Below are 58,322 nucleotides of genomic sequence, written 5' to 3'. Positions count from 1 at the left end.
CCCGCTTTCAACTTTCATTTCAAGAGAAATAAACGATTCAATGATAAAATAATAATACTAGTCTATTATGGTTCGAGAGGAGGTAGCAGGATCCACTCAAACACTACAGTGGAAGTGTGTTGAATCAAGAGTAGATAGTAAGCGCCTTTATTATGGTCGTTTCATTCTGTCCCCGCTTAGAAAAGGTCAAGCGGACACCGTCGGTATTGCCTTGCGAAGAGCTTTACTTGGAGAAATAGAAGGAACATGTATCACACGTGCAAAATTTGGGAGCGTGCCGCACGAGTATTCTACAATAGCAGGTATTGAAGAATCCGTACAAGAAATTTTACTAAATTTGAAAGAAATTGTATTGAGAAGTAATCTCTATGGAGTTAGAGACGCATCCATTTGCGTCAAAGGTCCTAGATACATAACTGCTCAAGATATCATCTTACCGCCTTCCGTAGAAATCGTTGATACGGCACAACCTATAGCTAACTTGACAGAGCCCATTGATTTCTGTATTGATTTACAGATCAAGAGAGATCGTGGATATCAGACAGAACTCAGAAAGAACTATCAAGATGGAAGTTATCCTATAGATGCTGTATCCATGCCTGTTCGAAATGTGAATTATAGTATTTTTTCTTGTGGGAATGGAAATGAAAAACACGAGATACTTTTTCTAGAAATATGGACTAATGGAAGTTTAACCCCTAAGGAAGCACTTTATGAGGCTTCTCGTAATTTGATTGATTTATTTCTTCCTTTTCTACACGCGGAGGAAGAGGGCGCTAGTTTCGAAGAAAATAAAAACAGGTTTACTCCACCCCTTTTTACTTTTCAAAAAAGATTAACTAATCTAAAGAAAAACAAAAAAGGAATTCCATTGAATTGTATTTTTATTGATCAATTAGAATTGACTTCTAGAACGTATAATTGTCTAAAAAGGGCCAATATACATACACTATTGGACCTTTTGAGTAAGACTGAAGAAGATCTTCTGAGAATTGACAGTTTTCGTATGGAAGATAGAAAACATATATGGGACACTCTAGAGAAGCATCTCCCAATTGATTTACTTAAGAATAAACTCTCGTTTTAAATCCATTGCAATTTTTTTTCTTCTTCTTTTTCGAGTTAGAATAAAAAGAAAACAATTTAGCATCTTTGGTACAATCTATATTTTCGCGAAATGGATCATAATAAAATGGATTTTAGGTATCTAGGGAAGATTCACTTGGAAGTAACTATTTCCTAGATACCTATGGTACTTCACGGTTGAATGAATCAAAAAATATCTAAAAAAGACCTAAAGTTAATGATTTATCAATGGGTAATGTTGCTCCAATACCTAACCAAAGAGCTACTACAGTACCGATTAAAAAAACGGTCGTAGCTACTGGGCGGCGAAATGGATTTTGGAATTTATTGACATTCTCTAGAAAAGGTACTGTCAATAAGCCTGTTGGCACAGAAACCATTAAAAGAACGCCCAATAACTTATTGGGTACCGTACGGAGTATTTGAAACACGGGAAAGAAGTACCACTCGGGTAATATTTCCAGAGGAGTTGCAAACGGATCTGCCGGTTCACCAATCATTGATGGCTCGAGAACCGCTAAACCTACATTACATGCAATAGTACCTAGAATTACTACTGGAAAAATATATAAAAGATCGTTGGGCCATGCGGGTTCCCCGTAATAATTATGTCCCATCCCTTTAGCTAATTTAGCTCTTAATACAGGATCATTTAAGTCTGGTTTCTTTGTTATTGGGATAGGTGAACTCTTTAGGATCCATCCCCCAAAGGAACCGGACATGAGAATTTATCATCATCCGGCTCGAGCAAGAGTGAAAGAAATAAGACCGCGGAAGATCCTTAATAGAATTAAGGTTTATAATGACTCAATGACTCTAGGCAAGAAAAGCTTTATCAGATTCTCTTTTCCGAAGTTGCACCTACAACTACTCATTGAAAATAATCCTATTCTTATGGGTAAATGCTCAATATCCAAGTGGGCTTACAAATTTGATCATGATCAATTGCTTTGTGGATTGTCTCATGTCTCTTGATTAGTTGGTATTTATCCCCTCAATATCGCAAGTTTCTTACCTCCAAACAAAATATTTACTTGTTACTAATAAAAAATCAAAAAGTTTAGCCTACATTCTTCCTTAGATCCCTTCTTTTACTCCGATAGTATTGCGGATCACAATCGATGCAAAGAAAATGAATGCATTTCCATACTATAATAAAAAGGTAAGTGTAATAAATAGAGAACTGGATCATGTCACATGACTTATTCCATTTCTACTCTATGGGATCTTACGGAGCCTGTTCATGGATGACATGGTTGCGGTATGATCATAGAAGATATTCTCCTCAAGTGAACCAGCCTATCCTTCCTAGGTAGGGGACTTACATGTTGATTGGATGCGGAGACACCTTTGGTTGTGAATTCTAATGTGGCAGATCCAATTCTTTATCTGCATGGCCAAATCAATAATTCAAGTCACACACTCCCATAATCCGCCTTTTTTCTTTCGTAAAATTAACTTCAACTATTTGTATTGTATAAAAATACTTTGGAGTTGAAGAGAAGTATCCAAATGACATGTGTTATTTTACAATAACCCATGCTTGTAGCAATGAAATACCAAAACCTACCCGATATGATATATGATAATTATAATTCTCTATGATATGCCTTCCCTATAAAGGACCCGAAATACCTTGCTTACGTATCATTGGAAAGTGCATTAACATAAATACGGCAGTAAGCAGAGGCAGTACAAAGGTATGTAAACTATAAAAACGAGTCAAAGTGGATTGGCCCACACTAGCACTTCCGCGTAATAACTCCACTAAAGGCGATCCTATTACCGGAATGGCGTCAGGTACACCTGTCACAATTTTGACTGCCCAATAGCCAATTTGATCCCAAGGCAAAGAATAACCAGTTACACCAAATGATGCAGTCAAAACAGCCAAAACCACACCTGTGACCCAAGTTAATTCGCGGGGTTTTTTAAATCCCCCTGTGAGATACACACGAAATACATGCAGGATCATCATTAAAACCATCATACTTGCTGACCATCGATGAACTGATCGGATTAACCAACCAAAGTTGGCCTCGGTCATTATGTATTGAACCGAGGAAAAAGCCTCTGTAACGGTTGGTCGGTAGTAAAAAGTCATAGCAAAACCGGTAGCGACTTGTACTAGAAAACAAGTAAGTGTAATTCCCCCTAAACAATAAAATATGTTGACATGGGGAGGAACATATTTACTAGTTATATCATCTGCAATTGCCTGAATCTCAAGACGTTCCTCAAACCAATCATATACTTTATTGAGATAGGTAACTAACCCGAGTCCCCCTCTAAGAGCCGTATATGAAAATTTCATCTCGTACGGCTCAAGCAGAAACACAAAAATTTTCAACGAATATTAGAAAAAAGGTTCAAAACTTCATCAGCCACTGAATTGGGTCGATTTGCCTTGAAGATATCAAATAAGAAAAATCCGGAATATCTTCTTTGTGATGATAATGCCAAAAAATCTCAAGTTGGCGCGTCTTTCTTTCTTCCTTTCCCTTATGTTGGTCATTAGAGGCTTCTTGACTTTTCTCTTCCCTATAAAGGATTTGTTTTTTTATGCGTAATATAGAAATTATCTTGTTGAGATCCTATGAATCAGTTCAATTAAAACCTTAGATTCATACTAGAGCCACGATGATTTAGTCTCAAGCTAAACAAAAGGCAAGGGTTCTTCGAATAAGAACCGCTTGATAATCATTTATTGAATCAGTGTAATGACTCGACAAAATCGAGAGAAAAAAAGTTGTCTTTTGGGCAAACAAAATTGGAAGGAAGAAAATTTCTTTTTTATTTTTATTTAAGAACTACTTGAATTTTTCAGTCTGGTTGCGAGGTCTTAATAGTGAGTATGAATCATAGTTCCATTTTTTTTTGATCCACTCTATCTATTTCGTGTTCCAGATACTAGAATAAATAATATCTGACGAATTAGAATCATCTTGATAGAGATAACAGGCCCTTTCTATGTATTATCAATAGGATCAATTCTAACAAGTCACACACTCATATTCCAGAGATACCGAAACAAAAAAATTCCGCGGTCGAACTACCATAATATCTAGAAATGTAGATCTTAAACTAGAAAGGCTTTTTTGGATGGAAAAACTCTGACTTCCTAGTTTTAGTTAGTAGAAACCTAATTGGTTAAAATTCCGTCCAGTAAAACGGAAGAATTATAAATTTCTAAAATGATAGATAGGAATATAGCGAATAAAGCCATTGCGATCCCCATAAAAGGAGTAGTCCCCCAACCCGGGGCGACTTTCCCATATTCCGAATTCAAGGGTTTCAGTAAACTACCTGCACCAGTTCGTTTTGGCCTAGGTTTAGAACTATCTTCAACGGTTTGTGTAGCCATAAATTCTATTTAATCATTGGTGTTGACTTTGTATACTATTCCGTTGTAGTTGTAAATACACGATCTTTTCGTAGATCCATTGTAATCTTGAAATTCTATAAAAATGGAAACAGCAACTTTAGTCGCCATCTCCATATCTGGTTTACTTGTAAGCTTTACTGGGTATGCCTTATATACCGCGTTTGGGCAACCCTCTCAACAATTAAGAGATCCATTCGAAGAACACGGAGACTAATTTAAGTAAGAAGTCTCCCAGATAGGGGGACTTCTTACTTAAATGAAATTATTTTATTCTTTTAGTTGGAGTTGGTGGAACCTTAGGTGGTTCTCGGAAGAAGATAGCGAAAAAAATTATCCCTAAAGTCGAAACTAAAAGGAACGTATAAACCAATGCTTCCATAGATTCGATCCTGGTTTATTTACAATTATAACTTCCACACCTATTCATTTGTCATTTGGGATAATTTCCCATATAAAGAAAGAAAAAGAGTCAAAGAAAGGATGGGAGATGTTTCCCATGTCAAATCAAAAAAGAGAGGTGAAAGATACTATAACAATGTGTATCAAACTGCCTGTTTCCTTGTAGTTGGATCTCCCACTTTTTGGAATGTTCCAAATTCCACTTGAGCATCCAAATCTGGATCAATACCAGCAAAAACATCTCGGAACAATGTTCTAGCGCCATGCCAAATGTGTCCGAAAAAGAAGAGCAAAGCAAAGGTAGCATGACCAAAAGTGAACCAACCCCTTGGACTGCTGCGAAAAACACCATCAGATTTCAAAGTAGCCCGGTCTAATTCAAAAATTTCCCCTAATTGAGAACGCCTCGCATATTTTTTTACAGTAGCAGGATCAGAATAACTTACTCCATTAAGTTCGCCACCATAGAACTCCACCGTTACACCTACTTGTTCAACACTATATTTGGATTCTGCTCTTCTAAAAGGAACGTCTGCTCTAACAATTCCCTCCTCATCTACCAAAACAACCGGAAATGTTTCAAAAAAAGTAGGCATACGGCGTACAAAAAGCTCACGTCCTTCTTTATCTCTAAAGACGGGATGTCCTAACCATCCAACAGCTATTCCATCCCCATTGTCCATTGAGCCTGCTCTGAATAATCCCCCTTTTGCCGGATTATTACCAATATAATCATAAAAGGCTAATTTTTCGGGAATTTTAGACCAAGCTTCTGATAAACTAAGATTTTCGGCTAAACCATTGCTAACTCTTCGATATATTTCTTGCTGAAAGTATCCCTGATCCCACTGATAACGAGTAGGCCCAAATAATTCGATTGGGGTCGTTGCTGACCCATACCACATAGTTCCAGCAACTACGAAAGCTGCAAAAAAAACAGCAGCGATACTACTGGAAAGTACAGTTTCAATATTGCCCATACGTAATCCTTTATATAGACGTTGAGGCGGACGGACACTAAGATGGAATAAGCCCGCTAATATACCCAATGTACCCGCAGCAATATGATGAGAAGCTATTCCCCCCGGAACAAAAGGATCAAAACCTTCTGCACCCCACGCTGGATTTACAGCTTGTACTTTTCCAGTTAGTCCATAAGGATCGGATACCCATATCCCAGGACCATACAAACCCGTTACATGAAATGCCCCAAAGCCAAAGCAAGCCACCCCTGCAAGAAATAAATGAATTCCAAAGATCTTGGGCAAATCCAAAGAGGGTTTTCCCGTCCGCTCATCAGAGAATATTTCTAGGTCCCAATATACCCAATGCCAGATCGCTGCCAAGAAACACAAGCCAGAAAACACAATATGCGTACCTGCCACACCTTCATAACTCCAAATACCCGGATTTGTTACAGTTCCTCCTGAAATACTCCAACCACCCCACGAATCCGTTATTCCTAAACGAGTCATGAAGGGAATTACGAACATACCTTGTCTCCACATTGGATCCAGAACAGGATCAGAGGGATCAAAAACTGCTAATTCGTATAAAGCCATTGAGCCAGCCCAACCAGAAACTAGAGCTGTGTGCATTATATGCACCGCAAGCAATCGACCCGGATCATTCAATACGACAGTATGAACACGATACCAAGGCAAACCCATGGAAATACCCCTTTAGCAAAGAAAAATAGACACGATGTCGCTTTATTTTATCGCATTGAAAAAGACTATCCATATCCTATGTACCTAACCCTTCTAGGGGATTCTGTGTCAGAAAGCGCGAATATTTATTTCATTCCATTAAAAATAAGAAGCCAATTCTGTTCATAAGAAGAAAGAGAAGCAGATCTATTCTATACTCGATAAGTGCCAATATGCAATGGGTAACTTGGCCAATTTGGAAAAAACGAAGAATAGATCGCTACCCCTCTTTGTTTAGCATTCAAATCACCCATTCCCTTTTCTTTATTCAATCTGTCTTACATTCCTTATATGTATAACCTTTCAATCTACGTATTAATAGAATCTATAATATTCATATAGAATAAGAATAAAAATTAAGACAATAAACTGCGGATTCTTTCTTTCTGTTCCATTCTTACGTTTCCATATTAAAGTGTGGTTTTCTTACTTAAATTTAATAATATTAATCTAATATGCCCATTGGTGTTCCAAAAGTACCTTACCGGATTCCTGGAGATGAAGAAGCGACTTGGGTTGACTTATACAATGTTATGTATCGAGAAAGGACACTTTTTTTAGGTCAAGAGATTCGTTGCGAGATCACGAATCATATTACAGGTCTCATGGTATATCTGAGTATAGAAGATGGAATTAGTGATATTTTTTTGTTTATAAACTCCCCAGGCGGGTGGCTAATCTCAGGAATGGCTATTTTTGATACGATGCAAACGGTGACACCAGATATATATACAATATGCCTCGGAATAGCCGCCTCCATGGCGTCCTTCATTCTGCTTGGAGGAGAACCCACCAAGCGTATAGCATTCCCTCACGCGAGGATTATGCTTCACCAACCTGCTAGTGCTTATTATCGGGCAAGGACACCAGAATTTTTACTAGAAGTAGAAGAGTTACACAAAGTTCGCGAAATGATCACAAGGGTTTATGCAGTAAGAACAGGCAAGCCTTTTTGGGTTGTATCCGAAGACATGGAAAGGGATGTTTTTATGTCAGCAGACGAAGCCAAAGCTTATGGACTTGTCGATATTGTAGGGGATGAAATGATTGACAAGCACTGCGATACTGATCCAGTGTGGTTTCCAGAAATGTTTAAGGATTGGTAGTGTCCGGATTTCTTGTAAAGTTATTTCACAGCTAAATTCGTGTTTTCCTCGATTTAATAGAAAATAGAAAGACTTCATGATGAGCAATCATCAGGTTAAGATGGATCTAAACCAATCCATTTTTTTCTATATACATACAACATGCCGACGGTTAAACAACTTATTAGAAACGCAAGACAGCCAATACGAAATGCTCGAAAAACGGCCGCGCTTAAAGGATGCCCTCAGCGTCGAGGAACATGTGCTAGGGTGTATGTGCGACTCGTTCAGATCATGACTTCAAACAAATATAAAAAAAATTGAAGTATCCATGATTAGTACCAATGAATAGGATATAGCTTCTCTATCCTAGATTTCTATGGTATATGGAATTTATGGTTTCCTTTGGTGCAAATCCAATTATCTAAATTGGAAATAAGAAGCAATTCTCCCATTGGTAGCAAATGGTTATCCATTAAGCGGAGGAAATAGTAATAAAAAGAAAAAGGCTTATGCTCCTTTATCTTAAAAGAACGGACTAACAGGGTCAGCTACTTAGCCAACTTTCATAATTAAATACCGTCACTGTATGGATAACTCTTATTGTGAAAAGAGCTATTTACTCTATAATGGATAGGTAGAGCCAAAGAATGTGGACTATACAAGTTCGCAATACCTTTTGATGAAAGAAAGGGCTCCGGTGTATAGAGAGGGCCTCACCGTTTAAAAGGGAACCATAGAAACGATGGAACCCACTATTTTTTTTAGTATTATTAGAATGAATTTGTTATTTCGTATAGAAATAACTGAACGGAGTGGAATAAAAAATCGTGGTTGGGAAGGTTACTATAGCAAAAGCCATTGGAATTAATATTTTATATATCGGAATAATTAGTTTTGTTATTAATGAGAAAAAGGGTGGCTAAAAGAAGAGAAATCATTAGTTATTCATTAAGGTTAATTTGATTCAATGACCAGAGTTCCGCGAGGATATATAGCCCGGAGACGACGAACAAAAATGCGTTCATTTGCCTCAAACTTTAGAGGGGCTCATTTAAGACTTAATCGAATGATTACCCAACAGGTAAAAAGAGCTTTTGTTTCCTCTCATCGAGATAGAGGTAGGCAAAAGAGGGATTTTCGTCGTTTGTGGATCACTCGGATAAACGCAGCAACGCGGGTATATAAAGTATTCGATAGTTATAGTAAATTAATACACAACCTGTACAAGAAGAAATTGATTCTTAATCGTAAAATGCTTGCACAAGTAGCTGTATCAAATCCAAATAATCTTTACACGATTTCCAATAAAATAAAGATCATCAATTAAAGGTATAAATAAAGTAATATACTGGAATAATAAAAGATGAATTCCCGGAGAGGGAACTCCGGGAAGATACAATAAATTAAGATTAAGTGGTAGGAATCAACGAGCTGGATTACTTTCTTTATAATATATATAGGTCTGGCCCTTTCGAATTCGAATAAAACATCAACAATCGGAACTTAAGTTCCGGTTGTTGTTTCTTAAATTTTGGTTGTTGTTTCTTAAGTTTCGATTGGAATTGTACTTTTGCGTTAATTGAGGAATATGTCTATTTTTTCTGGGTCTAGAACCTGTAATTATTGAAATTGACTGGGCTTGAAATTGCTTTTCGTTCTCATAGTTACGAAACGGTAAGAAAGATAAAATACGAGCCTGTTTTATAGCAAGAGTAATTAATCGTTGTTGTTTCAAGGTTAATCTATTTATTCGTCTCGATAATATTTTTCCTTGTTCACTAATAAATCTATTAATTAAACTCATGTTTCTATAATCAATTCGATCTCCCGGGCCAATCCGGGGACGCCTACGAAAAGGTTGTTTAGATTTACGAAAAGGTTGCTTGAATTTACGAAAAGTTTGCTTGGATTTACGAAAGGGTTGCTTGGATTTATTAAAAGTTTGCTTGGATTTACTAAAGGGTTGCTTAGATTTAAGAAAAGGTTGTTTAGATGTATACATGATTTATTCCTTATTTAAAATTTGAAAATTTGAAAATTCACTTCTTTATTTTATTAATTTAGGATCCAGAAGAAGTAGTTTTTCTTTGATCCATATCTTATTTGATTCATATTATAGTATATGAATACCCTCTATACATATGAAATAATATCTACCGGAAATCAGATGAGTTGATTTGTATTTTGTATTCTATACTATGTTTTCTTTATATATTAAATATGAAGTTCTTACTCTTTCTGTTGTTTGGAAAGATCAAACACACGATGTTCCTATTTCTTTATTTCGTGATGAGTCGTATGCTTGCGACAATAACGACAAAATTTTTTGAATTCTAATTGTCCGGGTGTATTGTGGCGATTCTTTTGAGTACTATATCTAGAAATCCCCGTCGATTCCTCATTGGCACCTTTTCGAACACAACTGATGCATTCCAAAATAACTCTGATTCTAACATCTTTTCCCTTGGCCATGAACCTCCTTTTCTTTTTGGATTGACTTAACTTAATTCTTCTACTTATTCTTTTATTCTTCTATTTTGAATCCGAAGAAGAAGAATAAAATTCATTAGAATAATTTTTTTTTATTCTTTAATTAAGTAATAAAAAATAGAGAAATAATTAAAGAATACAATCCTTGTCGAATTAGCAAAGATTTTGGTTCGAAATCCTTTCATTTAATTAGCCAGCCCCGCCTTTTCTATGCTCTGATTTCTGAGGCCTTATTTAGCTTGGGTACCCCTTTAAATTGAATTTCTATTTTCAAAAATGGGGTTTACCAAATTTTTAATGACTCTGAGGTTCAACCCAATCCATCTTTTCTTTCTTTTTCCTTCCGATACTAAAAAAAGATTGAAAAGGATCAAATTTTGTCATATCACGAAGAAATCTATCCCTCCCATAGCAATAACTAGAATTAAAAAAAAGGGAATGACAAAGCATCTGGGAATAAACGATTAATTTCTATCAATAAACCTGCTAAAGCACCAAACCATAGAGTACTTAGCACGGGTGCTACAGAGAGATATGTTTTTATATCCCGCATTGAAAATCCTCCTTCCTTGTTGGAATACATATATGATCATAAACTCTTGCCCAAGATTGTTATGCTATATATAAAATGAACCATATCGACGAAATTTTCCTATCCCTAAAAAAGAAAAAGATGACCCCTTCTTCCTATATATTACCAAGGAAAAGTAATCCTTCTTTTATAGGCGAAATTATATTGGATTTTATATGTATATAATTCCTTAATTATATGAGACCAAAAAGAAGAAATGACACGAGGGTTCTATATATAGATAGAGAAAGAAAGAAGAAGAAAATTATGATGTGGAAAAGAAGACAGGAATTGTGTACAATGGCATTGTACAACAATTTAATTTGGAAAAGGGATGTAGCGCAGCTTGGTAGCGCGTTTGTTTTGGGTACAAAATGTCACAGGTTCAAATCCTGTCATCCCTACCTATTACTTCTTTCTTCTTTATAGGCAGTAGCGACGAGATCAATTAAAGTAAAGTGGGTATAACTTGAATTTGTGGAGACTATACGTACGTGAGATACATTAGGAATAGAAAAAGATTTTCTTTTTGAATGAATGAAAGCGCTCTTAGTTCAGTTCGGTAGAACGCGGGTCTCCAAAACCCGATGTCGTAGGTTCAAATCCTACAGAGCGTGATTCCATCTATTTTATGTCGAAGCAGAGTAAAATAACTTAACAAAATTGAATTGTAACTCCAATTTCAATTTGACCTCCTCTCTGGTCTGGAGGAGGTCAATCAAAAAAAAAAAATGACTCAATCAAAGATCCAACTGATCCCCACGCCTGTATTGCAAATACGCAGTCACGAATAATCCCGCTAAAGTAATAGGAATTAGGCCTAAGACGATTCCAAATAGAAAAACTTCAATCATTTCGATTTGTTCGAGGGGATAAAAAAAGAGGTACGATCTATCCCTAAATAGTACTCTAAATTATCCACGAATCTCAATGACCAAGAAAAGAATTCCTAATTAGTCTGGAAAAGAGTCGTAGAATGCCAGGAATCCCAAAGAAAGATTTTTCTTTTCTGAATTATAATTATTCAGTCAATTCAAATAAGGCGTATCTTGTTCAAGCCAATAAATAGAGCTGGGGTTATAGTTAAAGCAGCCAGTAGAAAACCAAAATAACTAGTTAAAGTAAGCATGAAAGAGTTAAATTCCATTTATTTTTTTTTACTACACTACATATGTTGGTAAAGCATTTACCTAAGTTATGGAAAATTCATAATTCATCAGTTATTTTAGATAATACTAAAAAACAAGATAGAGTAAGATACAGAAGTGTAAAAGAAAGTGGATTCATCAGATGATACATGAGTCCCTAATTCCGAATCAAGAGATTTGTTGTGGAATTTGTCAATTGAGTAAAGTAATAATATTAAGAACTAGATCATCTAACCCCATTGAATGAAAAAAAGAAATTCAATTTTCAGGGAAATTTTTGAATAAGAGATAAATAAACAATTGAATTTGAAAAAAAAAACTTCTTTCTATTTTGGATAATTTCTTTTTCAATAGGACCCTCTTTTTGGAGTGAACGATCGAATATTCCCCTATTCCTTCTTATTTTAACTGATTGTATTCCATATGGAATAAGAGGAGAACAAAAGCATTCCACGACCTGCCAAGGGGCTGTTAAAAAAAAAAAAAAAAGAAAGCTCTTCCTTGAATTTACTTTATTTTTATTCCTTTTTCGAACTCCAACCAAAGTAGATTCGAAGACGAGTCACTTCAATTATCCTTTTAAGTTCTATTCTATCTTCTGTCTTTCCCTATTTCATCTCGTAAAGTTCCGCGCTCGCAGTTTGGTCAAGAAAGTTAGACCTAATCCAACAAACAATACAAGGATGAATTACGAATTATGAAAGGATAGATTTCACATATACTTGTCCTTGTATTGTGTCAGTATGAGAATATCCTTCCTAAATTATTTATCCAAACCTATTGATCATTAACTTAGATTTTCCCAAGATTTTGGCTGCTATTCCGAATTACTCTATTATTCCGAAGCCAATGAAAAGTAAGTAGAACCTACAAAAATGGGGTTTTCTATTGATGCCTTGAATAACATATAGCTTACCTATAGACAAAAAAAAAATAAAAAAGTAATTATGTTTCGGAACCAGGCAAAACCAGATTGCTGTGCCATAGGAAGGATAGCTATACTAATTCGGTATACTCAAAATACACCTTTGGTACAAAATTGACAATCTCACAAGGATGAAATATCAGTAATTTTCTATTTACTGGTCGATCCCATCTTTTACGGAATCAATTCCTTTTTTGAATGTACAAAAATTTTGGGAGTTCAGCATGTCTGGAAGCACGGGAGAACGTTCTTTTGCTGATATTATTACCAGTATTCGATACTGGGTTATTCATAGCATTACTATACCTTCCCTATTCATTGCGGGTTGGTTATTTGTCAGTACGGGTTTAGCTTATGACGTGTTTGGAAGTCCTAGGCCAAACGAGTATTTCACGGAAAGCCGACAAGGAATTCCGTTAATAACCGACCGTTTTGATTCTTTAGAACAACTCGATGAATTTAGTAGATCCTTTTAGGAGGCCCTCAATGACCATAGATCGAACCTATCCTATTTTTACAGTGCGATGGCTGGCTATTCACGGACTAGCTGTACCTACTGTTTTTTTCTTGGGATCAATATCAGCAATGCAGTTCATCCAACGATAAAACAAATTCCAACTATAGAACTATGACACAATCAAACCCGAATGAACAAAATGTTGAATTGAATCGTACCAGTCTATACTGGGGTTTATTACTCATTTTTGTACTTGCTGTTTTATTTTCCAATTACTTCTTCAATTGAGAGAAAGAAAGAGACTAATAAGAATTCTCTTATCCCATTTGGAAGGATACCATCCTTATAACTACCCATGACTGTTTTTGTCTCTAGCATGACCAATTGATAAAATGTGGAGGAAAGTAGGGGAAATGGCCGATACTACTGGAAGAATTCCTCTTTGGCTGATAGGTACTGTAGCTGGTATTGCTGTGATTGGTTTAGTAGGTGTTTTCTTTTATGGTTCATATTCTGGATTGGGTTCATCTCTATAGTAATCGGAGGGACCAGATTGTAAACATGAAAAAGTAGGAGCTTAGCGGGTCCTTACCCCCCTTTATCTGATTAGAGCGGAAAGGACCCGCGGAATTTTTATTTTACTCTTATAACGCGAATTGAATCTATTCGATTCACTCTTATGAAGCAACAAGAAAAAGAGATCACTCGAGGATCCAATATCTTATTCCACGAAGGAAGTATCCTGAAAATCCTTGATTTAGTTTCGAGTAATAAACTAATAAAACCTTAATCAAAACTATTCAACTAGCCTAAAAATAAAAAAACCTTCAATGGAAGAGTTTACTTTTTTTTTGCAAAATTTCTGTAAATTTGAAGTTGAACTTAATTAAACAAGCCAAGCAATTTGCTCACAATCACAAGAAATTTTTCCCCCGCCATATTTTCTTCCCCTCTGTTTGTCCACTACCTCGGCTAAACCTAAGCAAAAGAAAAAGAGGTCCAAGAGACAGACCCGAATAAAGAAGAAATAGTAATCTTTGACGAATTAGGAAGAAAAAGGATTCTTATTTTGATACAAGAAGAATCGGCACAAGAAAAAGGCTTTTTCTTGTGCCGAATAGACGATTAAGAAGACCTGCAATCCCTCCGAAAAAGAAGAAATTTTAATTTGATTGTTCTCGCCTTTGCCTTGGATTCTCTTCTTTTGCATGGGATATAAATAAGGAATTCCAGACATCTCATAAACAAAAAGCAGTCTAAACAAAAAAAGGATTTCCAAAATAGATCATAGATAATTCTAGCAATTGCCAATAAATCGAGGCTTTTTACCAACTTGATGGTAAGAAATCCCGGGACCTAGAAATTCATTTCGTACAATTGAACCTTTTCAAACTGTTTCTTTTTGAGAACCAAAAAAACTTGTGCCAAAATAACGGATGCGAAGAAGAACAAAAGGCCTTGGACACGTAATGGATCCTGAAGCACGATTTCTGCGTCCCCCTGACCAAAACCTCCCACATTAGGATTGCTTGTTAATGGTTGATCAAGCTTGATGGATTCCCCCTCTGAAACAAGAAGTTCTGGTCGGGAGGTATAATATCAATCACTTGGCGTCCATCTGATGCATCAACTATGGATATTTCATACCCCCCCTTTTCTTTACGTAGTATTTTTCTTACTATACCTGTTGACGTAGCATTATAGACTGTATTGTTACTCTTGCTACCATCAGGATAGATCTGTCCTCTTCCTCGGTTTCCCCCTACATATATGGGATATTTTAAGAAATGAGCATCTTTCTTCGTAGCAGGATCAGGGGAAAGAATGGGAAAGACAATTTCACTATATTTCTTACCGGGAACAGGGCCTATCACAAGAATGTTTTTTTTATCGGGACGATAACTCTGAAAAGCAAGATTTCCTATCTTTTCTTTTAACTCAGGGGAAATACGATCGGGCGGCGCTAATTCGAATCCCTCGGGCAAAATAAGAACAGCACCTACATTCAACCCTCCCTTTTTTCCATTAGCAAGAACTTGTTTCAATTGCATATCATAAGGAATTCGAAGAACTGCTTCAAATACAGTATCGGGAAGCACAGCTTGGGGAACTTCAATATCGACGGGCTTGCTAGCTAAATGGCAATTGGCACATACAATTCGTCCAGTTGCTTCTCGTGGGTTTTCATAACCCTGCTGCGCAAAAATGGGATATGCATTTGAAATAGATGTCCGAGTTATTACGTATATCATGATCGATACAGAAATCGATCGAGTTATCTGTTCCTTTACCCAAGAAAAAGTATTTCTATTTTCCATGTCCAATCGCAGATCCCAGAATTTCTACAATAAATTAGATAGGTAGCTAAGCTAATCTAGTTCCCTATACACGAATCTGTTGTCATTCTACTGCAACAGTTGTACTGCAATGATGAATACCTTAAAGTAGGTATAAATAGAAAGAATTTTGCTAAAATGGAAAAGGGCTTTCTTTCTAAAAAAAGATGCTTGCTAATTTGATTAATATTAATATCGGGAGATCAAATGAATTTATGCTTCACTAATTGAATGATAAATGACTACAAGCGAAGGAGATAGACGATTTAAACAAAAAAAGACCCAAAATTTCAAACATGTATCTAGAATTACTGGAAAACTACAAACAAAAATAGTGAAAATAAGCTCGTTAGGAGCCCATCCAAAATCGTTGTAGACCCAACGAATTACTAGTTCCCAACCACGGGTGGAGTGAAATCCAACAAAAAAATCAGTAACTAAAAGAATAAAAAAAGCTTTTATTGAGTCATTTAAATTATAGAAGAATTCCTGAACCCAAGAATTCAAAATGACAAGTTCCTCTTTACCCAGAAAAAAAGAACCACTTAGAATAGCCAAACAGATTATATTTGTCGAGAAATGCAAAATGGTATGGAGATGATCCTCATTATTTATTTTGACCCATTGTATTATTTCCTTGTGTATTCCTGTAGGAGGTTTTTGTACATGTGTCTTTAGTTTCCCTTTTATCATCTCGTCCAAGAGAGAAAGTTCTTCTAATTCTATGAATCTTTCTAGAATCCTTTTCTCTTGAATATCAGTTAAGAGAGTTTCGGATTGCCTGGTATTCCACCAATTCTTAATCCAAAGTTCCAGACATTTGTTAAATGAGGAAGAGACCCCCCAAGGCAAAAGTACGATAAATACAAGATATAGTAAAGAAGGCAATGCTTTCTTTTTTTTCATTTTTGATCTGTAAATGGAGTTGTTAATGAATATGCTTCATTCGCTGACTCTATTCCATTCCCTGACTCTATATGATGATATTTCTATTTCATGATATTTCTATTTCTTTGAAGCAAAAACTCTATAGGTTTGATACCCTGTATCTATTCTTCTTTTTTGTATATTAGTTATTAGTGGAATTTCAGTGCATTGGGTTCTTTCTTAGATCTAGATGGAATGAAATAGTGAAATAGAATAAAAAAAAAGCCCTTTCGGATGAAAAAGGAAGAATAGTATGCGATATATCTAACTTGGATAAAAAAAAATTAAAAGCAAATTTCTCTTATCCTCGTTTGTTCCTTCCTTTAGATAAATACTTAAAAATCCCCTCTTACAATAACAAATCCAATTTAGAAGGGACTTCCTCCCTGTGTTGAGAAAACTTTTCTTCTTCCAATTCTTCTTTTCTTCATTCAACTCAGTTCAAAAAAGATACCTCAAAATACTTCAATTGGTACGCGCAAGAAATAGGCCAATTCGGCAGCTTTTTGTTCAATTTCTCGTGGAGTAAAAAATTTATCATCAGTACGAGTCAAGGGAATGATCCCCTGGCCCCGGATTTCCATATAAAGAATACGACGAGGATAAAGACCCTCTTTAACCTGAATTCTAATTGATTGGATATCCCGCATAAGGAATCGAAGGAAGACGCGACGTTTTATTCCAGGGAATCCCCAACGAAAAATGCACACTATTCCCTCTTTTCTATCGAATCGGTCATAACCACTACCTACATTCCACAAAATAGTACACCACAAGTAGGAGCTAATGAATAGGCCTGCGATTCCGTAGAAAGACATCACGACCCCCTGCGAAAAAAAAAGAATTTCTTGAGATGGAAGTATAGATATAATATTCTTACCAAGATAACTGGAAATCCCAACCGATAAGAATCCTAGTGAACCTAGAAAAAGAATACAGGCCCAGAAAAAATTACCCCTTTTTCGAGAACCTTTTAGAAGTTCTACCCATATGTGTTCTGATCGCCAATTCATATTAGATATACTAAATCCAGCAGCGGTCGATTGAAATTGAGAGAATAAGCTAAATAATTTTGACTTTACTTTTTTTGATTCTGAAATCGCCTTCAGCAACTAGTACTCCTGTGAAATAATAGGTTAGATACATTGACTTTCTATTCAAAAAATATTCGTTGATTCAATTAAAATAAATAAAATAAAACTCGCTATACCTGGCTCTGCATATTCATGCATTTATGCTCGTAGCCTATATCCGCATCCATAACCGTTTTTCATTTGTGTGTAGAAAGTGTGTGTAGAAAAAGCCACATACCCTACCATATTATATTACTTACACTAAAAAATACTAGACAATCTTATTTTTTTGCACATAAAGAAATAAAGAAGTCATTGCAATTGCCGGAAATACTAAGCCTACTAAAGGCACGAAAATAGAAGGTAAGTTTAAATCCGTCATGGAATAGGTGTCTCAATTCAAATTTACTATTTCTATCTAGTCGAAAAATATCTTAAGATTCTTATGATATAATTAAGTATATCTATTATAAGGAATATTGACTATTGTATTGTATTTTTTATTTTTAGTTTGAAAAATATTCTGTAAAAAAAAATGAAAGGATAATAAGAAAATTCCAAAAAAGGAGAACTAATTAAAAAGATTTTATTTTGATTTTCCCATCCTCATGGCCTTTCTATCTTTCTAATCTAATTTGAAATTGGATTCAAAAGAAAGCGGTTAGAATTTACTTCCTGCATACATACTTCTCTAGAAGCGCATACAATAATGCGTGGTAAAGGCGGAAAAATAGTATATTCAATCAAAATCAAAGGGCAAATTATCTTACCTACTATAGATCCCCTACTACCCTCTTAGACTTTAAAAGGCGATATACCACCCAAAGAAAGGGTATGAAAATGCCGGGTGGAGTTAGCTTTTCGACGAAGACCTGTCCCGTGCAGCGAAGCCCTGTTAGTAAGACCCCCCGCAATAATGGATTATAGAAGAATATTATTCCAAATACTCCTCTGGACGCATATAGTAGCATTGCGATTCCGAATCTTTTTTATTTATGAATATGAACAGAAAAAAATTCATTGTATCGTTGGGTCGGAGCGGAGGTTTGGTCCAGAAAAATTAGAAACAAAACGTCTACTCTACCGCATTGAAGTCTATAGCGCTGTATTTCCACGAAAGTATAATTCTTACCATCAGGATACGATCCTTTCTTTTGAACTAAACGTCTCTACGATGGGTCCAGGTTCTATGTCCAATCCCAAATCAAGGATTTCTCGCTCTTGATCGGAGTCATAAACTAAAAAAAAACTACCTTTTTATCCTTTTTCTCAAGGTTATAGAAAACTTCCTTATCTAGTTCTAGCATTTTGAAAAAAAAAAAATGCTTCTTTTTTTACACACAGTTCGAGTCACTTGTTGACTCACGATTACGCCTGTTAAAAGTTTCAAACGTCCTCTTTTTTGAATTGAAAGAGAGTCCTATAAAAAGGTCTAACTTCCAAACTATGTCTTTTTTCATTCATTCTCCTTTAGTTTTTTTTCTCTATCTAGAAGTGGAATAGAATAACCCGGTTGAAGGGTAATGATCATACGTCTGTAATGCATTGTATGGCCCAGAATAGGTCCTATTCTTCTACCTTTTCCAGGTAGTCGATGGCTATTCACAGCTACCACCTTAACACCAAAGAAGAGTTCGACCCAATGCTTTATTTCTGTCTTAGTGAATCCCGATTCGACATTAAAAGTATATTGATTCTTTCCCAATAAACGAAGACTTTTTTCTGTAAATACTGCGTATTTGATTCCATTATCATTATCATATGATAATACTATATTTTATTATTTTATTATTTTATTTGTATTTCTTTATTGTATTATACCTTAATATATATATTCTAGATATATAGAATAGACGAATCTCAATTTGTCAAGTCTCATGATCATATCATGATCTATTTTTATTCGGCTCAATCTTTTTTTTCTAAAAAAGATTGAGCCGAGTTTAATTGCAATCAATTAGAAGAATAAAGAAGAATTACTGCATTTCATAACTGATTTTTTTCTCTTTTTATTTCGTTTCTTTTTTATTTATACCTTCTTTATCTTTAGTTTTATCTAGTTAATCAATAGTATCTACCGGCTCGAACTCGAATTTGATCGCCTTCCATACTTCACAAGCTGCGGCTAGTTCAGGACTCCATTTGCAAGCTGCTCGGATAATTTCATTACCTTCGCGAGCAAGATCGCGCCCTTCGTTACGAGCTTGTACACAGGCTTCTAAAGCCACTCGATTAGCTGCTGCACCAGGTGCATTTCCCCAAGGATGTCCTAAAGTTCCTCCACCAAATTGTAATACAGAATCGTCCCCAAAGATTTCGGTCAGAGCTGGCATATGCCAAACATGAATACCACCTGAAGCTACCGGTATAACACCTGGCATGGATACCCAGTCCTGAGTGAAAAAGATACCGCGAGCACGATCTTTTTCAATAAAATCATCGCGCAATAAATCAACAAAACCTAAAGTCATTTCGCGTTCCCCTTCTAACTTACCTACTACTGTACCGGAGTGGATATGATCTCCCCCAGACATACGCAATGCTTTAGCTATACACGGAAATGCATACCATGATTTTTCTGTCTATCAATAACTGCATGCATTGCACGGTGAATGTGAAGAAGTAGGCCATTGTCGCGGCAATAATGAGCCAAAGTAGTATTTGCGGTGAATCCCCCAGTTAAGTAGTCATGCATTACAATAGGAACCCTAATTCTCTTGCAAATACAGCTCTCTTAATCATTTCTTCACATGTACCCGCAGTCGCATTCAAGTAATGCCCTTGATTTCACCGGTTTCGGCCTCTGTGATTTATAAATAGCTTCGGCACAAAAGACAAAACGGTCTCTCCAGCGCATAAATGGTTGTGAGTTTACGTTTTCATCATCTTTGGTAAAATCAAGTCCACCACGTAGACACTCATAACACGCTCTACCATAATTTTTTGCGGATAATCCCAATTTTGGTTTAATAGTACATCCCAATAAAGGACGACCGTACTTGTTCAACTTATCTCTTTCAACTTGGATACCATGAGGCGGGCCTTGGAAAGTTTTTGAATAAGTAGGGGGAATTCGTAGATCCTCCAAACGTAGAGCACGTAGGGCTTTGAAACCAAATACGTTACCTACAATGGAAGTAAACATGTTAGTAACGGAACCCTCTTCAAATAGGTCTAATGGATAAGCTACATAACAGATCCATTGGTTGTCTTCCCCAGCAACAGGCTCGATGTGATAGCATCGTCCTTTGTAACGATCAAGACTGGTAAGTCCATCAGTCCAAACAGTTGTCCATGTACCAGTAGAAGATTCGGCAGCTACTGGCAGCCCCTGCTTCTTCGGGCGGAACCCCCGGCTGAGGACTTACTCGGAATGCTGCCAAGTATCAGTATCCTTAGTTTCATACTCTGGGTTGTAGTAAGTCAATTTATAATCTTTAACACCAGCTTGAAATCCAACACCTGCTTTAGTTTCTGTTTGTGGTGACATAAGTCCCTCCCTATAACTCTTGAATTAAGAATTCTCACAATAACAGGGTCTACCTCGATGTTAATTAGGCGTAAATGAAACTTTAGCAAAAAATCTCGTAAAACAAAAAGGATATTCAATTAATATAATATCAACTCACTTAAAGAAAATTGAGGGCATGCTTAGGTTAATGAATATGTTTCATTCATATATAATGCGTACACCCTGTGTATGTTCTATCCTATAGGAATTCCAATATAGGAATTCGATAGGAATTGAGTTGTTGTTATGGTAAGTTAACACGGTTCGTTATTAAACCATGGATTTGATTTACCAAATCCATAATTATTGTATACTCTTTGATAGATATAGCGCAACCCAAATTAATTCCTAATCCTTATTTTACAAGTTCTTAATAGTTCTCTTTTCTTATTTTGAATGCAAATACCTAACTAAATACTAATAAAATTCTTTGTTGACAGCAATCTATGCTTCACAGTAGTATATATTTTGTATATCGAAGTCCTAGATAGGAAAGTAGAGTAGCACAGATCTCACAAAAGGCAAGAATGTATATGAAAAAAAGATTGATTGAACTTTTCAATGGACTCATTCCATGAGTAAACGATTGAATGGGATTCGCTTGGGCAACGAAATCAAGTCCTGGTCCCTTTTCTCTCTTATTGAATTAACTAATTCATTTCCTTTTACTTTTGGATTTTTTTTGATTTGATTTGGCATTATTCAACAATAAAAAAAGAAAAATTTCGACAAATTCCTTTTTTTTAATTATGTGATAATTATGAGAACAATCCTACTACTTCTCCTCCCGGGGTTTCCACAATTGAAGAAAAAAGTACAGGTCGTATCGATCAAATTATTGGACCCGTGCTGGATGTCACTTTTCCCCAGGCAAGTTACCTTATATTTATGTAACGCTTTGGTAGTCCAGAGTAGAGACACTGCGAGATAAGCAAATTAATGTGACTGTGGGTGAGCGACTTAGGAAATTATCGAGTTAGAGCTGTAGCAGCTATTTAGAGCTACGGACGGGTTGACTGAGGGAATGGAAGTGATTGACACGGGAGCTCCTATCAGTGTTCGGTCGGTCGGTGGAGCTACTCTCGGACGAGTGTACGTTCGTGGAGAATTAGGTTGACAATTTGGGTCCTGTAGATAAGTAGTGAAGTAGATGATAGTTCATATAGATCTGCGCCTGCCTTTATCGAGTTAGATAGATTACGAAATTATCCATCTTTGAAACAGGTATTAGGTCGTCGATCTTTTAGCTCCTTATCGACGTGGAGGAAGGAAATTAGGGAGCTATTTGGGGGGGCTGGAGTATGGTAAAACAGTACTGATCATGGATTAATCAATAACATTGCTAAAGCTCATGGGGCGTATCCGTATTCGGTGGAGTAGGGGAACGGACTCGTGAAGGAAATGATCTTATATGGAAATGAAGGAATCCGGAGTAATTAATGAAAAAAATATTGAGGAATCAAAGGTAGCTCTAGTCTATGGCCAAATGAATGAACCACCGGGAGCTCGTATGAGAGTTGGTTTAACTGCCCTAACTATGGCGGAATATTTCCGAGATGTTAATAAGCAAGACGTGCTTTTTATTTATCGATAATATCTTTCGTTTTGTTCAAGCAGGATCAGAGGTATCCGCTTTATTAGGGAGAATGCCCTCCGCAGTGGGTTATCAACCTACTCTTAGTACAGAAATGGGTTTCTTTGCAAGAAGAATTGCTTCTACTAAAAAGGGATCTATAACTTCGATTCAAGCAGTTTATGTACCTGCAGGACGATTTGACCGACCTGCCCCTGCCACAAGCATTTGCACATTTGGATGCTACTACCGTACTTTCCAGAGGATTAGCTTCCAAGGGTATTTATCCAGCAGTAGATCCTTTAGATTCAACCTCGACTATGTTACAGCCTCGGATCGTTGGCAACGAACATTATGAAACTGCGCAAAGAGTTAAGGAAACTTTACAACGTTACAAAGAACTTCAGGACATTATCGCAATTCTTGGCTTGGATGAATTATCGGAATAGAGGATCGTTTAACTGTAGCAAGAGCAAGAAAAATTGAGCGTGTTCTTATCACAACCGTTCTTTGTCGGCAGAAGTTTTTACTGGTTCTCCAGGAAAGTATGTTGCTCTTGCGGAAACTGTTGCTCTTGCGGAAACTATTAGGGGATTTCAACTAATCCTTTCCGGAGAATTAGACGGCCTACCTGAACAGGCTTTTTATTTGGTGGGTAACATCGATGAAGCTAGCACGAAAGCTATAACCTTAGAAGAGGAGAACAAATCGAAGAAATGAAATTAAATCTTTATGTACTGACTCCTAAGCGAATTATTTGGGATTGTGAAGTGAAAGAAATCATTTTATCCACTAATAGTGGCCAAATTGGCGTATTACCAAACCACGCCCCCATTAACACAGCAGTAGATATGGGTCCTTTGAGAATACGCCTCCTCAACGACCAATGGTTAACAGCGATTCTGTGGAGCGGTTTTGCGAGAATAGTTAATAATGAGATCATCATTTTAGGAAATGATGCGGAACTGGGTAGTGATATTGATCCGGAAGAAGCTCAAAAGGCACTTGAAATAGCCGAAGCTAACTTGAGTAAAGCTGAGGGTACGAAAGATTTGGTTGAAGCGAAGCTCGCTCTCAGACGAGCTAGGATACGAATCGAGGCTGTCAATTGGATTCCCCCATCCAATTGAAGACAATCCAGTGGTTTATAGTTGATACAAAGAAAAAGGGAAGAGGGGTAGAAAAAGTTATTAGATAGCGAAGCGAAGTAAGTCCAATGCTATCTAGTAATTTTTCTACCTACTTACCTACTATTGGATTTGAACCAATGACTCCCGCCGTATGAAAGCAATACTCTAACCACTGAGTTAAGTAGGCAATTTATCACCACAAAGGAAGACCCATTACTTCGATCGATTATATATTGAAATCCCTTTTCTAAGCAATACCGCTCTGTTATTGGTCTGTTATATACTAAATACTAAACTAAATACTAAACAGATACAGATCAAAGGGGTATCCTCTGGCATTAGAAAATATTCATCTTGACAAGAAATTATCTATATGTTAAGATATCTCTGATAAGGGCTATAGCTCAGTTCGGTAGAGCAACTCGTTTACACGTGCGCCAATGCTTTTCAAAGGAGCTTATTATGCAATGAACATAATCGATCTTATTGCAAAATCAATGTCTTACTTCATAGATTCGAGAGAATAGGAGAACAGTAGCCTGACAAACAGTCGGTTCAGTCCGATTCAGGTGCCAATTCAGGTGCCTAATCAAATAGAACCCTTATGGATTTGCTAGTTGATAAGGTAAATATCCAGCCCACTAAATGCTAGGCGTAATGAGGATAAGGGCCTCCAAAAAACTTCTTTTCGTTCTATGAACTTTAAGGTGTATGAAGTCTCATAGTTAACTCTTGCAGTGGAACGATAGAGACTCCATTTCACTTAGGTTGATTTAATTTAGACCGGAGGCAGACCTAAGTCAAGGTAATCCTCCTTTGAAACACTTTGGTATTGCTCCTAGATAGATCATAATACAAAAAATCAATCAGAGCACAGGGAGCCATCTCATTATCTTTCCGTAAAGAAAAACTATGGTGGACTAACTGATCTTTAAATCAGTTTATGAAAGAGCCCAATGCAAAAAAATGCATGTTGGGTCTTTGAAACAGTTCAAATCATTTCGATAATAATCCGTTTGATCTGTTTTACCGAGAAGGTCTACGGTTCGAATCCGTATAGCCCTAATATGCCCTTTTTTAGATTTTAGGATCTCTATCCTATGTTTTCTTTAGTTTAGTATAGTTTTCATTTTCTCATTAGTATTTGTTTATAGACTGGATAGGCGCCTGCGACATAGAATAGAGATAAAAGCATTACCAAAGGCTCATTCATCGAAAATCAAAATCATACAGACAGGAAAAGAAAAACGAATTTCTATCAAATCAATAGAAGAAAGGATCCTTTCCCTGATTTGAATCCCGTCCTCCTTCAAATAGGATATCTCTAGACTTCCCTATAATAACTGCAATGATTTTATCCATTTTGCGAATTCCTACTTTGTTTTAAGTATATTTATTACTTTGTTTATAGATACATTATGTAAATTGATCAACTTTAAATAGAAAAAATAAAGTAAAGAGTAAATAAGAAAACAGAATATTCTGTCTCATAGTTCTGAAATAGAGTTCTTTATTTTTATTTTATAGTATTACTTCTCATTAATTATACTGCATAGATTAGTCCTACTATCTTAATTAGGTTCTAATTTAGTAGTATTCTCATTTTTATTTAATAGTCTCTTATTATTTTATTATTAAATATTAAATAAAGGATAGAGCTATTCTTTTTTCTAGAGATTCTAGAGAAAGCGAGACAAAGTGAAACGAGAAAGTTTTCTTTATATAAGAATTAGATCTACATACACCATATCTAAATAGAATGGAAATCCAAAAGAAAGGGAGTTGGGATTCCATTGGATGAATCTTTAAAGAAGATGCAGCACAGAGGAAACAAAGGCTAAACTTAAACTAAGCGCTTTTGTTTGAACAAAAAAGATTCTTGTTTCACCGAGGAAAAGAGAGAAGTTCTGGATAAATTGACAATGCTGAATTGAATTGACTAATTTAAGTTCCGCCTATTCCACATTAATGGGAGTACATTATGTTTCTGCTTCACGAATATGATATTTTTTGGACATTTCTAATAATAGCAAGCCTTATTCCTATTTTGGCATTTTCGATTTCAGGACTTTTAGCCCCGGTTAGTGAAGGACCAGAGAAGCTTTCTAGTTATGAATCGGGTATAGAACCCATGGGAGGGGCTTGGGTACAATTCCGAATACGCTATTATATGTTTGCGCTCGTTTTTGTTGTTTTTGATGTGGAAACCGTCTTTCTATACCCTTGGGCAATGAGTTTCGACGTATTGGGTGTATCCGTTTTTATCGAAGCTTTGATTTTCGTGCTTATCTTAGTTGTTGGTTTAGTTTATGCATGGCGAAAAGGAGCCTTGGAATGGTCTTAACTGAATATTTAGACAAAAAAAAAGAAGGAAAAGATTCTATTGAGACAGTTATGAATTTGATTGAGTTTCCCTTACTTGACCAAACAAGTTCCAATTCTGTTATTTCAACTACACCAAATGATCTTTCGAATTGGTCAAGACTCTCCAGTTTATGGCCCCTTCTATACGGTACCAGTTGTTGTTTCATTGAATTTGCTTCATTAATAGGCTCACGATTCGACTTTGATCGTTATGGATTGGTACCAAGATCAAGTCCTAGGCAAGCAGACCTAATTTTAACAGCCGGTACGGTAACAATGAAAATGGCTCCCTCTTTAGTGAGATTATACGAGCAAATGCCTGAACCAAAATACGTCATTGCTATGGGAGCCTGTACTATTACAGGGGGAATGTTCAGTACGGATTCCTATAGTACTGTTCGGGGAGTTGATAAGTTAATTCCTGTGGATGTCTACTTGCCGGGCTGCCCACCTAAACCGGAGGCAGTTATAGATGCCCTAACAAAACTTCGTAAGAAGATATCGCGAGAAATAGTTGAGGATCAAACTCTATCTCAAAATAAAAATAGATGTTTTACTACCAGTCACAAGCTTTATGTTAGGCGCAGTACTCATACAGGAACTTATGAGCAAGAATTGCTCTATCAATCACCATCTACATTAGATATATCTTCTGAAACTTTTTTCAAATCCAAAAGTTCAGTACCTTCCTACAAATTAGTGAATTAGGAGAGGGGCTCTTTTGTGTAGAAAAATAAAAAGCAGGGCAATCTTTCAAACTTGCATCCGAAATGTGAAATATTTATACAAAGAGGGAGAGATGAAGACAATGCAGCAGGGTTGGTTATCTAATTGGCTAGTCAAACATGAGGTGGTTCATAGATCTTTGGGCTTTGATCACCGAGGAATAGAGACTTTACAAATAAAAGCAGGGGATTGGGATTCCATTGCTGTCATTTTATATGTATATGGTTACAATTATTTACGCTCCCAATGTGCTTATGATGTAGCACCCGGTGGATCTTTAGCTAGCGTGTATCATCTTACGAGAATACAATATGGTATAGATAATCCAGAAGAAGTCTGCATAAAAGTCTTTGCCCAAAAGGATAATCCTAGAATTCCGTCTGTCTTCTGGATTTGGAGAAGTGCCGATTTTCAAGAACGCGAATCTTATGATATGGTGGGAATCTCTTATGATAATCATCCGCGCCTTAAACGTATCCTAATGCCTGAAAGTTGGATAGGCTGGCCCTTACGTAAGGATTATATAACCCCCAATTTTTATGAAATACAAGATGCTCATTGAATGATAAGAAATTCATGCTCACTTATACAACACAACTCCAGATTTTATTCAAGTCAAGGAATATTTTTAGGTTCTTTTCCTAGATGAAACGGAATACCTATTTATAATTAATTCCTAATTATACAAAAGCATTCCAGATAGACTGAGCAAAAAAAGGGTTTCATTTGGATTCCCCTATTTTGAAAATCGCATATTAATTTCCTTCATATGAACAGAAAAATAGGATGACTCAAAGAAGTTCTCTACCAGGAACTTTGTACCGCGCACATTACTTAGCACAACTAGGAAAATAAGATAAGATAAAGATAAGCAAGACTAAAAAAATATTCGTCGGAATAGCGGAATACAAAATTAAGAAACGCAAAAAAATAAAGGGGAATCTCACCCCCTTCTTTATCATAAAGAAAAGATATATTTTAAAACTTCTTTAAAAAGAAAAAGAAGTGCCTCTATATTTATATTATAGATTTATCCACTTAGATGAATAAATATTATTAATGAATATGTATCACAATCCATCTCGAGGTATTTGGATCAATACCTATTCGGTGGATCTTTTTTTTTTTTTTCTCTGCCAGGAACCAGATTTGAACTGGTGACACGAGGATTTTCAGTCCTCTGCTCTACCAACTGAGCTATCCTGACCTTTTCTTGTGCATCATCCTAGTAGAGTATTTGTATCTATGTCAATTAAAAGGACTAAAAATTAATTAAAGTATTTCAAATTTTAAATTTGAAAATGGGGGGGGTAGTCCTATGCATTGTGCATGGTTTACTTAAATAAAACTTAAAAATAGAGTGAATAACCAAGATTTCTTGCCGATACTCTAATAAAAAAGAAATCTATTCAATGAATAGGATAAGATCCATTGAGTTCTCTTCGCATTCCTTTGTGAAAGAGTAGAATGAGAAAGCTAATGAATCTTAAACCCATTGCATTGATAAAAAGAAAAAAAAGTGCATTGATAAAAAGAAAAAAAAAAAGAGGATAAATAATAATAATATAGTATAGTTAGGGAATAAAAGAGGATTTAGGGGATAGAGGGACTTGAACCCTCACAACTTATAAAGTCGACGGATTTTCCTTTTACTAGAAATTTCATTGTTGTCAGTATTGACATGTAGAATGGGACTCTCTCTTTGTCCTCGTCCGATTAATCCACTTTTTTAAAGATCTCGAAAACTTTGAATTTTAATTGAAGAATTTGATTATTCAATATTCGATTGGAGTGGATTCACAATAATGAAAAAAAAAAATTATGATATGAGTTTTTTATTTCATAATCATTATCATTTCTAATTTCATTTTTAAAAAAGATAAAGAACCTATATTATAATTAGAATATAATATGAGTTCTGTGATTAATCGTTTGCTATGTCAGTATCTATACGTGTTTATTAAATGTATAAGGTATAAAACCCCTCTTTCTCTAATTTAGAACTAGAAGGAATTCCACTAACAACACAACGTAATTAACTCGATTCGTTAGAACAGCTTCCATTGAGTCTCTGCACCTATCCTTTTCCTTTGTATTCTAGTTCGAGAACCCCTTGTTTTCTCAAAACACGGATTTGGCTCAGGATTGCCCTTTTTTAATTCCAGGGTTTCTCTGAATTTGGAAGTTACCACTTAGCAGGTTTCCATACCAAGGCTCAATACAATCAAGTCCGTAGCGTCTACCGATTTCGCCATATCCCCATTTCCCTCTTCTTTGAGACCAGGATTCCTTGTGTAATTTCATCCATCTCTTAGTTTTTTTTTTGAATCATTGAGTTCATCACTCAACGTAGTCTAGCAGTTCAGTTCGACTCTATTTGAGAGACCTCGCTTGCTTATTGCAATTCAGAATTGAATTGATTCTATCCTTGATGTATTTGCAATTCAATCCGAATCAATATATCCAAAAGTTTTTATCTCCCCCACCTCCCGTCTTACTTTTTTATAGTATTCAAAATTATACTATAACGCTTGATATTTATTCTTTTTTTCTAATCAGAATTAGCAATTTTATTTACTCTGACTCTATGTTCCCCTTAGTGAAATATTAATCCTCAAATTATTAACAAATAATAAAGTCTATAATGATCGAATGAAAATACCAATAAATTCTATAATTTTATTTTTTAATATCCTATAGTTAAGCATATCAAGCTAACTTTATCTTTAAGAAGTTTTAGTATTTTTTTATTTTTATAAGTATAACTTCAAATTTAGAACTAGTTAATAGCTAAGATTAATAACTAATATCTGAGATTTTACGGATTTCCTATACTATACCTATTTCTATTTGTTACACTATTTCCGTTATGTAAGCCCACTTAGCTCAGAGGTTAGAGCATCGCATTTGTAATGCGAGGGTCATCGGTTCAAATCCGATAGTCGGCTTTTTTTTCTCTATCGATGTTCTACGAACAAGAATCTCTTTTTTTCCGAATTAAATGGAGAATCCAGGATCTTTTATGTTTTTTACCTTACAATTTTGCTAGATACAAAACAATAAAATAAATAATATATATACAAAAAAAAAAGATTTTGATGAAATTCCATTTTTTGGGGTACTTTAGTTGATTTTACTCTGTTTATCCTGTAGTTTAATTCAGTTTTAATTTCGATGTATTCTGTAATGTAAATACAATGAAATTAATTGTGTAAAATGAAATTTCAATAAAATAAAAAAAGGAGTCTTCATGTCCCGTTATCGAGGACCTCGTTTAAAAAAAATACGCCGTCTGGGAGCTTTACCAGGACTCACTAGAAAAACACCTAAATCCGGAAGTAATCTTAAAAAAAAATTCAATTCTGGGAAAAAGGAGCAATATCGTATTCGTCTTCAAGAAAAACAGAAATTGCGTTTTCATTATGGTCTGACAGAACGACAATTACTTAGATATGTACATATCGCTGGAAAAGCAAAAAGGTCAACAGGCCAGGTTTTACTACAATTACTTGAAATGCGTTTGGATAATATCCTTTTTCGATTGGGTATGGCTTCAACCATTCCTGGGGCCCGCCAATTAGTCAACCATAGACATATTTTAGTTAATGGTCGTATAGTCAATATACCAAGTTTTCGTTGCAAACCCCGAGATATTATTACTACGAAAGATAACCAAAGATCAAAAGGTCTGGTTCAAAATTATATTGCTTCATCGGACCCGGGGAAATTGCCAAAGCATTTGGCGATTGACACGTTGGAATATAAAGGACTAGTAAATAAAATCCTAGATAGGAAGTGGGTCGGTCTCAAAATAAATGAGTTGTTAGTTGTAGAATATTACTCTCGTCAGACTTGAACTTAACGAAAAAAGGAAAGGTTCATAGAATTTTCTTCCCCTTCCCCTTTCCCCGAACTAAATCGCCCTAAGACCATTACCATTAATTTGTATTTTCCCATCAACTAGCTAAAATTGATTAACCCTAGGATTAGGATCCTTTTTTCTTTTTTCCTCTATGTGTATTTTACATACCACAGTAATTTGCTATAGAGAATTTCTAATTTCTATTAAATCAAAATAAGATAATATAAGATATTATATTATTGCTGGAAAAAATTGTTATTTGATTTGATACATTGTGATCCTTAACGTTGATGAATTAAGAAAAACGGAAAGAGAGGGATTCGAACCCTCGGTAAACAAAAGTCTACATAGCAGTTCCAATGCTACGCCTTGAACCGCTCGGCCATCTCTCCTACATAACTTATTATGGAAAATAAACTGAGTGAATAGCGAGTTTTCTTATTCCTGCAGTACAGGTACAACCGCAACCACTCGGGGGTTCCATAGTTCTATTGGAAAAATTCCTTTTGATCTAAGTGGAAGGATACAGGATTTTTTACTAGAAATTGCGCTCGCTATAAAATAAAAGTTTTAATTTGGGTTTTCCCGCAACTAAAGAAAAAGAAAATGGAAGAATTCTTCTTATTGCATAATAAAATAAAGAAACCTTAGAATTCCGTTTGCATAAGATACGCTACACCATACTATCGAAATCAAAAATAGGGTATGAGACAATTAATAACTTTGAAAACACGAAATAGTTGATAACATAAGTTGTTGTTCAGAAATAGGAAAGTGGAATGAAATCCAGTCTTAGTCAAATATTTCATATCTCTTCGTGTCCAAGCAGAAGGAAAAGGATACAATTTGAGCTGAGCGGAAAATCCATATCTCTCTTATCCATTTAAAGCATATGGATTTAGAGTAGAGCATATGGATCAATCTATTTATAATTATAAGAATCGAATGTGTTTGTTTTTATGTTATTTTGTGAAGGAATGAAAACAATTCTATATAGAATGGGTTGGGAATTATGCCTAGATCCCGTGGAAATGGAAATTTCATTGATAAGACCTCCTCAATTGTAGCCAATATTTTATTGCGAATAATTCCGACAACCTCAGGAGAAAAAAAGGCATTTACTTATTATAGAGATGGTGCGATTTGACTCTTTTTTTTGCTTTTTTTTAGCCCTACCTATACCTCAGTCTTACGAAAAAGAGAGGGGGGTTGGCATAGAGAGAACCAAATTTGTAAAGCAAACAAACCCACGCTTCGGGAAGGTGAGGCGAACTAACAATTCCTTCCGTCGTGTATCCTCGATTGATGCGGCTTCAGATACTTCAATTGTAGATTTGAGTATTGAGCGAAAGGTTACACCTACAGGATATGGTATGGTATGGATTACAGGCCAATCCTACTCTATTAGTATCCGTAGGCAGCATAGGGGAGAAAAGCACTACACCTAGAAATAGGAATCAACAAGAGAAAAACTTTGTTAGAAATTACCCCTTTCCTGATCGGTATCAGGGCTGGGAAGAATGGTTGGGATAACAAACAACCATCAGGTTTGTACTTTGGATACCCCTATAACCATCAAAGATCGTTGAAGTAGCTAATTCCTCTAAATAGGAGGCGTTGAGAACAAAGAAATTATTGGAGCTATCGTTTTCCTCTAGCATTAATAGAATTCATTGGTGTTAAGAAAAACCTCTTGTGGGAAGGTTGGCTAGAGATTTCTTGGAAAAATACCAGCCCCTTTCGGTTCATAATGAGACGGGACTAATTCTATTTTGATTCTATAGATTATTTCGCTTAGTACTATTATGTACAGAAGGGAGGAGCCGTATGAGATGAAAACCTCATGTACGGTTTTGGAACGGAGATTTTTTGAATAGAATGAACGACCGTAACGGATGTTGGCTCAATCCGAAGGAAATTATGCGGAAGCTTTGCAAAATTATTATGAAGCTACGCGACTAGAAATCGATCCCTATGATCGAAGTTATATACTCTATAACATAGGCCTTATACACACAAGCAATGGAGAGCATACAAAGGCTTTGGAATATTATTTCCGGGCACTAGAACGAAACCCCTTCTTACCGCAAGCTTTTAATAATATGGCCGTGATCTGTCATTACGTGCGACTATCTCCACTATAGAAAGAAAAAAAAAAAAGAGAGGATCAAATTTTCTAGTAAATACTAGAAAAAAAGGGCTTTCTACATAGGGATCGTAAAAACAACGATTTTTCCCTATCAGCTGTAGGAAGGAAGGACACTTCACGAGAATCAAAAAACGAAGAAAGTATGGCCTATACTACTACTCTATGGATAAAGTTTCTCAAATTGATAGAGAAAGCACCGTAAAGATCAATTAGTGAGCGACTGGGTCGATACAACTAAAAAAAACTGCTTACTTATCCCATGATATGGGGCAAAATTTAGGAATCCGCTTATGTAATAGAGCCGATCCACTAAGGGATTAAGCAGCGGTGTAGTATCAGATCCCAAAGATAGTAAGTTCTTTTTTCTTTCTTATGGAAAAAAGTCTTTTTCAAGGATTCTATAGAGATTTCATATATGAAACCGGGATAGTTACCTCTCAGAAAATTTGAACGAAGGCTCTATATCTATCTATGCTTCATTCTTCTGAAGGTGGGAAAAAAGATCAAACTGATTATTGATAAAAATTAGGGTTTGAAACTTAGGTAATTAATTTCTTCTGCTTAACCCAAGAACAAATTGGATCGATTTTTGATAAATCGAATTCAGTTAAGATAGGGGAAATTCAGATAGCAATTTCTGAGCCGTATGAGGTAGGAAACTCTCAAGTACGGTTCTAAGGGAAGGAACTTCCTATTCCGACCGAGGAGAACAGGCCATTCTACAGGGTGATTCGGAAATTGCGGAAGCTTGGTTTGATCAAGCTGCTGAATATTGGAAACAAGCTATAGCGCTTACTCCGGGAAATTATATTGAAGCACAGAACTGGTTGAAGATTACGAAGCGCTTTGAATTTGAATAAGACCATGCTCCTTCTTTTTCATAAAATGGGTGGTTTGGTTGTTGATCCATTAATCAAATAAATTAGGTCGTAAGATCGAATCAAGAATTTCATTATATCCATTTCTTATACCTTCTATTTTATATGATATTTCATAAGAATAAACCATAGGGATAGGGTCTAGAATAGAAGTAATAAAGTGAATAAAAAGAGGGGGCAATCTAAATATTGCTAATATATTAGGACCATCTTATTAATAATTCTAATGAGTTATCTTGGAATTTAGAATCAAATAAAAAACCCTATATTATGCTCAAGGAAAGTAGATATAGATAGGAGCTTATGCCCTCAAAAAAAATACACTAGTTTCTTAAATTAAAAATAAAAAAGATTTTTTTCTTACGTCGAGAAATATTTGTTTTTCAAGATAAACAATGTCCGTTAGGCACCTAATCTTTATGTCATAATAGACCCGAACACTTGCCTCGGATTGACTTCAATATATAATTGCTCCAGTGAATAACTAAAAAAAAAATAGAAGGATGGTAGATAGTAAAGAAAAGAACTAATCACAATATCTATCTTTCAAAATCTATCTTTCAAAATCTATCTTTCAAAATATATATCTTTCAAAGATTCACTAAAAAGACAGTTGGCGGGTCTCTTTGTATGTCTTGTCCGGAAAGAGGAGGACTTAATGATTATTCGTTCGCCGGAACCAGAAGTAAAAATTGTTGTGGATAGGGATCCTGTAAAAACATCTTTTGAGGAATGGGCCAGACCCGGCCATTTCTCAAGAACACTAGCTAAGGGCCCTGATACTACCACTTGGATCTGGAACCTACATGCTGATGCTCACGATTTCGATAGTCATACTGGTGATTTGGAGGAGATTTCTCGAAAAGTCTTTAGTGCTCATTTCGGGCAACTTTCCATTATCTTTCTTTGGTTGAGTGGCATGTACTTTCATGGCGCCCGTTTTTCCAATTATGAAGCATGGCTAAGTGATCCTACTCACATTGGACCCAGTGCTCAGGTAGTTTGGCCTATAGTAGGGCAAGAAATATTGAATGGTGATGTAGGCGGGGGTTTCCGAGGAATCCAAATAACCTCTGGTTTTTTTCAGCTTTGGCGAGCATCTGGAATAACTAGTGAATTACAACTCTATTGTACTGCAATTGGTGCATTGATTTTTGCAGCGTTAATGCTTTTTGCTGGTTGGTTCCATTATCACAAAGCCGCTCCCAAATTGGCCTGGTTCCAAGATGTAGAATCCATGTTGAATCACCACTTAGCGGGATTATTAGGACTTGGGTCTCTTTCTTGGGCGGGGCACCAAATTCATGTATCTTTACCAATTAACCAATTTCTTGACGCTGGGGTGGATCCTAAAGAGATACCACTTCCTCATGAATTTATCTTGAATCGGGACCTTTTGGCTCAACTTTATCCTAGTTTTGCCGAAGGAGCAACCCCTTTTTTCACTTTAAATTGGTCCAAATACGCAGAATTTCTGACTTTTCGCGGAGGACTAGATCCAGTAACCGGTGGTCTCTGGCTGACCGATATTGCGCACCATCATTTAGCTATTGCTATTCTTTTCCTAATCGCAGGTCATATGTATAGGACCAATTGGGGTATTGGCCATGGACTTAAAGATATTTTGGAGGCTCACAAGGGCCCATTTACAGGACAAGGCCATAAGGGTCTTTATGAAATCTTAACAACGTCATGGCATGCTCAATTATCTCTTAACCTAGCTATGCTAGGCTCTACAACCATTGTTGTAGCTCATCATATGTATTCTATGCCTCCCTATCCATACCTAGCTACTGACTATGGTACACAACTTTCCTTGTTCACACACCACATGTGGATTGGCGGATTTCTAATAGTCGGTGCTGCTGCACATGCAGCAATTTTTATGGTAAGAGACTATGATCCAACTACTCGATACAACGATCTATTAGATCGCGTCCTTAGACACCGCGATGCAATCATATCCCACCTTAACTGGGTATGTATATTTCTAGGTTTTCACAGTTTTGGCTTGTACATTCATAATGATACCATGAGTGCTTTAGGCCGTCCACAAGATATGTTTTCGGATACTGCCATACAATTACAACCTATCTTTGCTCAATGGGTACAAAATATCCATGCTACTGCGCCTGGCGTAACAGCTCCTGGTGCAACAACAAGTACTAGCTTAACGTGGGGAGGCGGCGAGTTAGTAGCAGTAGGTGGCAAAGTGGCTTTGTTACCTATTCCATTAGGAACCGCAGATTTTTTAGTCCATCACATTCATGCATTTACCATACATGTGACTGTATTAATACTTTTGAAAGGTGTTTTATTTGCTCGGAGTTCCCGTTTGATACCCGATAAAGCAAATCTAGGTTTTCGCTTTCCTTGCGATGGGCCTGGCCGAGGGGGAACATGTCAAGTATCCGCCTGGGATCATGTTTTCTTAGGTTTATTCTGGATGTACAATGCAATTTCGGTAGTCATTTTCCATTTCAGTTGGAAAATGCAGTCGGATGTTTGGGGTACTATAAGTGATCAAGGGGTGGTAACTCATATTACAGGGGGAAACTTTGCACAGAGTTCCATTACGATTAATGGGTGGCTTCGAGATTTCTTGTGGGCACAGGCATCGCAAGTCATTCAGTCTTATGGTTCTTCATTATCTGCATATGGTCTTTTTTTCTTAGGTGCTCATTTTGTCTGGGCCTTCAGTTTAATGTTTTTATTCAGCGGCCGTGGTTATTGGCAAGAACTCATTGAATCTATCGTTTGGGCTCATAACAAATTAAAAGTTGCTCCTGCTACTCAGCCTAGAGCCTTGAGCATTATACAAGGACGCGCTGTAGGAGTAACCCATTACCTTCTGGGTGGAATTGCCACGACATGGGCATTCTTCTTAGCGAGAATTATTGCAGTAGGATAGTGGCTAGGAGGATTTGAAAGGCATTATGGAATTAAGATTTCCCAGGTTTAGCCAAGGCTTAGCTCAGGACCCCACTACTCGTCGTATTTGGTTTGGTATTGCTACCGCACATGATTTCGAAAGTCATGATGATATTACTGAAGAACGTCTTTATCAGAACATTTTTGCTTCTCACTTTGGGCAATTAGCAATAATCTTTCTATGGACGTCCGGAAATCTGTTTCATGTAGCTTGGCAAGGAAATTTTGAATCATGGATACAGGATCCTTTACACGTAAGACCTATTGCTCATGCGATTTGGGATCCTCATTTTGGTCAACCCGCTGTGGAAGCCTTTACTCGAGGAGGTGCTGCTGGTCCAGTGAATATTGCTTATTCTGGAGTTTATCAGTGGTGGTATACAATAGGATTACGCACCAATGAGGATCTTTATACTGGAGCTCTTTTTCTATTATTTCTTTCTACGCTGTCCTTAATAGCGGGTTGGTTACATCTACAACCCAAATGGAAACCAAGCCTTTCGTGGTTCAAAAACGCGGAATCTCGTCTCAATCATCATTTGTCAGGACTTTTCGGGGTAAGTTCTTTGGCTTGGACAGGACATTTAGTTCATGTTGCTATTCCCGCATCCAGGGGGGAGTACGTTCGATGGAATAATTTCTTAGATGTATTACCCTATCCCCAGGGGTTGGGACCCCTTTTGACGGGTCAATGGAATCTTTATGCCCAAAACCCTGATTCGAGTAATCATTTATTTGGTACCGCTCAAGGAGCGGGAACTGCCATTCTAACTCTTCTTGGGGGATTCCATCCACAAACACAAAGTTTGTGGCTGACCGATATGGCTCACCATCATTTAGCTATTGCATTTATTTTTCTCATTGCCGGTCACATGTATCGAACTAACTTCGGAATTGGGCACAGTATTAAAGATCTTTTAGAAGCGCATACTCCTCCGGGGGGTCGATTAGGGCGTGGGCATAAGGGCCTTTATGACACAATCAACAATTCGATTCATTTTCAGTTAGGTCTTGCTCTAGCTTCTTTAGGGGTTATTACTTCCTTAGTAGCTCAACATATGTACTCTTTACCTCCTTATGCATTCATAGCACAAGACTTTACTACTCAAGCTGCTTTATATACTCATCACCAATATATTGCAGGGTTCATCATGACAGGGGCTTTTGCTCATGGAGCTATTTTTTTCATTAGGGATTACAATCCGGAACAGAATGAGGATAATGTATTGGCAAGAATGTTAGACCATAAAGAAGCTATCATATCTCATTTAAGTTGGGCTAGCCTCTTTCTAGGATTCCATACCTTGGGCCTTTATGTTCATAACGACGTCATGCTTGCTTTTGGTACTCCAGAAAAGCAAATCTTGATCGAACCTATATTTGCCCAATGGATACAATCTGCTCATGGCAAGACGACATATGGGTTCGATATACTCTTATCTTCAACGAATGGCCCCGCTTTCAATGCGGGTCGAAGCCTATGGTTGCCCGGATGGTTGAATGCTGTTAATGAGAATAGTAATTCGCTTTTCTTAACAATAGGACCTGGGGATTTCTTGGTTCATCATGCTATTGCTCTAGGTTTGCATACAACTACATTGATTTTAGTAAAGGGCGCTTTAGATGCACGCGGTTCCAAATTAATGCCAGATAAAAAGGATTTTGGATATAGTTTTCCTTGTGACGGCCCAGGGCGCGGCGGTACTTGTGATATTTCTGCTTGGGACGCATTTTATTTGGCAGTTTTCTGGATGTTAAATACCATTGGGTGGGTTACTTTTTATTGGCATTGGAAACATATCACATTATGGCAGGGCAACGTTTCACAATTTAATGAATCCTCCACTTATTTGATGGGATGGTTAAGAGATTACCTATGGTTAAACTCTTCACAACTTATCAATGGATATAATCCTTTTGGGATGAATAGTTTATCGGTATGGGCGTGGATGTTCTTATTTGGACATCTTGTTTGGGCTACTGGATTTATGTTCTTAATTTCCTGGCGGGGGTATTGGCAGGAATTAATTGAGACTTTAGCATGGGCTCATGAACGCACACCTTTAGCTAATTTAATTCGCTGGAGAGATAAGCCCGTGGCTCTTTCCATTGTGCAAGCAAGATTGGTTGGATTAGCTCACTTTTCCGTGGGTTATATATTCACTTATGCAGCTTTCTTGATTGCCTCAACATCAGGCAAGTTTGGTTAATTTAGTTTGTTTTTTTGTACTGTATCAGCACCTAGTTCATTACTCTTGATAGAGAGGGAGGATCTGCCTTTTTAGATTTCTTTTTCTATTTATTTTTCCATCTAGGATTAGAACCGTATACTTGGTAATAATAGCAACGACACATTATGGCAAAAAAAAGTTTGATTCAGAGGGAGAAGAAGCGGCAGAAATTAGAACAGAAATATCATTTGATTCGTCAATCTTTAAAAAAAAAGATAAGAAGCAAAGTTTCTCCCTTGAGTTTGAGTGAAAAAACGAAAATGCTGAGAAAAATTGCAATCCCTACCGCGTAATAGTGCACCTACACGCCTTCATCGACGTTGTTTTTTGACCGGAAGACCTAGAGCTAACTATCGACATTTTGGGCTATCCGGACACGTACTTCGAGAAATGGTTTATGAATGTTTGTTACCGGGTGCAACAAGATCCAGTTGGTAAGGATAAAATACCCTTTCGTATTTGTATGGATTTCTGGAATTGATAATCATAGAGGAGCCCTCTTTACCATTCTGTATAAATGGACTATTCTATTTGTATAGATATTGGTAGAGGGGCGTATCCAACCCTCTTTTATCCACTAGTTACCCCTCTTTAGTTTAAGAGTATAGAGCAGTTTGGTAGCTCATAAGGCTCATAACCTTGGGGTTGCGGGTTCGATTCCCACTACCGCCTCCATACTCCTTCTTTATGATATATGCATGATATAATATATACATCATGCATTTGTATCTGGATTTTTTGATTTCCTAAAAGAGTTTTGGTCTAACAGTTTTTTCTCGGAAGAAGCAAAAAAATAAAAGAAAGAATAAAATATGAAAGAAAAGCGTCCATTGTCTAATGGATAGGACAGAGGTCTTCTAAACCTTTGGTATAGGTTCAAATCCTATTGGACGCAATCTTATTTCTATCTATTCTTTAAATAACTATACTAAACTAAAAACAAAGAAAACTTTTTTGCATGATTCAAATGAAAAAGCTTTCTCAACGATTCCTATTCTACTAACAAGAGTAGACATGCAAAATTTATTTGTTACTGAAGAGAAAACCGTTCCAGCTGTTCCTGAATAGCTTCCTTCAAAAGGATTTCCGCTTGCTCGGTGAATGTCTTGCTAGAAGATATAATTTCTTGGAATTGAGGTTTAGTATCTTTTAGATGTTTACGTAACTCATCCAGAAATTTATTTACCTGTTCAATTTCTAACGAATCAAGATATCCTCTTGTTCCGGTATAAATAGTAGCTATCTGCTCTTCCACTGGGAGAGGATTTGCCTGGGATTGTTTAAGCAATTCCCTTAATCGTCGACCCCTTGCCAATTGATTCTGACTTGTTTTATCGAGAGCAGAGGCGAATTGTGCAAAGGCTTGTAACTCTGCGAATTGCGCTAGTTCCAATTTTGATTTGCCAGCTACTTGTTTCATGGCTTTAATTTGAGCCGCGGATCCTACTCTGGAAACAGAAATACCCACATTAATAGCGGGTCGAATTCCGGCATTGAATAGATCCGCAGATAAGAATATTTGTCCATCTGTAATGGAGATTACATTAGTAGGAATATAGGCGGAAACGTCTCCAGATTGAGTCTCAACTATTGGTAAAGCGGTCATACTTCCTTCGCCTAAAAGAGAATTTAATTTAGCGGCTCTTTCTAAAAGGCGTGAATGCAAATAAAAAACATCCCCTGGATAAGCCTCACGTCCGGGAGGTCTTCTTAATAGAAGGGACATTTGGCGATAAGCTTGTGCCTGTTTGGAGAGATCATCATAAATTATTAAAGTATGCCGTTCGCGGTACATAAAATACTCAGCCAGGGCTGCTCCCGTATAAGGAGCGAGGTATTGTAATGTAGCAGGTGAATCCGCCATTTCAGCTACTACAATAGTGTATTCCATGGCCCCCTCCTCATGGAAAGTAGTTACTACTTGAGCTACGGAGGATGCTCTTTGACCGATAGCTACATAAACACATATTACACCTTGCCCTTTTTGATTGAGAATTGTATCTGTGGCTACTGCTGTTTTGCCAGTCTGTCTGTCCCCAATAATTAACTCTCGCTGACCGCGCCCTATAGGGATCATCGAATCGATAGCAATAAGCCCTGTTTGAAGAGGTTCGTATACGGAACGCCTGGAAATTATACTTGGAGCAGGAGATTCAATTAAGCGAGATTCGGAAGCTATAATTTCGCCTTTCCCATCAATAGGTTTAGCCAGAGCATTTACAACACGACCCAAGTAAGCCTCACTCACGGGTATCTGAGCAATTCTTCCTGTTGCTTTTACAAAACTTCCCTCTTGTATCATCAACCCATCGCCCATTAATACAATCCCAACATTTTTGGATTCCAAATTCAGAGCAATACCCCTAGTACCTTCTGCAAATTCGACTAATTCACCTGACATTATTTCACCAAGACCTATAATACGAGCAATCCCATCCCCCACTTGAACTACGCGACCTATATTCTCAATCCCTACTTTCCTATTATATTGTTCAATACGTTCGCGGAGAATTTTATGAATTTCGTCGACTCGAAGGGTTGCCATTAGTGTTTCTTGACTCTTTTTTCGGAAGCAAGGGGAAAAATAATGCCTAAATTCTAAACGAAAGTAGAAGTTCAAGGCCTAATTAATTTAATTATTTCTTCCATTCCAGGGACCCGAGAATGCCAATATTAGCACGAATCGTACGGAAATGTAACTCGGTATTCAAACAACTATTCAGAGTTCCTAGAGCTCCTTGTACGGCCTGTTGGAAAACCCGCTGTCGGACCTGATTCATTGCCCTTTGTTTTTCAAAATAAAGGGTTTCGTTTTTAGACTTTTCCAATTGTTCCAAACTAATAGAAGTAGCATTAATCAAATTTGCTTTTTCTCGTTCTATCTCAGAGTATCCATTCATTCGATACTCATCCGCTTCTAGTTCGACTTTCTGTAATCGAATCCGAGCTTTTTCGAGTTGCTCAATGGTCCCTCTACGCAATTCTTCTGAATTTCGAATAGTACTCAAGATCCTCTGTTTTCGATTATCTAATAAATCTTTTAATGAAAGTAGATTATTTTGTAAGTTTACAACTTTTATGATCTCTTCCCGAACCAAACATGAATCTTTCGATTCATTTGGCTCTCACGCTCCTTTTTTTTTTTCTATAGCTATTTCCATATCTTTTTTTTAAGTAATGAGCCTATCCTCTATCTTCTTTTTTATGTTTATATTTCAATATACCGAAACCTATATAAGACTAGATAAATATTAAGAGGACTCTTCCGCCTAGATAAAAATATATCATGGTCAGCAAAGTTGTTTCTTTATTTTTATTTGCCCTCTAGTTAATAATTTCAATTTCATTAAGAAAAACTAACTAAATAAATGGAAAATGAAAATTAATAGAATTCTTTTTTATTTTTTTTTTCTTCAAATCCAAAAAATTTCTCTTTTTTATACATAGGTCGTCGATTCGGCATTGGTTAAAAAAGGGCAGGGTGCCCCCTTTTTTTTCTAGTAAATAGTTCAAACCATTTTATCGATATGAGTGTTCTATATCAGATAAATTTTACATTAGCTATTTCCCGTTTAAATTGGTACTAATACTAATATAGTTGTAGAAAGAGTACCTCTTTTTGCCTGGACTTCAAGCAGTTTAGCTTTAACCGTGTTAATGGTCTCACATTCTTGGTTTATAGAGAATCAAAGTTGATTTACCAATGAGTCGCGAAATGCTATGGTTCTTCCATATGATTTCTGAATTTATTCAGAAGTAATTCGTCGAGATCGTGCACCCTTTTCTTATTTATCCGAAAAATACTAAAAAATATTATAAAGTGCAGCCGGATAGATCCAATCTATTCTTGAAATAGACAACTCGCACACACTCCCTTTCCAAAAAAAATCAAAACACCAACCACTACAGTTAGATTTATTAGATTTGTTGCTAAAATATCGGTATTAAGCCCGAAACTGCCAGCGGATGGCCAGTGAGCTAAAAAAACGAAAGAATGGGTTACATTTTTCATATGCTCTCCTCTTATAGATAGGACGAACAAAGAACAAAGTTTTTCGATCACTTACTTCGCTCGCCCTTTTTTGATCGGTTTTTTTAATGCAAATAGATTCAATCTAGTAATTTCTTTTAGATTAAGTCTTACGTCTTGTTTGACCGGTGAAAGACTTCCTTTGTTGAAATGTTCTGTTCCCAAAATTCCTAAAATAAAAGGAAAAAACTTTCCACTTTCCTAAACTAAGGACGGGAAATAAGAAGGTGAGCATATCTTCTAAATTAATAATACTCAACTCAGCCCTTCCTAGAATGGGGTATTATCTGTCCCGATAAATAGATAATTCCAGGAGTAATAAATAGGAGTAAATTAAATAAAGTATTGATATAATTGGAATTGTGGAAGCAAATACCAATTTACTAAAAAAAGAAAAAAGTATCTAATCGAAATCGAAAGAATTTTTTTTTTAAGATTAAACAAAAGGGTTCGCAAATAAAAGCGCTAGTGCCACAACTAGTCCATAAATTGTTAAAGCTTCCATAAAAGCTAGACTAAGCAATAAAGTACCTCGTATTTTACCTTCTGCTTCTGGCTGTCTCGCAATACCTTCTACAGCTTGTCCTGCAGCAGTACCTTGACCAACTCCAGGTCCAATAGAAGCAAGCCCTACGGCCAATCCAGCAGCAATAACAGAAGCAGCAGCAATTAGTGGATTCATGGTGAGTAGTTCCTCGTGTCAAAAAAAAGAAATGGTTAAGGATACAATCAACCAATAAATTCTTACTTCTAAGCTCTATTGGGGAGAAGTAAAGTAACTAAAAAGTACAAATTGAAATCAAATTGAAATGATAATGTGAATTGTCCGAACTACATAGAAGGGAATTCCATATCCATATATCGGATTAGATAATGAATCTAACCTAGGAATATATAATATAATATCCTATATATATACATTTGTTTCTTCTATTTTGTTTGCATATTTTCTCATTTTCTATTGAATCGGATTCTAAAATCATTGCTTAAAGTGGAAACCTGCATAAAAGAGGACTCCACTTATAGACATTAAGGATATTATAGTATAGATCTAGCCTGACTCCACCCTCCTTAATGCATATATACTTTGAAAATTCCATAATATAGTCTATTCTATTCTCTCTCCTACAACTCTAGGCTATATATTCATACGCATTTCTAACTATTTTTTTGCAACCAAGCAGATTATCTGGAACCATGCATGAATTGAGCTAAGCTGCAAAAAAAAAAAATACTATTTCCAAAAAGAGTCAATTCAATGATGACCCTCCATGGATTCACCTATATAGGCTGCGGCTAATGTTGCAAAAATAAGAGCTTGAATACCGCTTGTAAATAATCCAAGAAACATGACCGGTATAGGGATTACTAAGGGGACTAAAGAAACAAGAACAACAACGACTAATTCATCCGCCAATATATTCCCGAAAAGTCGAAAGCTAAGCGATAATGGTTTTGTGAAATCTTCTAGGATGTTAATTGGTAAAAGGATTGGAGTTGGTTTAATATATTTCTCGAAATAGCTCAATCCTTTTTTGCTAAGACCAGCATAAAAATATGCCGCTGACGTGAGTAAAGCTAAAGCAACAGTAGTATTTATATCATTCGTGGGCGCTGCTAATTCCCCATGGGGTAACTCTATAATTTTCCAAGGTAAAAGAGCACCCGACCAATTCGAAACAAAAATAAAAAGGAACATAGTTCCAATAAAGGGAACCCAGGGACCATATTCTTCTCCAATCTGAGTTTTGCTCAAGTCTCGAATAAACTCAAGGACATATTCAAAAAAATTCTGACCGTCGGTCGGGATGGTTTGTGGATTCCGAACAGCTATGACAACTGAACCTAGCAAGATAGTAATTACGACCCAAGAAGTGATGAGTACTTGGGCATGAATTTGGAAACCTCCTATTTGCCAATAGAAGTGTTGGCCTACTTCTACACCCGATATATCGTATAACCCCTTGAGTGTTTTAATGGAACAAGGTATAATATTCATATTGTCCTCTGATAAAAATTGAACTTCAAAAAAGGAATTCTTTTGATTCAACCATCTCTTTCTCAACTCAGCAACTTGAAGTATTAATCTTATATTTAGGATACCAAGAAAGCACATCAGATCATAATATATATCAATACCCTCTAATATATATCAATATTCCCCTTCTTTTTTCTATGCAAAAAAAATTCTATGCAAAAAAAAAGATATAGTAAAGTAAGTGATTCCATAAATTTACGCAGTTGCCCAAGAATTCACTATATATTCTTAATCAACGATTTCTTATATAGAGAGAACGGCCCTCACAAATTGAAAATACTAATTTGTTAAGAATCAATCGAATTGAAGTCATAGTGTCATCGTTGGCTGGAATCGATATATTCGCGAGATCCGGGTCACAATTTGTATCGACTAAAGAAATAGTAGGAATCCCCAAAATGGCACATTCCCGAAGAGCTATATACTCTTTTTGCTGATCAAGGACGATCACAATGTCTGGCAATCTCGTCATATATTTGATCCCGCCGAGATACCTTTGCAAAGTAGATAATTTTCTCTTCAAGATTGCCACATCTCTTTTTGGGAGATGGTGGAATTTTCCCATTTTTTCTTCTGCTCTTAAGTCTCTAAATTGAGAAAGTCTAGTTTTCGTAATCGACCAATTCGTTAACATACCACTGAACCACTTTTTATTAACATAATGACAACGAGCCCTTATTGCAGCTGATGCTACTAAATCTGTTGCTCTTTTTTTGGTACCAACAATTAAGAAACTTTTTCCCTGACTTGCTGCATCAAAAACTAAATCACAAGCTTCTGATAAAAAACGAGCCGTTCTAGCGAGATTTATAATATGAGTACCTTTACGCTTTGCCGAAATGTAAGGGGCCATTTTAGGATTCCATTTCTTAATACCATGACCAAAATGAACTCCTGCTTCTATCATCTCTTTCAAATTAATGTTCCAATATCTTCTTGTCATTTTTTCCACACTTCCTTTTTTTTAATCCTACCATTCCATTACGGAATTTAGTTCTTTTTGAAGATTAAGAAAGATCCGAAATAGCTTGAAATAAATAATAATTGTTCCGAGAGAACCTTGTACTAAGATAAGAGTTGGCCATTGATACATGGTATAAACATAACCACCTTAATGAATTAACTGACTTGTTTTACTTATTAAAATAAAAATCTTAAAAATCTAAAATTTGACCTGTTAGTGTTCTAAGTTCAAAAGTCTAGTAAAGTAAAAAATATTTTTATGGGGGTTCTTATGTCTCATAAAAATTGTTTGTTACGTCAGAATCTGAAGAAACTAATTCTGTATGGAGAAACAAAAAATCTCTCATTTCCGACGCGAATAGATTTTTTTTTTTTATTTCGAAATAAAGGTTCTTGTCTTGTGGGGAACGATGCACAAATTTTTGGAATCCGGTACCAACAGGTATAATCCCCCCCAGAACTACGTTTTCTTTCAAGCCTTTCAACCAATCAATGCGACCTCGTAGGGCAGCTTTTGCTAAAACTCGAGCAGTTTCTTGAAAACTTGCTTCAGATATGAAACTTTGGGTATTCAGGGAAGCCCTTGTTATTCCCAATAAGATTGCCCGATAATAGATCGATTCATCCAAAGCTCGTCCTGCTCGTTCCGCTCGCAATAGTCCGATTAATTCCCCAGGCGAAAAAACATTAGACATTCCATCTTCGGAAACCCGCACTTTTGATGTTACTTGGCGTATAATAATCTCTATATGTCTATTATGGATCTGTACCCCTTGGGATCGATAAACCTTTTGGATTTTATTAACCAAAGAGATACGACTTTGGGCTATGGTTAGCTCAGCTCCAATCAAGAATCCCCAAGGGACCCCAAGAATTCTTGGTATACGCTCATTCCAATCCTCAATTCTCCTTTCGAGATTCGGGGATAATGAATCAATTGAACGCGCTTCAAAGATTTGTTCCACTTTTGGAAGACCTTGCGTTATGTCACTAGATCTCGATTTTTCATATATAAACGTAACTAACCTATCTCCCTTGTAAAGGATTTCTCCATAATGACCATTAACAGTTGCTCCTGTAGTGGCCAAATAAGGTTTAGCTGCTCTTATAACAAAGGAATTCATATTTACAATGAAAATTTGACCGGATTTTTTTATGTGCGATTTAAATAGACATACATTTTCACAAATAAATTGTCCAAGGTGAATTATTGCCAATGTCTCTTCCCAAGAATCATGATGGACAAAGTGACAATTCAAAAGGAATGGATCCAACATTATGTTACTATCGAAATTAGAAATCCTTTTATTTTCATCTATTAAAGAGTATTTAAGTTCTTGAAGTACTTGGAAGGTTTGTTTTAAATTGTCAACGAACAAATATTTTTTTAACAGGATTTTATTATGCGTTAGTAAATAGTAAGATGAAGAAAAATGCGATATACTAGCTACAATAGCGCCTAAGGGCCCAAAAATTTCTCGAATAGGAATTCTAGGATTCCATTCTTTTATCGCATTGGGATGTTTTGAATTCTTGAATAAACCAATTCGAGAACAGTTGGATGCCGACAAAATCATCAAAGAGTGGTATTCTTTATTTCGATTCAACAAAGTGCCAATAGCTTCTGGATGTTGGCTAAGTGATTCAATCTTCGCCTTGGAATAAAAAGAATTGATATTGGCGCGATCTAACCTATTATGGGGAATCGGTCCTGCACTTGTCCTACCATACCTTTTTCGTGTATACGAAATAGTGGACTTGACTAACTCAATTCTTAGGAAATCGCGAATAAGATCATTTGCTCTTACCTCAACAAGGGAAGCACCAGCCTTTTCTTTTTCTTCTTGTTCCCAATTCACTACTAAGCAAGTTCTAACAAATTGACTATTTGTGTGATAAATTCTTTGAGTTAACTTGCTATTTTCATGAGAAATAAAATTGACAAGTCGAATTTGGAGATTATTTTCTTCTTGCAAGAGATCCTGCGGGAAAAGTGTTGCTAAATTTCTTCCTTCGTCCATTTCATATGCCACTGTAGGGCGAACGGAAACAAAATACTTTTCCTTGCTCTTGAGAATTTTTTTCCGTTGAACATAGACCCAATTTTTCCTTTTTTTTGATTCCTTAGAATCTTTTTTTTGTCTTTCTGGCGGTATCAAACAGCCACCTAATATCTTATCCGCCTCTTCAGGAAAATGAATATCTCCGGAAAATATTTTGAGTTCCGTATGGCTTTTTTTTCTCTTCACTCGGACCAGTCCGCCTAGTCGACTTCTTGTATTTTTTGTGAGTTGTGTATTCACTCCAATAATACTATTGTCAAGTATCTTTAGGGATGAAGATCTCGGCAAGATATGAAGTTCTTGAAGAATGAAAAAAAACCGATCTACTTCTTTTTGGTATTTTAGACTAAATTCTTTTGTTCCTCGATGCTCAATCAAACCCTCTTTTTTTAAGATGGAATCTTCCTCTGGGCTCTCGTATTCGTCCTCTGAATCTTCTTCTGAGTCTTCCTCTAAAGTACCATATTTTTCCTCTGCGCTTTCCCCGGGGCTGCCATATTCGTCTTCTGAGTCTTCCTCTAGAGTTCCATATTCGTCCTCTTGGGTCCTATATTTGCTCTCTGGGCTCCCATATTCCTCTTCTGAGTCTTTCTCTAAAGTCCTATATTCGTTCTCTGGGTTCCCATATTCGTTTTCTGGGCTCCCATATTCGTCTTCTAGGGTTTCATATTCGTATTCGTCTTCTAGGATTCCATATTTAGATTCTTCTAGGGTTTCATATTCATATTCGTCCTCTCGGGTCCTGTATTCGTCTTCTAGGGTCTCATATTCCTCTTCTGAGTCTTCCGCTCGAGTCCTATATTCTTCTTCTAGGGTCCTATATCTAAATTTAACAATTCCTGAACCCTTTTTATCTTTTCTGTATCGGGGATCGTCAAAATAAGCAAAAATAGTATTTCTACGTAAAACACCCATAAGGGGGATTTCAATCGAAATCCCAAAACAGGATATTAGTTCTTTCTCTTGTTCTTGATGATATTGTAATGGAATGACGAACCTATTTCTTCGCTTTTTCGCCAACAAATCTGAATTATCTTGAAAAATAGAAGGATAGATAAAATTCCAATGGCCATTGGACATGATTCGATCCGACGTTGAATAATCAAGAATTTCCCTATCTTTTTTACCATAAGTATTCATTTGATCTTGATCCTTGTGGAGTGAAAAAGACGCTATACTGGATCTGCACATACTTACTGACAATATCCATAAATGGCTTGTTTTTGGTAATCGGCGAAGATTACCATATTGATATTCGGGCGCATGGTAAACATCAGTACTCCAGTGCATTTCGCCGTCTGATTCAGAATAAATATGCTTTTGTACCCTTTCTTTAAAATGTAAAGTGGACGTTCCGGCACGAATCTCCGCAATTACTTGTTCGGATTTTACATATTGATCATTTTGCACTAGAATCAAGCTTTTTGAGGGAATATTCACACTATATAGAATATCTTGACTCTGAATAGTTACATGCAAGTCTATATAACATAGAAAAGCAGGCTGCCCATGACGGGTACGTGTGGGGTGAACCAAATTCTCATTGAATTTTATTTTTCCATTCGAAGGGGATCGTACAAGGTCGGCAGTACCCCCTGTGAATACTCCGCCAGTATGAAAAGTTCTTAATGTTAGTTGAGTCCCTGGCTCCCCAATTGATTGACCTGCAATAATACCTACGGCTTCTCCCAATTCGACCAGATCACTATGAGTAGGACTCCGGCCATAGCATAATTGACAGATCCAAGAAGTGCTTCGGCAAGTAAAGGGGGTTCTAATATATATTGGTTGTGCTCGAAATGGTTGTGCTCGAAAGGCAGTTATGAATCGATTGACTAATCCAATTCCAATATCTTGATTTCGCGCGGCAATGCATCGTGAACCGATATATATATCGTCTGCTAATACACGACCAATTAGTGTTTGGACAAAAAGTTTTTCCGTCATCCCATTTTGAGGACTTACAGAAATACCTCGGATAGTACCACAATCTCTTCTACGCACAATAATATGTTGAACTACTTCAACAAGTCTACGTGTAAGATATCCAGCATCTGCTGTTCGCACAGCAGTATCTACAACCCCTTTGCGGGCTCCATAGCAGGAAATTATATATTCTGTCAAAGAAAGTCCCTCGCGTAAATTGCTTTGAATAGGTAAATCAATCATTTGTCCTTGAGGGTCCGACATTAATCCTCTCATACCTACTAATTGGTGTACTTGAGATGCATTTCCTCTGGCTCCTGAAAAAGACATTAGATAGACTGGATTAGAAGGATCCGTTATCCGAAAATTTGAATTCATTTCTTGTTTCAAATATTCACTTGTCGCATACCATATCTCAACAGATTGGCGTAATTTTTCTACCGCGTGTACAGCCCCATAATAATAGTGTTTCTCCAAAAGAAAACTCTGTTGTTCCGCGTCTTGGACTAACCATCCCTTAGAGGGTATTGTTAAAAGATCCTCGATTCCTAACGAAATCGATGTAGTAGTGGCTTGATGGAAGCCCAGAGTCTTTAGTTGATCCAGTATATGGGATGTATATCCCATTCCAAAATGATCTATTAATCTGCTAATAAGTCGTTTCATACCAGTTCCGTCTATCTCTTTATTATGAAAGACCAGATTGGCCCGTTCCGCCATACATAAGTACCCCCTTTTCGGCTGAGTAGGATTCGACAATTGCTGAGTAGGATTCGACAATGGGCCTGAGTCAGTGATTCGAAAATTTAATTAACTTAATTGCCTCAATCTCAATCTGGATTCGCGTGGCAAATAATGATGATACTAGGGAAATCGGAATGCCCCCCGAAAGGGGAGGGGCATCGCCGAATCTAACTTTCTTGTTTAGGTAGTGTATGAATAGGCCTGACTAAATCCTTGTATGGCTTCCTCTATTTCTCTATAAAAAGAAATATGACCAAGAGTGGTTCGAATGTATATCGAACGAATTTCTTTTTTTCTATTTCCCATTATTAGATAGTGGGCATAAATCTCATGATAAGTCCCCAAAGATTCATATTGAACTTCAATCGGAACTTCTCTTGACCCAATGACGCGTTGATCCAGGTTCCATCGTAGCCACAAGGGACTATCTAAACTGATTAGTTTTTGTCTATAAGCTCCCAGTGCATCATAAGAACTAGAAAAATGGGGTTCTTTATCTTTCCTATATTTAAAATTATTATTATTATTGTAATTTACTTTTAGATTTGGGTAGTTTCTGCAACTATTATATCTATTTGCACAAATACCTCGACGCTTTCCAATCGTTAATACATAAAGCCCGATAAGCATGTCTTGGGTTGGTACGCAAATAGGATCCCCAATAGCGGGAGATAAGAGATTCATATGAGAAAACATAAGTAAACGGGCTTCTGCCTGAGCTTCCAAGGATAAAGGTAGATGAACAGCCATTTGATCTCCATCAAAGTCCGCATTGAAACCCTTACACACTAATGGGTGTAAAGAAATAGTACGCCCCTCTACTAAAGTGGGTTGAAAGGCCTGTATGCCTAATCTATGCAGGGTAGGTGCTCTATTTAACAGTACAGGATGTCCCCGCATAACTTCTTGAAGTATTTCCCATACAATGGGTTCTTTTTCCCAAATTTTCCTTTTAGCAATCCTTACATTAGAAGTGGCGCGTTTCGTGATTAAATCGCGAATTACAAATAGCTGAAAAAGCTTTATTGCTATCTCTAGAGGTAATCCACATTGATGTAATGAAAGCGAAGGACCCACAACAATGACAGAACGCCCCGAGTAATCGACCCGTTTCCCAAGCAGAGTCTCGCGAAACCTTCCCTCTTTACCTTCAATTACATCTGAAAGTGATTTGTATACTTTATTGTGACCATCCCTCGTCGGTTGCCCGCGGGACCCACTATCAAGAAGTGTATCCACGGCTTCTTGTACCAATTTTTCCTGGCACATTACTAAATCTGCTGGCGCTAATTCACTTCTTTTTAATAGATAGGCAAGATTGTTGTTCCGACGGATAACTCTCTTATAAAGTTCATTAATGTCTGAAGTCACTACTTTATCTCCAGACCTATAAACAATAGGTCTCAATTCGGGAGGAAGAACCGGTAATAAGCACAAAACCATCCATTCTGGTTCTACATTTGTTTGAATAAAATGTTTCGCCAATTGCATGCGTCTAATCAAAAAAACTTTTCTTATTCGTCTTTTTCTATCTTCCCACTCATCTCCACTATACCCCTCGTCTTCTAATTCCTTCCATTCGACCAAAGAATTCTCTATAATAATTCGCAAATCCAAATCTGCTAATTGTTCTCTAATAGCACCTGCTCCTGTCGCAATTTCCCGATTTCGAAATGTTGCAAAGCCTGGGGTAGAAAAAAAGGGAGAAATGCTGTGGTTACAGGATGCAATTTCCTCTTCGAATAAACCTCGTAATCGTAAAAAAGTGGGTTTTTTAGTGCTGGGCCTAGCAAAAGAGAAATCGCCGTATACTAGGCCCTCCAACTTCTTAAGAGGTTTATCTAAAAGATTCGCGATATAACTAGGAAGACCTTTCAAATACCACACATGAGTCACGGGACATGCGAGTTTGATGTATCCCATTTGATATCTTCGTATCCGAGAATCCACAAATTCGACCCCGCATTTTTGGCAAAATCTTTCGTCTTCGTTTTCAGCTCCGCTCGCTCGAGAATTGCCACAAGCGCAAATCCCGCTTTTTATGGGTCCAAAGATTCTTTCGCAAAACAATCCATCTTTTTCTGGTTTATCGGTTTTATAATGAAAAGTAGAGGGCCTTGTGACTTCGCCAACGACTTCTCCATTAGGTAGGTTTTTGTTAGCCCAAGCCTTTATTTGTTGAGGGGAAACGAGTCCAATTTGAAGTTGTTGATGTTTATATTGGTCAATCATAAAATAGAAATAAGAAAAGAATTTATATTTATTCCGATCAAACTTCCTCCCTATTAACCTGGAAGTTCTTTTCAGATACAAGGAAATGATTCAGTTCTAGAGCCAAAGATCGTAGTTCTCGAACGAGCACTCGAAAAGATTCTGGAGGATCCTCATGATTAGGTATTCTTTTTCCCCAGATCGTAGCATTAAGTATTTCTTGGCGAGCTATAAGATGGTCAGATTTATAAGTAAGTATCTCTTGTAAAATATGAGCAACACCAAATCCTTCTAAAGCCCAAACTTCCATTTCTCCTACTCGTTGTCCCCCTTGCTTGGCTCTTCCTCTAACCGGTTGTTGTGTAACAAGTGAGTAGGGCCCAGTAGAACGCCCATGAATTTTCTCATCAACTTGATGAATTAATTTTAAGATATAGGACTTCCCTATTAGAACAGGTTGCTCAAAGGGGTCGCCTGTTCTTCCATCAAATATTCTGCTTTTTCCCGGGTACTCGGGTTCAAATACCCATGGATTTTTTGTTTCTTTACTGGCTTCATATAATTCTGAAAACACAAGTTTTCTTGAAGCCTCTTGCTCATATCTCTCATCAAAGGGTGCTATTCTATAATGTTTCTTTAGCAGATCCCCCGCTAATCCGAGCGAGCTTTCAAATATTTGTCCCACATTCATTCGGGAGGGTACTCCTAAGGGATTGAAGACCATATCAACGGGTGTTCCATCTTGCAAATAGGGCATATCTTGCCTAGGCAAAATTTTGGAAATGATCCCTTTATTCCCATGTCTTCCGGCTACTTTATCCCCAACTTTGATTTCACGTTTCTGTAAAATATATACACGAACCATTATGTCGAGCGGGTCCCTTTGGATCCATTTCACATCGATAACGCGCCCTCTTCCACCTATAGGTAATTTCAGAGAAGTTTCTTTTGAAGTGGAAACCTCAAGGCCAAATATGGCCCGTAATAATCCAGCTTCCGCGATATAAGATGATTCGCTCGCTATCTGAGGCGTTAATTTACCTACTAAAATATCACCAGTTTCTACCCAGGATCCCAACCTAACAACTCCATTTCTGTCCAAATTGCGGAGTAAATGTTCTTCTAGATGTGGTATTTCTTTAGTGATTTTTTCAGCGGAGCCCTGGCTTGTCGTATCCGTCTGAATTTCATATTTCCGGATGTGAAAAGAGGTATAAATATCTTCATATACCAAACGTTCGCTAATTAGTACTGCGTCTTCAAAATTGTAACCTTCCCATGGCATATAAGCTACTAATACGTTTTTTCCTAAAGCAAGTTCGCCCCCAATTGTAGCAGCTCCTTCTGCTAAAATTTGTCCTTTTTTAATGGATTTACCCCGTGGAACCCGGGGTTTTTGGTGCATACAAGTATTTTTGTTAGAGCGACGGTGGTTAACTAAAGGAATACTTATAGTCTTCCCACTACTTGATAAAAGTATCTTATGACTATCAGTAGAAATGATCTTTCCCTCGCGTTCGGCTATAATGGAAACCCTCGAATCTAGAGCTGTTTGGCGTTCCAATCCAGTTCCAACAATGCATTTCTCGGACCGAGAAAGCGGAACTGCTTGGCGCTGCATATTAGAACTCATTAAAGCCCGATTCGCATCATTGTGCTCAATAAAAGGAATGAGAGAACCCCCAATAGAAAAATATTGGAAAGGAAAAATACTTCTAACATGAATCTGTTCCCATGCAATAGTCAAGAATTCTTGACGGTATCTAGCCGGAACAACCTGTTCTTCCTGAATACCTTGATTCAAGGACAAAGAATTTCCTGCTGCTATCATATAATATTCATCTCTATTTGGTGATAGATAAACCACCTGTCTCTCTTTTTTTTCTTTTGCTTTCTCAGCAGATATTTCATAAAACGGACTCTCTATGGATCCCCACAAGTGATCAATTCTCGCATGAATTGTTAAGGATCCAGTAAGTCCAACATTGATTCCTTCAGACGTGTCAATTGGACAAATACGCCCATAGTGACTCGGATGAATATCTCGGCTCCGAAAACTTGCGGTTCTCCCCGTCAACCCTCCAGGACCTAAACAACTCACTTTTCGCCCATGAACAGTTTGTGTCAATGGATTCGTTTGATCAAAAACTTGAGATAACGGGTATGTGCCAAAAAAGGTCTCATAAGTAGTTATTAATAAAATTGAAGTTGAAGTTGGAGTTACCAAAGTTTGGGGAGTCGGTTTCGATTGACGTATGAATACTCTACGAATAGTTTTTTGAACTGCATGTTGTAAACGACCAAGAGCCAATCCGAATTGATCTTGTAACAGATCCGCAACCGAACGAATACGTTTATTTTTCAAGTGATTCATATCGTCATCGTCAAGTATACCCGTTCCAAATTTCATTCCAATCAAATGATCCGTAGCGGCCAATACATCTCGTGGTAACAAGAATGTATTGTTCTGAGGAATATCAAGATTAAGTCTCCGATTCATATTTCGTCGACCAATCCTTCCTAATTCACATTTTTGTTGAAAAAATTTCTTTTGTAATTCCTCGCATAAGGACTCCGAAAATACCAGGTCCCCACCTACACAAGCAAATTGTTGATAAAACTCCAAAATAGCTTTTTCTTTTGACTCAATCCTCTTCTTCTCTTTAGCATTCGGGAAAGACAAGAAAATTTCAGGGTAGGAAACATTATCCAGAATTTCTCTTAGATTCGAACCCATAGCTGATGATAGAACTAGAATAGATATCTTTTGTTTTCTACTCACGCGAGCCCATATCCTTTCTTTTTTATCAATTGCTAATTCCGATCTCCCCCCCCAATCTGATATTATAGTGCCAGTGTAGATAGAAATTCCCTTATGATCTAATTCCGAGCGGTAGTAAATACCAGGACTTAGCAATATTTGATTGATCACAATTCGGTATATTCCATTTATAATAAAGGTTCCTAAGGAATTCATTATAGGAATGTTTCCGATAGAAATGGTTTGCTTTTGCACATCGAAACCAAAAATTAATCTCGCAGATACATATAATTCGGAAGAATAGGTGAGTGATTCATACACAGCATCTCTTTCTTTTATCGAGGGTTCTAGCAGTTGATATCCTTTCGCAAATAATTGAAATGCAATTTCGTGATCTGGATCTTTAATTGTTGGAAACTTGTCAAGTTCTTCTGCCAAGGCTTGATTAATGAACCTACAAAATCCCTCGAATTGGATCTGACTAAATCCGGGTATTGTGGACATTCCCTCGTTTCCATTCCGGAGCATCTTAATCTTAAGTTTCCTGTTTATCAAAGAAAAATTCCATTATCAGCTCACTCTTCATCAATCCCTATGGATCGATCTAGCAATCATGGAATCTATATTCTGTTTACTGAATCACATGAAATTCTAGGGAACTCCACATACGTATTTCATATATGTATTTCATACATATGAATAGAGACCATTTGGACGAAAGTTCGAGTTTGCCAGGGGTACAAATGAAATGAAAATGAATTGATAAAACATTCCTACAAAAAAAATTCTGCCACTTATACTTTATGTTATGATATTCTAATCAGATTGGATGGCAAAGATTTCTCATTTTATCTCCTTTCTATGAATGTAATAAAGCCGTAATATAATATACTAGAAAGTTTGACTTTACTTCGATTTAGAATAGCGTGCTTACTTTAATTTCTCAAAATAATTTGAGGGTTCTTTTTTATTTCGGATCGGAGTAGTATAATTGCTAGAAAATTCAGTATTTCATTGTGGAATTCTAAAATAAAGTAAGTCCCTTTTTTAAGTACATGCCAATCTAGTTATCCACCTCTCCCCATATCCATGCTTTTCTTTTATCGTAATTTCACTTGGGTACGCCAAGATAGTCAGGTTATACTCTATATCAGAGCAAATTTCCTTTTTTTATTCAAGATATTTAATTTAATACTTTGAAAAATTAAAGCATGATTCCCCATAGAGATATGTACATAAAGGGGATCTTTGGATAATAATGCTGTTCGGACCTAAAGTTTACCTATACACGGATTAAGCATAAAGCCATAATATTTTATTATGCCATTGAAGGGGGGGGAGATAATACCGATTTAAGAGTAGTTCACTACTGCAATAAAAAAAAGAGAATTCTAGTTAACGGTTCCAATTTATTCTGAATTTTGCAGCCTGTGAATAGAAATCCACTTTTTCTTCTTTTTCATCTCAATAGAAAGAAATGGGAAGTTTTATTGTGTTAACAATGTATGTTTTAAGATAGAATCTATCGAGGAGAATAATAGAAACTGGATCAAAAAAAGCAGGAATAGATTTTTTGAAAAAGATTGGAAAAAAGTAAGTAGAATTATATTCAAAATAAAAGGGGCTTTTCGTAAGAAAACGTGGATGAATACTTGCTGTTTTCTAGATTTTTGATCGGATTTTTTGGCGGCATGGCCAAGCGGTAAGGCAGGGGACTGCAAATCCTTTATCCCCAGTTCAAATCTGGGTGCCGCCTGATCAATAAAATACTTAGGTTTTTTTTATAGTGCTGATCGAATTCGATAAATTTTTACTTCGCATAAGTTCGGGCAAGAGAGTAACTGGGCCTGCCGATACTGGGTTTAGAGAAACCATACCATAGTTCTATCCTCAAACTAGGGTTAGGGTTTGTTTTGACGGTAGTGGCCAAAATGGTTATCAATAGGGGTGAGGTAGTGTTTCCTTATTCTTTTATTATATGAATTTGAATTGGTTCTTAATTGAGATTCGATTTGATAATTTTAAAATACGAGGATAAGATGTCAGAAATCTTGGTATCCAAAGAAAGGTCCCTAAGGGGCATTCTTTTTTTTTTTCAATCTAAGATTCAAGAAGGGACTCCACGAAAGAATATCAAGACTTACTAATTATTATACATTTTTTTATCGTACATCTTATGTTACCTACATACACTAAAGTAAGGACTACTTAATTCTAACGAGAATCAGATTAAATAGGTCGATCAAAAATCAATTTAGGAGTTGTATTATGGATAAAATCTCTTCATTCTTTCATAGAATGATACAAAGCAAGGCTGCAGGGTTTAGGTCAAAAATAAACATTAGGTAAGGTAGGTATCCAATAAATATTTATCTATCGATAATTTTATGGTATATTCGGGCGTCCTTTGCTTAAAAAAAAAAAAAAGAGTAACAAAAGGAATAAAAAATCTTCCTATTCCCGCTTCTTCTATTCAGGACATCATTCCCGTACTCTTTCTTTTTTAAGGAAAAAAGGGCTATAGTATCTCGTATTTTTAATGCTCTCTAATTCTACCAGAATTCCTATAAGAATTTGTTAGGAGTAAATTCCTTGAACTGATTGATCCATGGCCTTAGGGCGGAATCCCTTTTTGAC

The 58,322-nt window shown here is 36.6% G+C and overlaps 7 non-coding genes across 7 annotated transcripts; 5 read left to right on the top strand and 2 right to left on the bottom strand.

Moving 5' to 3' along the window:
- Window positions 1-11,058: 11,058 nt before the first annotated feature.
- Window positions 11,059-11,132, top strand: TRNAP-UGG (transfer RNA proline (anticodon UGG)). The gene has a single exon. It is a non-coding gene; the product is annotated as a tRNA-Pro (tRNA).
- A 139-nt stretch (window positions 11,133-11,271) lies between these two features.
- Window positions 11,272-11,345, top strand: TRNAW-CCA (transfer RNA tryptophan (anticodon CCA)). Its single transcript has one exon. It is a non-coding gene; the product is annotated as a tRNA-Trp (tRNA).
- A 16,687-nt stretch (window positions 11,346-28,032) lies between these two features.
- TRNAF-GAA (transfer RNA phenylalanine (anticodon GAA)) lies at window positions 28,033-28,105 on the bottom strand. Its single transcript has one exon. It is a non-coding gene; the product is annotated as a tRNA-Phe (tRNA).
- Window positions 28,106-29,773: 1,668 nt separating this feature from the next.
- On the top strand, window positions 29,774-29,846 carry TRNAT-UGU (transfer RNA threonine (anticodon UGU)). The gene has a single exon. It is a non-coding gene; the product is annotated as a tRNA-Thr (tRNA).
- A 1,219-nt stretch (window positions 29,847-31,065) lies between these two features.
- Window positions 31,066-31,152, bottom strand: TRNAS-GGA (transfer RNA serine (anticodon GGA)). Its single transcript has one exon. It is a non-coding gene; the product is annotated as a tRNA-Ser (tRNA).
- Window positions 31,153-39,772: 8,620 nt separating this feature from the next.
- TRNAR-UCU (transfer RNA arginine (anticodon UCU)) lies at window positions 39,773-39,844 on the top strand. Its single transcript has one exon. It is a non-coding gene; the product is annotated as a tRNA-Arg (tRNA).
- Window positions 39,845-57,370: 17,526 nt separating this feature from the next.
- TRNAC-GCA (transfer RNA cysteine (anticodon GCA)) lies at window positions 57,371-57,441 on the top strand. The gene has a single exon. It is a non-coding gene; the product is annotated as a tRNA-Cys (tRNA).
- The last annotated feature ends 881 nt before the right edge of the window (window positions 57,442-58,322 follow it).

This window comes from Triticum urartu, unplaced genomic scaffold (genome assembly GCF_056163025.1).
Source record: "Triticum urartu cultivar PI428250 unplaced genomic scaffold, HENAU_Tu73 scaffold2, whole genome shotgun sequence".
In the NCBI taxonomy this organism is placed as follows: Eukaryota; Viridiplantae; Streptophyta; class Magnoliopsida; order Poales; family Poaceae; genus Triticum; species Triticum urartu.
The sequence above is the reverse complement of the archived record's forward strand: the minus strand, read 5'-3'. Positions and strand labels throughout refer to the sequence as shown.